The 71,207-nt window shown below is 39.0% G+C and overlaps 4 protein-coding genes across 15 annotated transcripts in view; 2 read left to right on the top strand and 2 right to left on the bottom strand.

Moving 5' to 3' along the window:
* FAM149B1 (family with sequence similarity 149 member B1) overlaps window positions 1-3,439 on the bottom strand; it is a 74,459-nt gene extending 71,020 nt beyond the window's left edge. Inside the window, exon 1 of one of the 4 annotated variants that reach the window (XM_059397737.1) lies at window positions 3,203-3,439. In XM_059397737.1, coding sequence (XP_059253720.1) covers window positions 3,203-3,249 — 47 coding nt within the window. In that variant the 5' untranslated portion in view covers window positions 3,250-3,439. The remainder of the gene's footprint in view (window positions 1-3,202) is intronic. The other 3 variants (XM_059397735.1, XM_059397736.1, XM_059397738.1) reach the window with 3 other exon arrangements.
* Window positions 3,440-3,535: 96 nt separating this feature from the next.
* On the top strand, window positions 3,536-34,497 carry ECD (ecdysoneless cell cycle regulator). 2 transcript variants are annotated; one of them, XM_059397733.1, is made up of 14 exons: window positions 3,536-3,701; window positions 4,953-5,170; window positions 8,565-8,682; window positions 11,813-11,900; window positions 12,017-12,195; window positions 13,917-14,109; window positions 14,664-14,792; window positions 16,595-16,723; window positions 19,083-19,168; window positions 27,251-27,357; window positions 27,493-27,673; window positions 29,444-29,511; window positions 31,250-31,464; window positions 34,210-34,497. In XM_059397733.1, exons 2-14 carry the CDS (start codon window positions 4,966-4,968, stop codon window positions 34,438-34,440), a joined length of 1,929 nt encoding a protein of 642 aa, XP_059253716.1. In that variant the 5' UTR covers window positions 3,536-3,701; window positions 4,953-4,965; the 3' UTR covers window positions 34,441-34,497. The 2 variants fall into 2 exon arrangements, with proteins under 2 accessions (XP_059253716.1, XP_059253717.1); XM_059397734.1 differs by lacking the exon at window positions 3,536-3,701 and adding an exon at window positions 3,710-3,802.
* A 1,390-nt stretch (window positions 34,498-35,887) lies between these two features.
* NUDT13 (nudix hydrolase 13) lies at window positions 35,888-53,062 on the bottom strand. Of its 7 annotated transcripts, none has more exons than XM_059397741.1 (9): window positions 52,979-53,062; window positions 45,349-45,440; window positions 42,483-42,622; window positions 40,918-41,052; window positions 40,037-40,143; window positions 39,022-39,147; window positions 38,742-38,853; window positions 37,879-38,033; window positions 35,888-36,968 (listed from the first exon to the last, which is right to left on the bottom strand). In XM_059397741.1, exons 2-9 carry the CDS (start codon window positions 45,429-45,431, stop codon window positions 36,774-36,776), a joined length of 1,053 nt encoding a protein of 350 aa, XP_059253724.1. In that variant the 5' UTR covers window positions 45,432-45,440; window positions 52,979-53,062; the 3' UTR covers window positions 35,888-36,773. The 7 variants fall into 7 exon arrangements, with proteins under 7 accessions (XP_059253724.1, XP_059253730.1, XP_059253726.1 ...); XM_059397747.1 differs by having other exon boundaries at window positions 45,349-45,402; window positions 52,979-52,997; XM_059397742.1 differs by lacking the exon at window positions 35,888-36,968 and having other exon boundaries at window positions 37,971-38,064.
* Window positions 53,063-70,428: 17,366 nt separating this feature from the next.
* The window catches only part of P4HA1 (prolyl 4-hydroxylase subunit alpha 1), a 77,256-nt gene continuing 76,477 nt past the window's right edge, over window positions 70,429-71,207 (top strand). The window contains exon 1 of one of the 2 annotated variants that reach the window (XM_059397726.1): window positions 70,429-70,534. The gene's annotated coding sequence lies outside the window, so the exon portion shown is untranslated. The remainder of the gene's footprint in view (window positions 70,535-71,207) is intronic. The other variant, XM_059397725.1, reaches the window with a different exon arrangement.

Genomic DNA, 71,207 nt, shown 5'->3' with positions numbered 1-71,207 from the left:
GGCTTGATCCCAGGACCCTTGAGATCATGACCTGAGCTGAAACTTAACTGACTGAGTAATCAAAGAGCCCCAGTCTCACAGTTTCTAATAAAATGTGTACCAATGTCAGTTTCCTGGCTTTGACACTACACTAGTTACATAAGTTGTGGTCATTGGGAGAAGGTGGGTGGAAGGTTCATGGGATTCTCTGTATGATTTCTGTAATGGTGAGTCTATAATTATTTCAAAATAAAAAGTCAAAAAATTAATTTCATCTGTTTCTACTGTTTTTTAACATGACTACCTGAAAATTTAAAATTCCATATGTGGCTGTATTATATTTCTATTGGACAGAGCTGCTCTAGAGAGTTCAACTTGTACATTGGATTAAACTAAGGGATCAATTATTATATGTTCCACTCTCAATCATCTATAGTAGACTTTCCTCCCCCACAAAATTCTGCAATAAAATAAGTTTAGGGAACATGATAAGCTAAACAAAGTACATAGGTCTCTTTAGAGTCTTCAGTTTGCAAATCTCTAATACTCTTACCTCATAGGCAAGGAAAGTGAAGCACAGAGATATTAAGTAACCTGCTTAAGGTCATGTCTATGAAATGATGGAGCCAGGATTCAATTTCAAGTACTCTGGCTTTGAGGCTTCTCAAAACAAATGAATAATTTGAGATTTTAGTGAATGGAACCATTTTTGTATATAAAGATAAAGCTAAGGGCACAGTAAGCAGAGCTTGTACTTGAAATTATTTCTCAAATGGTGGGGATGGATTTGTGCAGAGCTATTTGTACTTCTCTCATTCAATGGCTCTACAACGAAAAACTTGTCTTTGAGACAGTGGTATTAAACAGAAATGTGGATTCCAGCTACAAAAAAGAAACACAAGTCTGTCGAAGAAATCTGACCATGAAATGATGATTAGATAATACCAAAGAAATACTAAATTTGATCATAGCATTGTTTTCATGTAAGAAAATACTTAGAGGCACCTGGGTAGCTCAGTTGGTTGGGCATTTGTCTGTTTGCCTTTGGCTCATATTGTGATCCTGGGGTCCTGGAATCTAGCCCTGCCTTAAGTCCCACATCAGGCTCCCGGCTCGGCAGAGAGTCTGCTTCTTCCTCTCCCGCTGCCCCTCCCCCTGCTCGTGTGCTTTCTCTCACGCAAATAAATAAAATCTAAAAAAAAAAGAAAAGAAAATACCTATAATTTTTAGAGATGCACACTAAGGTATACAGGGGTGAAATGGTAAGTGTCTGGGGTTTTGCTTTCTTATTTACAGACGATGAACAGAGAGGCTGAAAAAAGAGAAGATAGATGAAGCAAATATATCAAATTTTTGATAATTGTTGAATGTAGGTGATAGGTGGTTCATTATATTATTCACTATACATGTATATTTGAAATTTATCACTTTTTAAGTGTTAAGCTGTATGTTGAAGATTGCTTTTTTAAAAAACTCTTTTCGGTGGGCCGGTTAGCTCAGCTGGTTAGAACGTGGTGCTAATAAAAAACTCTTTTCAATATTTGTAATTTGGAACTATTAGGGAGAAAACTAAAGTTCCTTCTTCAAAGAAAATTATTCTAACACCTAAAGTAAAAATTGTTTTATTTTACTGTCATTTAGATACATATAATCCCCTTGTGACTTCATTATTCATATCATCCTGACTCCTCTAGAGAATCATCTTTGAAGAGAGTTGCCTTTAGAGAATAGAGGGTATCAATCAAATCAACAATAGAGAACAAGTAATGTAACTGTATTGGAGTAATTTTTTCCACAAATGATTTTTTTTTACTCTCAGAATGGTCAGAATAATTATAAAAGCAGATTTTTAGCTAACTCCTGTTCCCTTTACTGGAAAATTACTTTCTTTTTTCTACTTCCTAAAAAGCTTATTATCTGAATTGCCAGGATATCTGTGTAGAAATCCTATTATTTAGTAGATAATAAGCTTCTGAAAGGCAAGGAAGGATCACAGATTTTCTTTGTATGGCTACTGTACCAAGTAAAGGTGGGAAAAGACAGGAAATTACCAGTTACTGAGGATCTACGATGTGTCAAGCCCTGTGCCATCACTTTAGATAGGCTTTTAGAGAAAGTCTTAGTCCTATATTACAGAAATGGATGCTCAAATATTTATTAATCTGCTGAAAAGTCACATGACTAGAAAAGAGTCTAGCCAGAAACCCAGATTGACTGAAGATCCCATGCTTGCTATTACCATGTATGGTTAGTATTTACTTTTTAAATATATGGTTGCTAAAATTACAAACTCCAAGGCAAAAAAAAAAAAAAAAAAGTTGGAATTTGAGGATTAAAAAGCCCAAGCTCAAAAACCTATTGGTTATATAACCTTAGGATGTGTAACCTTTCTAATATTCCATGTTCTGAAAAACTGAAAGATAATCATCCCCATCGTACAGAGTTGTTGCAAGGATCAAGATGTGAAAGTCTTTTTGAAAGTATAAGGCATCAACAAATATACAACTTTATCATTACTTGCTAATTACAACACTTCACCAGGGGTGGGAGGTGGGCTTTTAAGCTTAAATATTTGCTCTCTAGAGCAAAAATGATCCTTAAGGATTCTGAAATTTAACCTCAGAGGTGGGGAAGCAGTATACATAACGATTATGACCAAAGCTTCAGGGTCAGACTGACACCAGGTTTGTGTGCTCCACCACTTTCTGCCTGTATCATCTTGGGCATGCAACAATGTTAAATCTGGGACCTTTATTTGTAGAATGTGCAAAATAATAATCCCTATTCTGTATCCTTGCTGAGAGGCTTAAGTGAGCTAATGCATATAATCAGCTTTGCACAGTGCCTGGCACTAGATAAACTGAACTTTTCTCTAGCACTCAGCTATTAGTAACTTTTCGATTTGTCAATGCCCGTTGACAGGCATGAAGCACTGAGGAAACTACAAATGCCGCAGGGGGGCCAGTCCCTAAGTTCAGGAAGTGGAGCCCAGGAGGGCCAAGTCCTAGGACAGCACAAGTGACATGCCCTTAGCTGGAGATGGAGGCAGACCCGGCAGCATCTGTCAAGTCTGGGAGGCGAGAATTCCAATGAAAAATTTCCTTCCCTCGCCCTGGAAACGGAAAAGTGAGAAGCACTCGTTGGGAAGGGTCCCAACCAGAGCGCCCGAGACCCGCCTCAGCCTCCCCCGGCCCCGGCTAGTTTAGCAGAGCAGGCCACTCACAGCTCCAAGCTCTGAGGCACTGCCTTCCGAGTGTATCTGGAGATCATCCTCCTCTTCCTCCTCTGCCGCGGAGGGGGCGGGCACGCCAGGGTGGAGGCCTCCGGACCTGGCCCTCCGGCCGGCTCCGGCCCGGCCCCCTCCCGCCACCTTCCGGCCCCGTCACGCCCCGTCGCCTAGACTCCGGACCGCCGCCACTCCCTGGGTCTCCACCCCTGCAGTCCTCCGCCCTCCCTGCTTCCTCGTAGGGGCGGAAGTGACGAATGCACCGGGGCACCCGCGTAATGCTCCCGTGGACGCACAGCAGTGACGCCACCGAGGTTCCGGGGCCGAGCGAGTCTTTCAGAGCTTCCGCTGGCCTCCGGTAGCGGTGAGCCGTTTAGACTGACCTTGGGCAAGGCTTTGGCAAGCAGCTACTGGCAGCTCCCGACCGGCTCACGCGGTGGTAGGGGCGGTCCAGGAAAGTTCCGCCGCGGAGACTCGTGGGGGAGGCCCGGGAATCGTAAGCGGAATTGGCTTCCCTTTGTCGAATGGAGGGAGGGAGTTTAGTCGGAGTAAAGAGCACCAGACTCCCGCTCAGTCCTCGACTGCGTGGTCGCTTCTGTATGTGCCAGTTTTCTCACTTGTACAGCAAGGAGTTAGCCTGCGTGACCTCAAAGTCCCTTCCAGCTCTGACACAGTTTCTTCATAAAATGTGCTTGGCATTATGGGTTGGGTGGATGGAATTATCTGTCCTTCTGGGTTGAGTAGCCAAGTGATGATTTGGACAGATTGGTTAGAAGATGCAGGTTCCTTTCGACCTCGTTTTATTAGCCCATGAGAAAACCGAGTAAGAATCGAACTCGAATTGTGCCTTAGAATGGACCATCCAGTACAATGCCTCCCTTTCCCAAGCCTCATCTGGCTGCAGTAGTAAGCGAGTACTTTTGTTGTAAGGGAAAACCCCTTAGAACCTAGAGATACCTACCGCCTCTTAACATACCGGAGTTATGTACCACCACTATCACCACCACTACCACCCCCCGAAAAAGGGTCAGTTTTAGGGCAGCTGCACGATAAAGAACCATGCACAAATTATTTTGGTGTGACATGATAGGACATGAATGTTTTGTGGTTTGGGGTTCCTCTATGCCCTACAACATTCATAAAAAGAGATTTAAATTCTTCAGAGTGAGGGAGATTGCCCTAAAGAGCTTTTAAATAAAAACAATTTAAACTGGGGGAGAAATTTAGAAGTGAAAGAGTAACACTCTCATTCTACAGTTGAGGAAAAAGCCCCAGAAAGAGAAATTGATGTGCTCAAAGTGACAAAACTGATTAGTGGCAGAACTGGGACTTTTGATGGTATTTAAACATAAGATGTTACTGTTGTGCTTCTCAAAGTGTGTTTCACACACAAATGTTAGTATGAGGGTAAACTTTTTTTTTAATGTATTTTTTTCAAAACGTTTTTATTTTATTCTTGCATGCTATTAGTTAATTTGGGAATGTGATACTCGATTTCCATTTACTGTATTATGTCAGAAGTTCCTTTAATATAATTTCAAGTATGAAAACATAATCTTAAGTATAAAACATCATTACAAAAATATTAAATAGGTGTTACTATTCATACTTGATCAAAGCTAAAAATTAAATGATAGCATCTGGATAACTGAATTTTGGAAAACAATGGAATCATGTCGAATAGTTCAGAGAATTGAATTTTAATTCTACAACTATGTGATTTATATTATTGAAACTTTAAATGTAGTTTTCAAAGAAGAATGGAGGAAAATATGAAGCTTGCTACAGTGGAAGACACTGTGGAGTATCACCTATTCCTGATACCAGATGAACAAAGGGACCCAGAAAAACACAAAGAGATTCTTCAAAAGTATATTGAGAGGATAATGACTCATTTTGCACCTTTGCTGGTCCCCTATATCTGGCAGAATCAGCCTTTCAATCTCAAATATAAACCTGGGAAAGGTAAGGCTCTTTTACTTACTTTGATGTAATGTGTGACTTCTGAGTCTGACAGCAGTGATCTATAATAGTCCATAGTTCGCTCAGTGTTGTAAGAAGATGTATAACCTGAACTTTTTTGATTAGTGATGCTTGCCTATATTTAGTTAGGACCGTAACTTACCAAAAAAATTTTTTTTTAATTAGTTTGATGAAAGCTCTCTAATAGTAATTATTTTGAGAACTAATATATACTCAACATTATTAGACTATGGCTGTTTTTTGGAACTTTACTCTTCTGTGCTATAATATATCTAGGTACCTATACTAAACAGGTTCAGGCATCTGGCTTCCTTAACCATAGCTTCCATTAGTGATTACTCTGTATTCCTCATTCTTCAGATTCTTTTTTTTTTTTTAAAGATTCCATTCATTTATTTGACAGAGAGAGATCAGAAGTAGGCAGAGGGGCAGGCAGAGAGAGAGGAGGAAGCAGGCTCCCTGCTGAGCAGAGAGCCTGATGTGGGACTCGATCCTAGGACCCTGAGATCATGACCTGAGCCGAAGGCAGAGGCTTTAACAAACTGAGCCACCCAGGCGCCCCACTGTATTCCTCATTCTTGATTATGTGTTCAGTAGGCTGCCTTGTTTGACATAATTGTGAAACTGTGTGGCTCTGCCTGGCTTATAAAGAGAAATAATTGGGCTTATGGCCATTATTTGCTACTCAGAATCATTTTGAAGTTGCTTCACTGCTTCTCTGGGTTGTTCGTGCTTGATCTGTGCCCTCTGGCCAAATATGGCACTTTTTCTTATCATTTCATATAGCTTTAGTAAAATGGGGCACGAATAGGTGACCCACAGCTCTTATTCATGCAGGGTCTTCTTTCAGATCAGGAGTCTGGCATCTTTTGATACTGTCAGTCTAGGTCTCAGTGTAGCATTTATCTGTTATCTTTTGGCTGGCAGTTGCCAAATGTGTTCCCTGTTGTTAATTTTATTAAACCCTTATTCACTGAAAGACATGTGATATTTATTGACAAGAACATCATCACATTAGCACAGCACACTAAAACAAACTCCTTATCTTTTTCCTAGAACATAGTTTTTGCCCAATGTTTTCTTGTCTTGCTTAATGATGTTGTTATCTACCTAGTTATTCAGTTTGTTAATAATTCAAAATTACACTTAACTGCTCACTTGACCATGTTCTATCAAGCACTAAGTTCTAGTGTGGTTACTCCTAAGTAAGACCCCTTCTGTGCATTTGTTTGGCTACAATCTAGGCCCTCTTTACCTCTTCATCTGAAAGACCACAGCAGCCACCTGAATAACCTCTGGTTCCTGTATCTGCAGTTCTTCTCTCACACTGATATCAGTGATCTTTGTAAAACACAAATTTGATCACATCAGTCTTTTGCCCAACATCCTTCATTAATTACCCATTGCTTCTGGATAAAGTTCAAATTGAAGTTTAATATATAAGGTAGATAAAAGTAGACACTAATTGGAGGCTCTCTTAGTTGAAGAAATTTGAGAGATCTGGGGTGCGGAGAAGAGTTGGTTAGGCTGTTCTTCCTACCTTTTTTTTTTGCTGTGGCAGCTCTTGGGACACTTCACAGTGTGCTTGTTTGACCTTTAGTCTATTAATGTGGTTGGTTACATTGATTGATTCTCATATGCATTACATTGCATTCTAAGAATAAATTCTACTTGATCATGGTGTATAACCTTTCAGTGTGTTGAATTCAGTTTGCTAGTATTTTGTTGAGGATTTCTGCATCAGTATACCAGGGATATTGGTCATAGTTTTCCTGTATTGTCTTTGTCTGGCTTTAGTATGAGGGTGATGCTGACCTCCTAAAATGGGTTTGGGAGTGTTCCCTCCTCTTAAGTTGTTTTTAAGAGTTTGAAAAGGATTGACGTTAATTCTTCTTTAAATGCTAGTAAAATTCTCTAGTGAGCTTTTCTTTGTTGGGAAGTTTTTAATTATTGATTCAATTTTCTTTTCTAGTAACAAGTCTGTTCAGATTCATATTTCTTTGTGATCCAGTCTTTCTTTTTTTTAAAGATTTTATTTATTTATTTGACAGAGAGAGATCACAAGTGGGCAGAGAGCCAGGCAGAGAGAGAGGGGCGGGAATCAGGCTCCCTGCTAGAGCAGAGAGCCTGACTTGGGGGTGGGGTGGGGGCTGGAATCCTGACCTGAGTGGAAGGCAGAGGCTTTAACCCCCAGAGGCACCCAGGCGCCCCAGTGATCCAGTCTTGATAGGTTGTGTGTTTCTAGGAATGTACTCATTTCCTCCAGGTTTTACAGTCGGTTGGTCTACAGTTGTTCATAATGTTCTCTTATAGTCCTTTTTATTTCTGTAGTATAGGTTGTAATGTCGCCTCTTTCATTTCTGAGTTCAGTTACTTACGTCTCCATTTTTTCTTACTGATCTAAGATTTTGTCAACTTTGTAATGTTTCAACAAACCAAATCACTTTTTTTTTCTATTTTTCTATTTTCTGTTTCATTAATCTCTATTCTAATCTTTACTATTTCCTTCTCTCTGCTAGCTTTGGATTAGCTTTTCTTGTTCTCATTCCTTAAGGTTAAAGTTAGGTTGTTGATCTGAGATCTTTTATAACTATAAATTTCTTAGCACTGCTTTCAGTATGTTACATGTTTGTTTTCATTTGTCTAAAGGTATTTTCGAATTTCCCTTGTAATTTCTTCTTTGATTCATTGGGTTGTTTAAAAGTGTATTAAGTTCTGCATATTTTTGAGTGTTGCACTTGTTTAAGAAACTTCTGCCCCATCTAAATCTAGCTTCCTGGGCGCCTGGGTGGCTCAGTGGGTTAAGCCTCTGCCTTCGGCTCAGGTCATGATCCCGGGGTCCTGGGATCGAGCCCCACATCGGCCTCTCTGCTCAGCAGGGAGCCTGCTTCCTCCTCTCTCTCTCTGCCTGCCTACTTGTGGTCTCTGTCTGTCAAATAAATAAATAAAATCTTAAAATAAATAAATAAATAAATAAATAAATAAATCTAGCTTCCTGATATCCCTGGAACACTATTATGGTCTGCCATGCTTATATATGTTTGCACATGCTATTCTCTCTTTCTGGAAAACCTACCCCTGTCATTCCTCCAAATGAGCATAGCTCAGATATCACATTATTTATGCTCACATTCCCCTCAGTGCATATATCTCTTCATCTTGTTTTGAGATGGCATGGCAGTTCATCTCCTATTGTCTAGACCCTTGGGTCCTCACAAGCAGGCTTCTTGTAGCCTGTTCAGGATTACAACCCCAGCTCCTGTATGGTACCTACAGCATGGTCAGTCAATGTTTGTTTATTTGAATGATTACTTGTATTTTTATGTGCACTGACAAATTTATTTGGTTATATGATTGCTTTTTCTCTTGTTTTTAGGAGATGTTCCTGCTCATATATTTGGCATGACGAAGTTTGGGGATAACATTGAGGATGAATGGTTTATTGTTTATATAGTAAAGCAGATTACAAAGGAATTTCCAGAGTTAGTAGCAAGGTATTAGTTATTTTAATAATCTAAAGGAATTCTCTTGCTGAGACTGACTACATTTTTATCCATTTAGTAAATTTTTTTTTCGGTAATCTGGTGGAGACTGTACAAATTTGAGACATAGATTTTGAAAGTGACTTTGTGTTTTCTACCTTTTCTTTTGTAGTTGTAACTTCCTTTAGTTGAGGAAAAAATTAAAGTACATTGGAGAGCTTAACTTCCAAAATTTTTAAACAAAACCTTCCTATTTTAGTTTTTTAAAAATAATTCTCATTATGAAAGACTAAATACATACAGGGTGCCTGGGTCTCAGTCAGTTGGGCATCTGCCTTCAGCTCAGGTGGTGATCCCAGGGTCTTAGGATCGAGTTCCATGTCAGGCTCACTGCTCAGTGTGGAGTTTGCTTTTCCCTCTGTCCTTCCCCTGACTCATTTTATCTTTCTCTCTCAAATAAATAAAATCTTAAAAAAAAAAAATCTAAATACAGATGGTAGAAAAATCCAAACAATACCAAAAGGTGTACTACAGTTTAAAAAAAATCATAGGAAAAAAAAAATCCCAGTTGTATGTACATATACATATTTTACAAATTTCTTTACAGTGTCTTTCTCTATTATACCTTAACTGTGTATCTTTTTGAGAAATACAGAAAAATTTAACAAAAAATCAGGGAACAGTTATATTGAAAGCAAAGTAGATAATACTGCATTCTAAATGTATTTAAAATGGGAACTGATAGTTCTCTGTAATTACCAAGTTGTGTCAATAGAGGTTGTTTCACCTAATTTTCCATATATTATGCTCATTTTCCTGTCAGTCCCCAAATTGTATTCTGTTCCCCCAACCTCTTCCCCAGCAAAACAAAAAGAAAAACAACTCTGAAAACATTATTATATCAAAATTTCAAACACGAAAGTAGAGAGAATGCACCTGTATGTACTTGTCACACAGCTTCAACAATTTTGTAATTGGACAATTGACATGGGTCAATTCATGGACATTCTTACTTTATCTATACCTTTCCCCTACCCCCCCATTACATAGCAAGATTATTTTAAAGCAAATCACCAACAGTATGCCATTTGGTCTTTAAATACTTTAAGATGTAAATATAAGAGGTAATGCTTATTTTAAATACTACTGTTATTACACCTAAAAATAATTAGCAATAATTTCCCAATAAATGATAGAATTATAAGGAAACAAACACAGAGATACTCGTTTCTATCTGTACATGCATATTAGGGAGAGAGCAATGCCTTTTGTGTGTGGATTCTGATATTTATTTTATTTTTTAAAGATTTTATTTATTTACTTGAGAGAGATGCACACACACACAGAGCATGAGTGGGGGAGGAACAGAGGGAGAGGGAGAAGTAGACTCCCTACCGAGCAGGGAGCCTGATATGGGGCTCCATACCGGGACCCTAGGATCATGATCTGAGCTGAAGGCAGCTGCTGCAGATTCTGATCTGTATTTTATGATGGCTCATACCTACACTAGGCCTGTAAAGCCCTTTCAGTAATAAACATTATTGTCCTAGCAGTTTTTTAAACAAATTAGAAAAATGAAGAACTTCCTCTATCTATGTCTCTAACAAGTTAATCTTCCTTAGGTGGGGCTCTAATCGTTTTCTACCCTGGTTTGAAACCTTTCATTCTTTTTGTGTAGAAAACTAAGTTCATTCTCATTGACTCTGCTTACATTTCTTAAAAATTTATTTATTTATTTATTTGAGAGAGAGCACAAGCAGGGGGAGAGGCAGAGGGAGAGAGAGGGAAAGAGAGAAGCAGACGCTCCACTGAGCAGGGATCCTGATGCAGGGCTCAATCCCAGGCCCTGGGATCATGACCTGAGCTGCAGGCAGACACTTAACCAACTGAGCCACCGAGCCGACCTGACTGCTAACATTTAAAGCTCTTCACAAAATGATATAATTGCGCTTTTTTTTTTTTTTTTTTAAGATTTATTTATTTGAGAGAGAGAAAGAGAGAATGAACAGGAGGGGCAGAGAGAGAGGGAGAGAGAGAATCTCAAGCAGACTCTGTGCTTACAGACTCTGGGAGCCCAACCCAGGAGCCCGATTCAGTTTCACAGCCCTGAGAGCCAAAACCAAGAGCTGGGCACTTAACCGACTGTGCCACCTAAGCGCCCCATAACTGTGCATGTCTAGTCTTGTTTTTTACTAATTGTCATTCTCCAGATATCCACCTTAAATAGCCACCTCCATGATTTTGCTTATACTATTCCCTCTCCCAAGAACATCTCTCCTTTCTTCTTATAGCCACCCATTAAAAGGGAAAAAACCTAGAACAGTATATAAACTATGCTACCTTTTGTGTGACAAGAGGAGAAAATAAGAATTTATATTCCTATTAGCTAAATTATGCATAAGCAATCTCTAGAAGGATAAGCAAGAAATAACAGTGGTTGGAGGGTAAGAAAGAGGCATATAAAGACAAAAGTAGGAAGGAAACTTTTTCATTGTGTAACTTTTTATGTATTTTTTGAAGTCTTACCTATTCAAAAATTTAAATTTAGGGGCACCTGGGTGGTTCAGTTCTCATTAAGCAGCTAGCTCTTGATTTTGGCTCAGGTCATGACCTCAGTATCCTGGGATCGAGCCCCACTAGGCACTGGGCCCAGTGGGAGAACTTGCTTCAGGATTCTCTCTCCCTCTGCCCCTCCACCAGCTCACATGCTTGTGCTTTCTCTCTCTAAAGTAAATAAATAAATCATTAAAAAATTAAAATCTTTTAAAAAATTTTAAATTTAAAAAAGTGATAAAAATGAGTCAAAACAAAAGTATCTCTCAAGGTCCGGGTAACTTCCATAAATGCTTTCCTAATCTTGGCACTAGGTGATTTTTTAAATATTTTTCATATTTTTGTCTGGTGTTATTTATATACTTACTTTTTCTCCTTATCATCTCTTCCAAATCCTCCTTCAATTTTAGAATCTCCTTCAGTACTTCCTTCAGTGTCTTACGTATTATTTGCTTTATTATAATAACCTATATATAGCATGTAGTAAGGTATTTACTAAAATGAAAGAAAAAATATTAGAATAAATGTGTTTTGATTAGTTGAATATATATGCTTTTTGAATGCATAATTGGAATTTCTTTTGCATTAGGATTGAAGACAATGATGGTGAATTCTTGTTAATAGAAGCTGCTGACTTTCTCCCTAAATGGTTGGATCCTGATAATAGTGCCAATAGGGTAAGTATACCCAAATTTGGAAAATTTACAGAGATGAAATCTTGTTGTAACATTTTCCGTATGTACCTAGAGTTTGTCAGTGCCCAGAATAAAAATTAAAATGTCTCATTTTGCAGGTGTTTTTCTACCATGGAGAACTATGCATTATTCCTGCTCCAAGGAAACCTGGAGCAGTGCCCTGGTTACCCACCACACCCCCAACAGTCCCTCAAGCATTGAATATAATCTCAACACACCCAGAAGAAATTTTAGCTTCAGAATCTATACGAGCTGCTGTGAATAGGCGCATCAGAGGGTAAGGAAAATATTTTCATTGTTAGTAAAGGAGTCTTTTGATTTAGTGCAGCTCAAGTCTTACGTTGCATGTAGAATTTCTTTCAGCTAGTTCATTTTCATTTTGTCTTCGTCCTTCATGAAAGTGGCTAACAGATTAAACTTGTGTTCTGGGGCACCTGGGTGACTTAGTCGGTTAAACATCTGCCCCTGGCTTAGGTCATGATCTCAGGTTCTGGGATTGAGCTGCATGTAGGGCTCCCTGCTCAGTGGAGAACCTGCTTCTGCCTCTCCCCCTGCTTGTGCTCGCTCTCGCTTGTGCTTGCTCTCTCTTGCGCTCTCGCTTGCTCTCTCTGTCAAATAAATAAATAAATAAATAAATAAATAAAATCCTTAAAAAAATAGATACACTTGCATGTTTTAAAATTAAGGAATAGATACATCTTTTAATTCTCATTCATAGGTGTTAATATTCTAGTCCCAATATTTTTGCATTTATTTACTTAGATACTGTAGCTAAGTATTATCTATATCCATAGATAAAAATTTTGAGACCAGTAGGAATGAAAATCCAAGGGAGCACAATGTACTCTGTGGTTGTAGGGCAGTGGATGGCATTCTTTGACCTATGTGGTACACTTCAGGCTCTATTCACAAGACAGCCTTTACCTAATAACATATTAGTTTGGCCTTTCATATTTGAGTACCTATTCAATGTTTAGCACCATTCAGGTTTTAACAATATAAAATCTCTTTTAACTTTGCTCAGTATACTTTGTACCATTGTTTTAGAAGAATTAACTCTGATTTTATCCTTGTTCCAAAGAATAGTAGGGTTTTTGTTTTGTCTTTATTGAACAACCTTTTTTTTTTTTTTTAAGAATTTTGTTATTTGGGGCACCTGGGTGGCTCAGTTGGTTGAGCAACTGCATTCGGCTTGGGTCATGATCCTGGAGTCCCAGGATCAAGTCCCGCATCCGCCTCCCAGCTCCGCAGGGAATCTGCTTCTCCCTCTGACCTTCTCACCTCTTATGCTCTCTCTCACTGTCGCTCTCTCAAAAAAATAAATAAAATCTTTAAAAAAAAAAAAAAAGAATTTTGTTATTTATTGTAGACACAGAGAGACACAGCATGGAGTGGGGGGCATAGAAGGAGAGGGAGGAACAGACTCCCCGATGATAAGGACCCCCATGTGGGGCTCAATCCCAGGACCCTAGGATCATGACCTGAGCCAAAAGCAGATGCTTAACCCAGTGAGCCATCCAGGTGCCCCTACTGAACTACCGTAATTCCTTTTCATTATTTTCCACTTTTTCCTACTTTTTCTCTTTCTCTCTCTTCTTTTCAGCAGTTTTTAGTGTATATGGTAGTTTTAATTTCACCTTCCTTGTCATTGTACCTCTTACTCTTGATGAACTAAGACAATATAAGAGGAAGTAAATAGTAGAAGAATTCTAGATGTTTACACATCATAAAATAAAAATGATTATGGGGCACCTGGGTGGCTCAGTCATTGGGCATATGTCTTTGGCTCAGGTTGTGAGCCTGAGGATCAGGATCCAGGGTTCGAGCCCTGCACTGGGCTCCCTGCTCACCGGGAAGCCTGCTTCTCTCCTCTCTCTCCCTTCTCTCTTCCCTGGCTTGTGTTCCCTCTCTCGCTGTCTCTCTGTCAAATAAATTAATAAAATCTTTTAATAAATAAATAAATAAAAATAAATAAAAATGATATGTTGCCTGTCACAGATACCCAGAAAAAATTCAAGCCTCTCTTCATCGCGCACACTGCTTCCTTCCAGCTGGCATTGTAGCAGTGTTAAAGCAGCACCCCAGATTGGTGGCTGCAGGAGTCCAAGCATTTTACCTACGGGACCCCATTGACCTGAGAGCCTGTCGTGTTTTCAAGACTTTCTTGCCTGAAACACGAATAATGACATCGGTAAGATAGCTCTCTTGGTCATTAAGTTTCTATCACTGGAAAGAGAGTAAAACATTATTCTAATTATGCAGTAGAAAAAACTGGAAATAATTCTATTTCCTCATGGCAAGTTAATATACTTTTTTTCTTTTTTCTTTTCTCCCAACCATGGAGGAAGATTTCAAGAGACTTCATTTCCTATTTTATATCTAAATGTTTCTTAGATAGTTTCTGACCATATTTTTCCTATTTTCTTTTCTTCTTAAGAATAAGACATTTCATTTCTTCCAGAGACTTGAGAATTATTCTTTATCTTCTATCCACCTAAATTGCCATATAATGTAACTAATGAGAAGAATTCCATTAGTGATTACTAAAAAGTAGACAGTAAGGTTGGTTTTGTGGCATGTGAACTGTATCTCAATAAAGCTGTTAATAAAAAATGTTGGCAGTGAATAGGTTAGATCTTTGCATTTCATACGAATACAAACTCATAAATAAAATTATGAACTGTGAAATGATAGTCAAATTTTTACTTTCAGGAAGACTCATGTATTTTGTGTTCCAATGTCCAGGTGACTTTCACTAAATGTCTCTATGCACAGTTGGTACAACAAAGGTTTGTGCCAGACCGGCGGAGTGGATACAAGATGCCTCCTCCATCTCATCCCCAGTATCGAGCCCATGAATTGGGCATGAAGTTGGTAATGAACCATAAAATTTTATATTCTTCCTTTAGGTAAAAGGGCTCTTAATGGAGTAGTGGTACAACAAAGGAAGTCTAGAAATATACCTTACTTTTGTGAGAATGTAGTAAAATATGGCATCTTAAACAAGACAGAAAAATGGGGTATTCAGTTAATGATAATAGAACAGCTGTGAAGCTGTCTGAAAAATTAAATGTTGACTTCCTCACACCTATCCCAAAATAAATTCCAGGTGGACCAAATACTTAAGAGAGAACATTGAAACCATAAAATCGGAAAGAAAACACAGGAGAATTTTTGATAATCTGAATAGGAAAGACCTTTTTAAGCCTGACTTAAAACTTGAAGCTATTAAAAATAAAAAGACTGATAAATTTGATTATTAAAGATTAAACATTTCTGGGGCACCTGGGTGTCTCAGTCAGTTAAGCATCCAACTATGATTTTAGCTCAGGTCATGATCTCAGGGTTGCTTAAAATTCTCTCTCTTCCTCTCTCTCTCCTTCTACTCCTCCCTCTCCTAAGGAAAAAAAAAAAAAAAATTAAGCTTTCCTATGGGTGAAAGAAAAACCCCATAACTAAAGTCAAAAGGTAATAAACTTGAAGAAAGTATTATATTTGCAATTTAAATTACAAAGAGCTAATTTATTTAATATATAGAGAGTTCCTATAAGTCAATATGAAAAAAATACTAATTAACAAAAAATGTTCAGAAACTGAACAGAGTCCACAGGAAAGGAAATGCAAATGATTTTTAATCTAAATGTAAGAAAAATGTTAGCCCTCGCTAACATAATAAAAGTAATGCAACTTAAAGCTATAAAACTGTTTTCTATCATTTGGCAAATATCAGAAAGTTTGATAATATATATTGGATTAATGAAAATATATATAGAAGGAGATACTCTCAAACATCATTGATGGGAGTGTGAGTTGATTTAGTGTCTTATAAAAATTTGTGAATATCCATCAGTATATAAATGCACAAACCCTTCTGCTCAGCATTTTTTAACTTCTAGATATTTATCCTCTGTATATTTTAAATGTGTACAAAGATGTATGAGGGTACTCATGACAGCATTATTTGTAGTAGTGTAAAGATTGGAAACCACCTTAATGCCTATTGGTAGGGGAATAGTTAAATTATGGTCTGCCTATGCAGTGAAATGGTTAACTTTGTATGATCATATAAAATGATCTCCAAAGCATATACCTTAGTGAAAAAGCAAGGTTTAGAACAGTATGTTGCCATTTAATGACCAAAGGGATGCAGTAGGATATATAGACACAGACTACACATCTGCTTGAATGCATTTTTACTTCTGAAAAGATATGCAAGAAATTGATAATAGTTTTCTCTAGAATGATCAGGAAATCTCCCTGTCTGACTGACTTTGCCATGCTCACTCATATTTTTTAGTCCAAGGACAATTAAAAATAAGTGATTCCCTTCCTTCCCTTTCCATGTTTAAGACCTTGCTGAACTCATTTATAATTTCTGTTAGACAAGAAACCTTTTAAATGCCTTTTTTTAAGCAAACAAGAGAGTTTAAATTTCTGGTTTTGTAATCAGCAAGAAAAGAAATCTCTTTGAGGAGGACAAGAATGTTTGTATTGTTTGCCTTCCCTTTATAATTTTTAGTAATCTATAGATATTGAAAAACTTGGAAATAGATTTTTCATAAAATTCCAAGTGTTATAAATGTCCATATGCCCATATGTCCAGTCACCTAGATCTTAAGTGTGGCTGAATGGAAAGAAAGTAACTTAATAATGAAAATTCTGTCTATTTCATCTAGGCTCATGGATTTGAGATCTTGTGCTCCAAATTTAGCCCACATTTTTCTAACTCCAAGAAATCCTTCATGACTCCCTCACCACTCTGGGCTGGCTTCCTCGAAAGTCTGAAAAAGAATGATTATTTTAAGGTAGGACTTGCAAAGCACTTGTAAAATTGTACAATCCAGGGAAAATCAAGCTGGTGCATTAGAGTCCTGTGGTCCATATTTAATGTGTAACATGACTATAGAAGTGAGAGTTAAAAAGGACCATTCTAATTCAGTGTTAATGAGGGGGTGGCTATGAACTGTTTTCAGTATTTTAGAAAAACTACTAACATTTATATATATTGTTATTTATACTAACATTTAAGTTGTTTGTATTAGAAGAACAACTTTGGCAAATCATAAGGCAAACATGAAGACACCAAACAGAAAAATGAACAAAGACATAAATTTTAAAAATTACACAAAGAGGGGTGCCTGGGTGGCACAGTGGGTTAAGCCTCTGCCTTTGGCTCAGGTCATGATCTCAGGGTCCTGGGATCGAGACCCACATCAGGCTCTCTGCTCAGCAGGGAGCCTTCTTCCCCTCTCTCTCTGCCTGCCTCTCTGCCTACTTGTGATCTCTCTGGCAAATAAATAAATAAAATCTTGAAAAAAATTATGTAAAGAAAACTAGCACATTTTTCTTAAAATACTCACTCTCATAAGTAGCAAGGCTATACGTCTGAATACAATATGTGAAAAAGTATCTGTGTGATATTTAGTGCTATTGAAGGTGTAGTGAAGTTAATACTCCTATTCACTGCCATAACGTCGCAAATTGATAGAACTTTAACTGGAAAATAAGTTGCTAATGTGTTCCAGAAGCTATAGAAAGGTTCAAAGGTTCAAACTCAGAACTTTAATTTGAATGATGTATTTTAAGGAAACATCCAAGAAGTAGAAAAATTCATTAAGAATATAATGATACAGGAATGGACATTTCTTCAAAGAAGACAGGCCAGTGGCCAACAGATACATGAAAAGATGCTCAACATTACTAATCTTCAGAGAAATGCAAGTCAAAATAACAGTGACATAACACCTCACATCTCTCAGAATGGCCAAAATCTAAAATATAAGAAAAAACAAGTGTTAAAAATAAAAAAAAAGAAACAACAAGTGTTGATGAGGATGTGGAGAGAAAGGAACCCTTGTGCACTGTTGGTGGGAATGCAAACTGGTGCAGCCACTATGGAAAACTGTGGAATTATATGATCCAGTAATTCCACTACTAGTTATTTACCCAAGAAAATGAAAACACTAGTTCAAAGGGATACATGCATTCCTATGTTTATTGCAGCATTATTTAAAGCCAAGATTATTTATAGCCAAGGGAAGCAACCCAGGTGTCCCATCAAGAGATGGATAGGTAAAGAAGATGTGAAAATATATATATATATATATGACTCAGCCATAAAAAACGAAATCTTGCTATTTACAACAACATAGGTGGATCTAGAGGGTAAAATGCTAAGTGAAAAAAGTCAGAGAAAGACAAATACCGTATAATTTCACTCATGCGGAATTCAACAAACCAACTGAACAAAGGAAAAAGGCAAAAAATAGACTCTTAACTCTAGAGAGTAAACTGATGGTTACCAGAGGGAAGGTGGGGGGATACGTGAAATAGGTGAAATAGGGGAATTACGAGGACACTTACTGTGATGAGCACTGAGTAATGTAGAGAATTGTTGAATCACTATATTGTATCCCTGAAGCTAATAGAGAACTGTAGGCTAACTGTATTGGAATTAAAATTTTTTAAAACATGGTGATACAAAGACTGTAGCAATATGGAAAGGTGCTTATGATATTGTAGTCTATTTTTGAAAGAATATAAAATACTAAGTATGAATGCCAAAATAAACATAATTGTGAAAAGCAGGAGTGGTAGTTAAAGTGGGATTATGCTATTTTGGGATCTATTTGTACTTTGTTTTATAAATTAATTACTAATCAATTATTTATTAATAACTAATTAAATATTAGAAAATGGTAGAAGGGGCGCCTGGGTGGCTCAGTGGGTTAAAGCCTCTGCCTTCGGCTCAGGTCATGATCCCAGGGTCCTGGGATTGAGCCCCGCTTCAGGCTCTCTGCTCGGCAGGGAGCCTGCTTCCTCCTCTCTCTCTGCCTGCCTCTCTGCCTACTTGTGATCTCTGTCTGTCAAATAAATAAATAAAATTAAAAAAAAAAAAAGAAAATGGTAGAAAATCTTCCATATTGGAAAGAGGTCCTTAATGGTGAAAAGAATTAGGAACTACTACATATAGCTGAGTGCCCTTATTTGGAGAAACTAGAGCCCAAAAAGGTACATTAGTGACAAAACAGAGTTTGGACTCAAGCCTCATGATTTCTAAACAATGTATCACACACTGCCTCCCTGAAAATTGCTGGTGAGCAAATTATTTTAATGATAGCATGTAAATAACGTTCTGATAGGCCTTTTTTTTTTTTTTTTAAGGGACTGATAGAAGGTTCTGCTGAGTACCAGGCAAGGCTAGAAATGGCAAAGAACTACTTCCAACTGTCAGTAAACCGATCAGAAAGGTGAGTTCATCGCTACGTAACCATGGCAGCAGAGTGGTGACCTGCTGGAAGTTAAGGAGTTCCTCACTCTTGAGATAGTTGTAGAAGTTGGAGTTGCCGTATTTAAAGAGTTAATGGCAGGATCATGATTGCTGAAGGGCTGAATTGGGGGAGAGGAGATTTTGCTACAGATCACCGGGTCTGGCACCTGTCGTCGTCATTATCGTCATCTAATGGCTAACATTTATTGGTAATTGTAATGTATAGGCCACTTTAATTTGTTATATCTCTCTTACAGTCCTATGAAATAAGTATGATTATTGTTCCCTGTTTACAGCAGAGAAGCTGAAGCCAAGAGAGATTAAGTAGTTTGCCAAAGGTCACACCGCTAATAAGTGACAGATACAGGATTTGAACTCAGGCAGTCTGATAATGAGCATATGCTTGATTCCTATTGGAGCCCTTGGTTGAGTCTGGCTACTTTTAGGTAGGTCTGAACCACAGGATAAAGCACATATTCCTCTTTCAAATCAAATCTCATTCTGACCTGCCATACATTTCCTGGGGTAAGAAGGAAATGAGCACAAGATTGGGAGGAAGTGGCACCCCTCTTTAAAATTTAATAAAACCGAGGTCTCATAATGGTGGCATAACGTATCTAACTAACCCCTGCCAACTGTAATTATAAACTTTGGTGAGACTATAAGAAACAGTTATTTGAAGACACAATAGAACAACAAAATAAGGCAAAAATTGAAGGAAATAGGACCTAAAAGAAGATCACAGTAGATGGTGGTCCACATTATCTGAGTTGTCTTCCTGAGGTCACCACCTAGTTAGTGCAGCACCAAGGAAAAAATAGAGCTCTAGCAGAAAACCTCAGTCTTATTGAGCTCAGGAATCAAAGGTCAGAATTTGAGTATGGGAAAAACTTCAATTTGTGTGTACAGAATTGAATTTGAGGTACTCAAAGCTGTTAAATAACATGAGAGAATACCTTTGTATATATTATGGTTAAAAGGTCCCAAGTTGTGTGTGTTTTTCATTTTGTCTTTGGACTTTTTTTTTTTTCCAAGTTAAACTTACTGGTTTTGAACTCTAGTCATTTTGCTTGCGTCACAAACATCACATATTTGTGTAATAGAATGTTTTTGAAGACTGGTGAAGCAAGGTCGATGCTGAGAGAACTCTAACCTCAGTTGTCTGTGAGATAATTATGACTTTACACCTGTCATTTCTCTCAGAACTGTCTGCCTGTGCCTTTGCACTCCCATCAGTTTTATGGCAATAATTGGTGGTAAAAGGATTCCTTCTCAGGGTATCATTTCAGAAAACTTGGGAAAGGAGACTAAAAGAGGTGGCCATCATGGTTAGGAGAATCTCCCCTAGATGATTCCCATCTGCGTCAAAGGGCCACTCTGCTTGTGAACTGTTACCTTACAGACGGGTTAAAGAGATATCAAGAAAATAAGAGAGACTCATGTAGGAGAATTAGGGCTCCTGGCACAAAACAAGATAGATTGGTGGTTGGGTAATTCTTTTGAAATAATGAAGTTCATAGGGCGCCTGGGTGGCTTGGTTGGTTAAGTGTCTATCTTCCTCGCAGGTCATGATTTCAGGATCCTGGGGTCAAGCCCTATGTCAGGCTCCCTGCTTGGTGGGGACCCTGCTTATCCCTCTCCCCCAGAGCTCCCGCTCTCTCTCTCTCACTTGCTCACTCTCTCTAATAAAGCCTTAAAATAGGTTCATTGTTGTTACAAAATAACATTCACTCAATATAGCAAATACAGAAAGATGTAGTAAGGAAAAATTCATATCAGAAAGTCAACTACTATTATCATTTTGCTCTACTGCCTTCCATTATTTTCCCCCCATATTCATCTAGTTATTTTTAAAACATTTTTATACTATACAAAAATTTTGTATCCTGTCCATAATTTTTACTCATTATTATCTTACCTTTTCCCATGACGTTAAAAAGTCTTTATAAGCATAATTGTTAAGGAGCTGCATAACATTTCAGTAAATAGATATTATTTACCACATTTTTACTACTGGAGAAAGAATTTAAGTAGCTTGTATGTCCAACATTTTATTTTATTTTATTTTTAAGATTTTATTTATTTGACAGAGAGTACAAGCAGGGGGAGCAGCAGGCAGAGGGAAAGGGAGAAGTAGGCTTCCCGCTAAGCTAGATTCCAGGACCCTGGGATCATGACCTGAGCTGAAAGCAGAGGCTTTAACCCACTGAGCCACCCAGGTGCTCCTACATCTCCATTAGAGTGTTGCAAAAGAGACTCCCATTCCCAAACCAGGATAACTTCTGAACAGTTTAAAACCAAACTCACAACTCTCTCCAGACCTGTTTTTGAATTCCCAGTGTATTTGTTTTTTTTTTTTAAATACCTGGATTAATTTATAGCACTCACCATAGCTGTGAATTGTGTAAGACTGATGATTCACAGTCTTATTTGTAATCCTGAAACAAATAATAATTATATGTTAATAAAAATAGTAATAATATAAAATGGTTGTTTTAATTGACTAAAAAAAAGAAAACATATGCAATTAAAATTGTGATGATGTGATTTCTTAAAAACAAAAACAAAAACAAAACAAAACCTGGATTAGTATCACAGACTGTTTCCCAGTCTCTTTTTAAAGTGCTACCGTCCTCCTTATCACCTAAACTTCCTGGCTCTCCTTGGATCCAGACTCTTGATCCTTTTTATTACTATCTTGTGTCTTGCATTTTTCTTTTTTACTCTTAGTAGCTACTCTAATTACTTGTTTCTTTTTTTTTTTTTTTCCCCTCTCACTCATTTCTTACTCTGGCAATACCTAAATTTGTTTTCCAATGGCTAGCAACTCTTAATTTGCAATGCAACCATTAGACCCAAGAGAATGTTTGAAATATGCTTCAATCATCTTCAGTCACTCTCCTAAAAATTATTAGAGATTGTAATAGTTAAAAACTGAACAATGTGTTAGTGTCCATCAATAATAGATAAATGAATTACGTTGTAGTTATATGATAGATTACAATCCATTAGTTAACCAGAGATTAGCTAAATGTACATAAATCTAATCCAGGATTTCTCAGCCTTGGCACTGTTGACATTTTGGACCAGATAATTCTTTTTTGTGGGGGACTGCTCTGTGTATTATATGTTGTTTAGCAGCATCCCTGGCTTCTACCCAATAAATGCCAATAACACTCTACCCCACCCCCAGCTGTGACAACCAAAAATATGGCCAGACATTATCAGATGTCCTCTGGGGGCAAAACTGTCCCCAGTTGAAAACCACTGATCTAAATAAATAGATTTTGAAAACATGTTGATTGAAAAAGGCAAGTTGTAAATATGTAGAGTATGGATGCTATATATATAAAAATGTTTAGGACACAAAATGTCATGTGTTTTTTTTTTTAATTTTTTAATTTTTTTATAAATATATAATGTATTATTAGCCCCAGGGGTACAGGTCTATGAATCGCCAGGTTTACACAGTTCACAGCACTCACTATAGCACATTCCCCAATGACCATATCCCCACCACCCTCCCTCTCCCCCTCTTTCCCCTACCGGCTCCCCTTGGTTTGTTTTGTGACATTAAGAGTCTCTTATGGTTTGTCTCCCTCCTGATCCCATCTTGTTTCATTAGTGTATGAGAGAGGTATAGGCACGGATCCTGATGCAGGGCTCAGTTCCATGAACCTGAGATCATGATCTGAGCGAAGACCAAGAGTTGGTGCGCCCAACTGTGATACCCGGGCACCCCTAGACTGCTATTCTGAATAAGTTGGTCAAGGAGGCCTTTCCAAGGAGGTTCTATTTGAGAAGAGATATAAATGAAGTGAGGGAATGAGGCATACGGGTATCTGGGGGTAATAAAATTCCAGGGAAAGAGAACACTCAACAACAAATATAACAAATACATGCGCGTGTGCACGCGCACTCACATGCTCAGTGGACCAGAAGGATTATTTGTGGGAGCAGTCACCTCTGGATAATAATGAAACAGACTGGAACTGATAGTGTTGGTCATCAAAGGAAAAATATTAGCTTTATCTATAAATTTTTAAAGTATGGGCATATGTTGTGTTTAATTTTTTGTGTTAAGGCTAATCAGTCATACCTTTAGACTAGAAGTAAGTATAGCAATATTAAAATTCTAGGTGGTAGGATGTGGACATTTGTTGTATCATTTTTTTCTGCTGTATCTTTTGGACTTGTCTGTATTATTTAAATCTCTTAAAACAAAAATTAAAAATAAAAAAGAAGCCATCAGTGATCACTCACTACTTATTTCATTGAGTCCAAACTTAGCCATTTCAGGCTCACTGTGCTCTCATTCCTGTCCATCTGTTCAGCTTCATCTTCGATGCTTTTGCCAGACTGAACACCATTTGCTTTGTGAACATGTTCCTCACTTCTTTGCCTTTATACAAATGCTCATTTTCTCCCTTGCCTGAAATTCCTCTACCCTATCTTACTTGTCAGAATCTTCCCCATTCTGGATGCCTGGGTGGCTCAGTTGGTTAAGGTCTGCCTTAGGCTTGGGTCATGATCCCAGGATCCTGGGATTGAACCTCACATTGGGCTCCTTGCTCAGTGGGAGTCTGCTTCTTCCTCTCTACCTCTGCCCCTCCCTCTGCTCATGGACTTGCTGTTTCTCAAAATAAATAAATAAAAAGTCTCAAGAAAACATCTTCCCCATTTTTTAAACAAAGCTTTATTTTGGAGAGAGAAAGAGAGCCTGTGTGAGTAGGGAAGGGGGCAGAGGGAGAGAGAGAATCTCAAGTAGACTCCCTGCTAAGTGCAGGGCTCAATCTCAGGACCCTGAGAACATGACCTCAGCTGAAATCAAGAGTTGGACACTTAACCAACTGACCGAACCACCCAGGCTCCCCACCCCATTCTTTTTTTTTTTTTTTTTTAAAGATTTTATTTATTTGTCAGAGAGAGAGTGAGCACAGGCAGACAGAATGGCAGGTAGAGGCAGAGGGAGAAGCAGGCTCCCTGCCGAGCAAGGAGCCCGATGTGGGACTCGATCCCAGGACGCTGGGATCATGATCTGAGCCGAAGGCAGCTGCTTAACCAACTGAGTCACCCAGGCGTGCCCCCGCACCCCATTCTTTAAGGCCTAACTCAACTACTTCCATTGTCTTTATCATTTCTTTTTAACTTTTCTGTAGTTACTGTAATTAATTACCTTCTCCTGTGATTCTTCATAGCATTTGGTCCAACTCTTGATTTCAGCTCAGGTCATGATCTCAGGGTCATGAGGTTGAGCCCTGCACACAGCAGGTGGTCTGCTTGAGATTCTCTCTCCCTTTTCCTCTGCCCTTCTCCCTGCTTACATTCTCTCTCTTCTCTTTCTAAGATAAATACGATTTTATACTGTGTAATTTATTACAGTTACTTGTGTATTTCTTTTTCTCGCCTAGTAATATTTGCATAATATGTAGCAGGGATAATTTCCTGTCACCTACATGATTTAGCAAGGTATGCAAATCTTTATTTAAATGAATGTAAGTCCATTCCATAATTTGATTTGCTCCATTCTAAATAGATCAGACAGGTTTCCATTAGATACACAGGTCACATTGCCATCATAAAATAACATGCTTGGGATGCCTGGGTGGCTCAGTTGGTTAAGCATCTGCCTTTGGCTCAGGTCATGACCTAGGGGTCCTGGGATTGAGTCCTGCATCAGGCTCCCTGCTCAGCAGGGAGTCTGCCTCTCTCTCTGCCTGTGCTCCCCCGCTTCTGTTTTCTCTCTCTCTCTGGCAAATAAATAAATATTTTTAAAAATAATAGTAAAATAAAATAACATACTCATCGTACAGATATCTGTGTGCATTTCTTCATCAGTTTGTTGTAGAAGGATCATAAGTTAGTATCTGAACACTTGGTTTCAAGACTTTGCTCTAACTCAGTGACCTTTCAGACATTATAGAACTTCACTGAGCTCTGGTTTTCTCATCTGTAACCAGGATAATTACCTCATAATAGTAATTAGGGAACTGAATAAGAAACTGTATTTAAAGGGCTAGCCTAGGGGCGCCTGGGCGTCGTTTCAGTGTCTGCCTTTGGCTCGGGTCATGATCCCAGGGTCCTGGAACCAAGCCCTCCATCGGGCTCCCTGCTCAGGATGAGCCTGCTTCTCCCTCTCCCCCTACCTGCTGCTCCCCCTGGCTGTGCTCTCTCTCTTTCTGTCAAGTAAATCAATAAAAATCTTTAAAAAATAAAATAAAGTGCTAACCTAGTATTTCATACATGCAATATTAATTTTAGTTCATACTTTCTTCTGGGTTTTCTTTTCCTCGTATGTATGCTATGTATAAATTGAAAGAGCTGTACTGTCAGCAGCTTCATAATTGTCTTCCATGCTTTCTGCTACAGAACCAAAGGCAAAGCTGAAATGGATAACCTCTGAGCTTCTAAACTCCCATTTCAGTCAAAGCAGTTTTTCTTTCTCAGCTTTACTGAAAAATAATTTGAGGAACAGAATTGTAAGATATTTAAAGAGTACATCATGGTGATTTGATATTTGCACATGTGAAGAGATCTAGTTAATTGGCAGTTCCATCACCTCACATATTTATCTTTTTGGTGGCGCAATTTGAACATTAAAGTTCTACTCTCTGAGCAGATTTCGTTTATATGATACAGTGTTACAGTCACCATGTTTTACATTAGATCCTTAGATGGTATTCAGAAACTCTGTACCCTTGTACCAGCCCCTCCTTATTTCCCTCACTCCCTAACCCCTGGCATTCTCTTTTCTACACTCGGTTTCTATGAGGTTTACTTTTTTTTTTTTTTTTTGACATTCCACATACGTGTGATACCATGCGGTGTTTGTCATTCTCTGCTTTATTCCATTAGCATATTGAAATCCTCCTTTCTCATATTTCTTCTTTATCCTTCTTTCTCACATATATTTCTCTGAATAATACATTTGTATATATTATATGTATTTATAATATAATTGTATTGATTATTATTTTTTATTATTATTATATTAATTATGTACATCTCCTTTATCCAGTCATCCACTGGTGGGCCCTGAGGTGGTTTCCATGTCTTTAGCTATTGTGAGTAATGTTGCAGAGAAGGGAATTGCAGACATCTCTTCAATATCTTGTTTTCTTTTCCCATATATATATATATCCAGAAGTAGAATTGCTAGGTCAGATGGTAGTTCTGTTTTTAATTTTTTGAGGAATCTCCAGACTGTTTTTCATACTGGTTGCACCCATTTTTCCCACCAATGCACAAGGCTTCCCTTTTCTCCAAATTCTTACCAACTGACTTGTCTTTTTGGTAATAGTCATTGTGACTGGTGTGAGATGGTATCTCATGGTGATTTTGATCTGCATTTTCCTGATGAAGAGTGATGTTGAGCGCCTTTTCATGTGCCTGTTGGCCATTTGTATATCTTGTATTCAGGTCCTCTGCCCATTTTTAAATCAGATTGTTTTTAATTGATGAATCATTGAACACTACATCAGAAACTAATGATATAGTATATGTTGGCTAATTGAATATAAATTTTAAAAAGTAAATCACATTTTTTGTTTACTATCGAGATGTGTGAGTTCTTTTTCTATTTTGGATATTAACCCTTTATCAGATGTATGCTTTTGCAAATATTTTCTTGCATTCAGTAGGTTGCCTTTTCAGTTTGTTGATAGTTTCCTTTGTTTTTCTTTGAGCCCTTTTACATTCTAGAGTTCCTGGTAAAATTTTTAAGAAAAAGGGGATCTATAAAACAATTATTTAAAAACAAATTAGAGGGGCGCCTGGGTGGCTCAGTGGTTAAAGCCTCTGCCTTCAGCTCAGGTCGTGATCCCAAGGTCCTGGGATCGAGCCTTGCATCGGGCTCTCTGCTCCGCGGGGAGCCTGCTTCCTCCTCTCTCTCTGCCTGCCTCTCTGCCTACTTGTGGTCTGTCTGTCAAATAAATAAAAATCTTAAAAAAAAAACAAAAACAAATTAGACTAGATTATTCCTCCCGCTTTAAAATACTATTTTTTGTGATTATTTTTCTGAGCTGTCTTATAAAAATATCCCCATGTTTTTTATTTTTTATAGTTCTCTTGCTATGAGCCCAGGTGAAGAAATCTTAACCTTATTACAGACCATACCATTTGATATAGAAGAGCTTAAGAAGGAAGAAGCTAATCTTCCCCCAGAAGATGGTAAGTGGTGGACCAGGATAGAGCAGAAGGGTTAGGAAAAATGAAAATATTCCACTAAGTCTCACAAGGCCCTCTTCTGAGAGTATCTGCCATGTTCAGTGTGGTATGGCAGTGTCATGTTTTCTTCTTTTTCAGATGACCAGTGGTTAGATCTCTCACCAGATCAGCTGGACCAGCTGCTGCAGGAAGCTGCTGGCAAAAAAGATGCTGAGCCAGTTTCCAAGGAGGAAGAGAATTATGACTTAAGTCAAGTCTCAGAAAGCATGAAAGCTTTCATTTCCAAAGTCTCAACCCACAAAGGAGCAGAGCTGCCTCGGTAATTTGTGTTAGAGTATAAATATCTGAGTAGCTAGAATGCAGATGTTGAAGTCATCTAGTCATTGCCATTTCCACTCTTGTTTTTCTTTTCAGTAAATGATTTGTACTGCTGTGTTTCCCTCTTTTACTGCCTAGTACCATGATAATTTATCTGGAGTTGTATTTCTTTTTTTTTTTTTTTTTTAAAGATTTTATTTATTTATTTGACAGACAGAGATCACGAGTAGGCAGAGAGGCAGGCAGAGAGAGAGAGAGGAGGAAGCAGGCTCCCTGCTGAGCAGAGAGCCCGATGCGGGACTCGATCCCAGGACCCTGAGATCATGACCTGAGCCGAAGGCAGCGGCTTAACCCACTGAGCCACCCAGGCGCCCTGGAGTTGTATTTCTAATAGCCTGATTCTTTGCAATTCTTAAAGTGAGTCAGAGAGGCTACTCAACAGATCTAAAAATGTCCATCACAGAGCTGTGCAAGGAAATTGAGTATTTTATTCTTTAAACTTTTGCTCAGAACTTTATGGTCTCTTAACATCTAGCTCTCAGCAAACCCATACTTCCAATCAGTCTGCCACCCCCAAGCCGATGGGAAGCTTCACATTCAAAAGAGGGCGTTAAAAGAGTTTATCAAAGGAAGAAATAATAACAGAAGAAATGGGAAATTACATTTGGCAAGTAATAGGAAAGTAAGGTATTTGGAATTGCCAGTTGTACAGCAAATATATCTTTATTCGTGTTGATGCTCTTGAGATGATGTTCATGAGAAGATTGAAATTCATGTTCAGTGTTCTCTTTTTAAGAAAGCAGAGATAAGGAGCGCCTGGGTGGCTCAGTCATTAAGTGTCTGCCTTTGGCTCAAGTCATGATCCCAGAGTCCTGGGATTGAGCTTCCTGCTCTGCGAGAAGCCTGTTTCTCCCTCTTCCACTCCCCCTGCTTATGTTCCCTCTCTCACTGTGTCTCTCTCTGTCAAATAAATAAATACAATCTTTAAAAAAAAGAAAGAAAGAAAGAAAGCAAAGATAAGGGGGTGTGGAGGTGCCTGGGTGGCTCACTCAGCTAAGCCTCTGACTCTTCATCTCAGTTTAGGTCTTGATTTCAGGATTATGAGTCCAAGCCCCATGTTGGGCTCCACCCTGAGCATAGAGCTAGCTTGAAAAAAAAAGAAGAGAGAAAGAAAGCAGAGATAAGAAAAAGTATGTTCTTAACTTTTTTAAAAGTTTAGTTCCTAAAGAAACAGACTTTATTTTTAAATTAACTCAGAGATGTGATTTCTTCTGCTAATTCTATCTATCTATCTATCTTGTCTTGTGGGAGGTGCAGGGTAGGTAGGTATCTAAATCAGCATAAGCTAAATGTGCATAAACAAAGTGAAATTTTTACTTTTGTTTCTTTTTTTTTTTTTAAGATTTTATTTATTTCTGCAAGAGAGGGGCAGATTGTGAGCACAAGAGGTGAGGGAGAGGCAGAGGGAGAAGGAGACTCCCTGCTGATCATGGAGCCAGATGAGGGACCTGATCCCAGGACCCTGGGATCATGACCTAAGCCAAAGGCAGATGCTTACCCAACTGAGCCACCCAAGCACCCTTTACTCTTATTTCATCAGTCTTTCCCATTTCTTTTGCCCTGCAAGACCATTTAAACTACAGTTTTTCTTGCTGCACTTATTTTGAGATCATATCTCTAGTAGTTTTCCTAAGAATGGCACTGCTTTAAAAAAGAAAGTTCCAGAGAGTTGTGTTCAAGATAAATGGTCTTTCTCCTTTAATCTTTACAGAGAACCTTCTGAGGCTCCAATCACTTTTGATGCAGACTCTTTTTTAAATTATTTTGACAAGATTTTAGGTAAGTTACAGTGTGATTTTATTTTCATTTTGAAACTGTAAGTATCAAGGCTGTTGCTAGAGTACTAGAGCATTGGGTCTCTTGGAAATCAAAGTATTTGCTTTCTCTTGATTATTTTGAATTGCTTTCAACCATGAACTTCTGTGCAGTTGAATGATTTTGTAGAGGATACTTAGCTCAGTGCCTAACATAGTAGCTGCTCATTGAGTATTTGTTGAATGAATGAATGCTGTTTGGCTAGAGATGGTTTCACCTTGGCTTCCATGTTACACTGTTTTTTCTCTTTTAGATGTACGGTACTTAACACTAATAATACAAAGACAAATAGCCCAATTTTAAAAATCAACAAAGGATATAAACAGGCAATGCCTTGAGGAAGAAATATAGACAAATAAATATTTGAAAATACTTAACTGTTTCTAGTAAGTAAATGTACAATACAAAATAAGAACTTGTTTTTTTGCCTATCATATTGCCAAAGATTTAAAATATTGACAATACCCAGTTTTCTCAAAGGGTTGAAGAAATGGGTACTATCAAACTGTGAGCGTGGAAGTGTAAGATGTCTTTCACAAGACAGTTTGGAACTCTAGAAAGTTTATAACCTTTGACTTAGTTATTTTGCTTCCAGGAATTTTTCTCTATGAAAAAGACACTATGTGCTAAAATGGTGATTATAGCGTTGTAGTAGAAAAAAGTAGAACATCCTAAATATCCATGAAGAAGGAAATGGTTAAATAAATTATAGGGGGCACCTGGGTGGCTCAGTGTGTTAAGCCTCTGCCTTGGGCTTTGGTCATGATCCCATGGTCCTGGGATCGAGCCCCGCATCGGGCTCTCTGCTCAGCAGGGAGCCTGCTTCCCCCACCTCCCTCTCTCTCTGCCTGCTTCTCTGCCTTCTTGTGATCTCTGTCAAATAAATAAATAAAATCTTTTAAAAATAAATAATAGTACAACTGTATTATGAAATATTACACAATCTTAGGAAAGAATGAGGTCCATCTATATGTTTTCACAAAGAAGGACTTGCATGACATATAACTAAGTGGAAAAGCAAACATGGTTCGGTGTGTGTGTGTGTATATACATATATATACACCCTTATGTTTTTATATGTATGTACAGAACTACATAAAGGCTGGGTACCCACCAAACTATTAAAAGATGCTTAACTCTGGGAAGAGAGTGAGAAGTGAGACAATAACAACTCCATATGGCTTGGATATTTATATCAAAATATATTCATGTATTCTGTAGCTTTTAAGTTTTTTTGTTTGTTTGTTTGTTTGTTTTTTTTAAAGATTTTATTTATTTATTTGACAGAGAGAAATTACAAGTACACTGAGAGGCAGGCAGAGAGAGAGAGAGAAGGAAGCAGGCTCCCTGCCGAGCAGAGAGCCCGATGTGGGACTCGATCCCAGGACCCTGAGATCATGACCTGAGCCGAAGGCAGCGGCTTAACCCACTGAGCCACCCAGGCGCCCCGCTTTTAAGTTTTTTAAGTAAAAAATTTTAGTAATCAAATTCATAATAAAAAATAAAGCTATATTTTTCATCTCAGCCTGTGTACCTTTCTGCAAATATCTACCCACAGTACCATTTTCCAGAAAAGAGTTTTATGAAGTAATTTATCTCTGTATATTGGTCCTTTTCTGCAGATAATATTTAACTCTTTGAGAGATATAATCACTGATGAAAAAATTACCATTTGGCTCTTTCTGTGTTGGGGTCTGTGTAGGGCCAAGTTCTCATGAATCAGACTCCGATGATCTGGATGAGGAAGACTTTGAATATTTAGACAGTGATGATGACTTGGATCTTAAAACACAGGAGACTGAGGAGGATGCATCTGTGAAAGGAACTCTTAATAATCTCAAGTCATACATGGCCCAGATGGACCAGGAATTGGCACATACCAGTATCGGCAAAAGTTTCACCACCCAGAAGCAAATGGTACGTGAGTGTTTAACCTCTTCCCCTATCTGAATATCTTAGTATTATGAAGAAGAACTGAAACTGTATTTTATCTTAGGTTTTTTTTTTTTATTTTTATCCTCTTATTGGTGATGAATTTGATTTTTTAATTTGAAATAAATAAGAATATAAGATTGCTAATGTTTCCCTAATAGGATGAAGGATTATTAACTTCTTTCTCCCAAATATAAGCTTATTATATTACTTATTCTATGTTATCCATTAATGATTTAAAAAAAAACTCATACTGTGTGGTCAGACTGGTTTGTGGTTACATTCTACTACTAACACCTTACACAGACTTTAAAAAAAGAAAGGAGGGTACCTGGGTGGCTCAGTGGGTTAAGCCTCTGCCTTCAGCTCAGGTCGTGATCTCAGGGTCTGGGATCGAGCCCCACATCGGGCTCTCTGCTCGGCAGGGAGGCTGCTTCCCTGTCTTTCTCTCTGCCTGCCTCTCTGCCTACTTGTGATCTCTGTCAAATAAGTAAATAAAGTCTTTTAAAAAAATAAAAATAAGGGGCACCTGGGTGGCTCAGTGGGTTAAAGCCTCTGCCTTCGGCTCAGGTCATGATCACAGGGTCCTGGGATCGAGCCCCACATTGAGCTCTCTGCTCAGCAGGGAGCCTGCTTCCTCCTCTCTCTGTCTACTTGAGATCTCTGCCTATCAAATAAATAAATAAAATCTTTAAAAAAATAAATAAATAAAAATAAAAACAGAAAGGATCTTAAATAAATCCAAGTTATTTTCAAATCTTAATAGTGTTTGTTTTATGTTTTCTTAATTTAGGACCAATTTAAGAATTCACCTTCCACTCATTTTTTTTTTTTTTTAAGATTTTATTTATTTACTTGACAGATCACAAGTAGGCAGAGAGGCAGGCAGAGAGAGAGGAGGAAGCAGGCTCCCTGCTGAGCAGAGCCCGATGCGGGGCTCGATCCCAGGACACTGGGATCATGACCTGAGCCGAAGGCAGAGGCTTTAACCCACTGAGCCACCCAGGCGCCCCTTCCACTCATTTTTTTAATCCTAGTTTTTATACCAGCAATGTCTAACCTGGACCTAAGAGACATTATGTAAGAGAGTGGACCCTGGAGTCTTGGGGATTAGGGTTTGAAGTCCAGCTCAGCCTCCACTGTGAATATATATCCATTAACCAGTAATCCTTAAATTGTAGAATTAATGTGAGAACTAAATAAGCCAACAGTGAAATCCATATTAAGGCCCTTAATGAGTGTTATTCACCTTGCTTTCATCATCTAAACCACATTTAAACAATAATCACTTTAAATATTGCCCAAACCTAATAGAAACCAAGAAACCATATCTTTAAGATTTATCTAAAGCAGTGTTTCTAAAATATTGATATGTATATGAGCCATCTAAAGATCTAAGTAAAAGTGAAGTAAAAAAGAAATTAAGGGCCACCTGGGTGGCTCAGTGGGTTAAGGCCTCTGCCTTCGGCTCAGGTCATGATCCCAGTGTCCTGGGATCGAGTCCTGCGTCGGGCTCTCTGCTCAGCAGGAAGCCTGCTTCCTCCTCTTTCTCTCTGCCTCTCTGCCTACTTGTGATCTCTAAATGTCAAATAAGTAAATTTTTAAAAAATCTTTAAATAAAATAAAATAAAAAAGAAATTAAAGTATAGGAAATAAAATGCATATTCGGGTTAAGTTGGTCTAGGGGTAAGCCTGAGATCTTACATGTCTAACAGGCATGTAATCAGCATATTGCTGATTCCTGGGGTGCACTTGGAATAGCAAAGATACTAAGGCCTATAAATCAAGCTACAGTCTTTCACATTCTTTCCCCAACCTGTGAAACCACAGAGGTTCAAGTAACAATTCAAATTCTTGGTGGTTTGAGTCCACAGAGCCTTGGGTTTTTACTTGAAGTTTTTTCATTGGGGAAAAAAAGGAAATTAGTTTCTTTCATTTAGAGAAAAAATCAGCTTCTCTTCTATTTATTTATTTATTTATTTTTAAAAAGATTTATTTATTTATTTGAAAGAGAGAGAAACAGCACGAGAAGGGGAGGGTCAAAAGGAGATGCAGACTCCCCGCTGCTCAGGGAGCCTGATGCAGGCCTTGATCTCAGGACTCCAGGATCATGACCTGAGTTGAAGGCAGTTGCTCAACCAAATGAGCCACCCAGGCATCCCAGATTCTTTTTTTTTTTTCTTAATGTTCATATTTGCCTATCTCTTTTAAAACTCTTAGGCAAGGGGCACCTGGGTTTCTCAGTGGGCTAAAGCCTCTGCCTTCAGCTCAGATCATGATCCCAAGGTCCTGGGATCGACCCCCACATCAGGCTCTTTGCTCAGCGGGGAGCCTGCTTCCGCACCTCCCCCCACCCCGCCCTCTATCTGCCTCTCTGCCTACTTGTGATCTCTGTCTGTCAAAAAAACCAAAAAACAAAAAACTCTTAGGCAAGCTATGTCTCCTTAGCCTTGGTTATCTCCCTTAGGCTATTTTAAAACACGGCAGAAATCCACTTTATAGAAACTTTTCCTAGAAAGAAGTGTGTTAAAAATCTTTGGAACCAAATTCTAATATGTATATTAAATTGTGAAGTTTATTAGACCTCATTTTTATTTTCTGTTATTAAGGATGAGAAATTTCCTTTTTAATTTAGAATTCAGTTTTACATTGTTGCTTGGGTTTTATTGTAACTACCATCTAATCTAATGGCCTATTATCCCATGATTTTGTTTTCTCTCCATAAATAAGGAACCTCTATCCCAGACTACCAATAATAATTCAGATGAGGAAGATTCTGGTACAGGAGGATCTATTATGACACCAGTGGATGTAGACCTGAACCTGGTTTCAAATATACTGGAATCCTATAGTTCCCAAGCTGGACTGGCAGGACCTGCATCGAACCTTTTACAAAGCATGGGCGTACAGCTGCCTGATAACACTGATCACAGGCCTACAAGTAAGCCGATGCAAGATTAGCCAGCACACCTAGCCTTTCTTTTTTTCTTCTTAAATAAATATTGAGTCTCAACTGTGCTCATGTCTAGTTTCGATGACTCATTTAGTTAAAATGTTTCTTTAATACAAGTTTCACAGGCTAACTTCTCTGTGAACCCCAAATGTTGTCCACTCTGCATAAGTCTTTGTGATCTCAGCTGAGGTACATACAAGGTTTTGAAGTCAGTAGAAGAGAGAAAAATCAAGCCCCTGGACAGCCCGAGAGATTTATACAGTCTGTGTTTAGAACATTAAGTTTATCTTTATTGAGGATTAAAGGAAGAGAAAGGAGGGTCATAGGCAAAAATGAGAAATGAGTGAGTTGCTTTTTTATTCGTTACCAGAAATGACCTTGAGCCAGGTTCACTCCAGTGATAAATACATTTGTTCTAATATTTTACCTGTTTGTGCTCTCCTCCTTCATGGACTGAGTGGCCCTTTTTATCCTTAGCACCTTTATCACTCATTGCCACATGAATATTGTCCAGCCAGATAGGCCCTGTACCAAAGATCCTTTTATTTATCTGTCATTCTCAGTACCCCAAGCCTGCCCTCTTTTGCCTCAACTTTCAGATATCCTTGGAGTTCTAAGAAGCAAAGCCCTCTTTCCACTCACTGCCAGGAAACAAAGTTCAATGTCATAGCTCTTCTATGAGCCTCTCTCAGCTTTTCCAAAACAACACGTTAATCCAAAAGCAAACAGTTACTCCATGGTAAGTTTGAGACACTCATAACCAGGAATCCTGCACACTCCCCTTTCTATCAGTATTTTCAGATTGGGGATGTGTACACATGTGCTCACAAACATACCCCCAGAGACAGACAAGATTGGGAGATGTTTATACACATGGACCCTGAACTGTTTTCTTCTAACCGCAAGATATGAAGAAATCTCAGGACCTCTCTTTTGAGAGTGCTTTTCCCTTCTACATGCTGGTTCAGTTCAGGTCAGGGCAAGCTGCCAAACTAAGAGGACAATCAAGTCCCATCACATACTATCCCTCAACATTTCCTGATGAAGGCACTTTGAGTTCCCCAAAGCACTGATAATTTGCTGGCAATGGCAAAAGCAGTGACCTTTTGGGATCAAAGAGAAAGTCAGCACTTCATCTTGTCTAGTTCTAGAATCTCTTGCTTAGTCCTGTAGACTTTAATGTATGAATAATCTTGGGATCTCTGGCACTTTTGTCTTTTATCACAAATTAGTACCTGAAATTGTCTGAAGATATAAATCTCTCCCATTCAGTCCTGCTTTCAAACAGACCTAACAGTATTTCCTCTGCCCATCACTTCAGTTGTTCCACACTTGGAACCTGGACTTCAGTATTTATCATACAAATAGATTCCTTTTCTCCCTCCTCACCCTCTGCCCCAGATTCTCACTTTCTACTATTTCCTCACTTCATAAGGCAAAAATGCACATCTGAACCAGGGTGTGGAAATTTATTTTATTTCCTCCAGATAAATTTTCCCCTATGACAAGGTATAGAATGACATATATGAATGATGAGCAATCCTAAATTTAGTTTATCCCATAAAACAAGAAATGGTTCACCCTCACTAATCCCTTAGCTGAAGTTATAACACTTAGTATGCAAATGACAGTAACCATTTTATATTTAGGAAATCAGACATGGCAAAGTGATCATCTTTTCTTTGGGTCATTAGCTGTCCAAGTAATGGCAAAAGACTTAGTTATCTTAAGCCCCACTGGGATGCAGTTGCCTCAGCAAAACATCACTGCATCTGATTTATTACTGAGTACTCTGAGGAAGACCTTGGCTCCCACTTTCTTCATCCCTTCAGATGACTTAAAGAAATAGGACTTTTATTTAAATACCATGTACACAGTAACTACCTGTACATGAGTTTTTAAATGTTATATTGTTCAATTTTTCCTAATTCTATGAGGATGAAAAGTAACTCAGTAGTGGGTTGAGATTTGCTGTATGTCTTCACTACTAAGTTAACATTAAAATTATACCAGGCACATTTTGGCAGTTAGTGTAAACCCAGCATTAATGAGATACATGCCGAAAGGTGTTTGCTTCCAAGACCTCAGCTGAAACGGATGCACGGGGGCCTACTTTCAAACTAATGCTTCAGACTTCCCTCTGATTTTGACATCAGTTTGGCATTTTGATTGCCTATGAATAAGAACTTCCTTAACACTGCTATTAGAGGCATCCTGGTCACCTCCCACTCTGTCTTAGTATGAAGTTGGAGATGGCCTTTGGTTACCTCCCCTTTTATCAACTGATCTCTCTTATGACCTTCCAGGATACTGAGAAGGGATCTAGGTGGCTCAGTCTGGGCTAAGCAGGCAGGGTAGAGCAGGACAGCTTTTCCACCCACTCCTTAATCAGTTGGTGGGCAATGGCTAACTTGGGGGGCAACCAGAATGTCCCGTCCTGTTGCTGAGTATATGGACTCTTTTTCCTCAGGGCTGTGGCCACCTCATCATGACTGAACCAGCCAGCTGCCTCTAGTTCTTTCAAGTTCACCTGGATCTAAAAGACATAAAGGAAAACAGAATGTAAGGTTAGGAGCTACAAAATTTAGAATACTCTCGCCAAAGGTGAGAAATTGTTCCCAGAACTAAGCAGGGCCTCGGATCTACAGGCTGGGAGATGATTAGTTTTAGATACTGCACAGAAGCAGAAGAGGCATAACTAAAAGGAGAGAGTTAAATATATTTTTTAAATAGTGTAAAAAAAAAAAAGTGCCTTTTAAAAGTCCCAGAAACACAAATACCAAAATACTAAAGAGTGGTTAATAGTGAGGTGTAATATATAAATAACTTTTGATTAACTTTCAATTTAAAGAAAAACATAAAATTACTCCTCTAAAGGATAAGGGATAATTAATGATTATCAAAGGCACACTGTATCCAAAGGAAGCTGAGACAGATGAGATATTATTAATTCTATGCAAACCAAAACACAACAGACTTTGGCAAGTAAGGACCACAATGCCTTCTCTCAGGGATGCTGCAGAAGAGCAAGATGAGGTTGGGTGAGACAACATCTAAATCCCTTTCACCCAGAAGTTCCTTTGATTTTGTGTAACTGGTCCCCAACCTCCTAAGAGACTTGAACAATAAGACCAACCCTGAAATCAGTCATTTAATTTGATATATTTATTGTGTGCCTACTCTTTGTAAGATGCTCTGCTAAGTCCTGCTGAAAAATAAATTGTCACGTAACTGAGATACATAGAAAAAAGAATGTTAATTGTGTGGCTGCTCTGAATTTGCATGGAGATTGTTTCCTTTATAAGATTGCAAACTCCTTAAGGGAACAAATCCTACATTACACATCTTTGAATAACGTAGACAATGCTGGACTAGACAGGTGCCTACTGGCCAACGTGGGTGAAGCAAAGGAAATACCACAGCATAAGGGAAGCATGAGAACTTACCTCTGTCTGCCCTGGTTTCACAGTTGCATGACAAGCAATCATGAGTGAGCTATTAGGAAAGGGCCAGTGCTGGGATGCAGAGTACTGCAGTCTTTCCACCTCTAATCCCACCTCTTCTGCAACTTCTCTCCGGACAGCCTCTTCCAGACTTTCACCTATAAGCACTCAGATTAATTCAGGACAGCCCTGCAGCGGGAAGGGTGATACAAATGCCCGACTTGAAAGGAGCCCGAAACTGGCTCCAGAGTTTCAATGAATTATTCTTGGGGAGAGCCCTAAATCCCTGAGTCTCTACAACAACAGGACTCAAATCTGGAGTTGGGTGCTGAACTACAATACTTATACTAGTTACTTACTTACTTAGACTGCAAAATAAGAGTGACAATTAGAGAGGCTACCGCTGACCTCAGCTTTAACAAAATTCTAATGCCTTGTCTCACCTTTTGCAAATTTTACCCCAGTAGACTGAGAAAAAAAAAAACCTATAAATATCTATTGAATTCTGATAAATAAGGTGCATGCTGAAATATTTAGGGAGAAGTGTACTAATGTCTGCCAACTATGAATCAAAGAATACAACAGATTGAGGGATGGATAGATATGTGATAAAGTAAATGAAGAAAACAAGTGTAGGATGTAGGTGGTAAGTGTATGGGAGAGTAACTGTATAATTCTTTCAGGTATGCCATATGTTTGAAAACTTGTCTCATACTAGACAGTTACAATGCCAGAAGGCAGTTTTTTGACTTGTCAGGAAACAGTGTGCTTGAGACTCCAGAACAGCAGCAACAAGATAAAGAAATACCTACTACTGTTAAGCTTTCGTGTCCTCCAGTCATCTGCACATGCCCTAAACTTCTTACCTATGTCACAAAAACCTGCCAAAGCAGAATACATTCCCTTGGGAAAGGAACTCTGGCGAGCAAGCAGGCATCGAGTCCCATCTGACACTAGAGTGATCACCACAGGAGCCATCTAGGAAAAGGGAATGGAAACTTAGACACAACATTAGGGTTTTGGGCCTGTTAATGGAATGAAGGAATGGATAACTAAGGAAAGCCTTTTAACTGTATAGGCTTCTATCCCTAGGACAAGCTAGCACACAGTCTTCTTGGATTACGGCCCTTTTAAAGTAGTGCTTACTTGTGGATAATAGATGATCTTATTGGAAGGGCACACACGCTTGCTGCCAGCCATATTCTTCTTGGTGGGCTGCCCACTTCTGCTACAGAACTGATGAGCATCATGCCAACGGAGAAGAGCCTGAGCCTAGGAATACAAAGATAGGCTGATTTCATTTGGAGAGAATGTGAAGCTTATCTGTAATAGGGCTGGGCCTAGTATTTAGAGCAATTCAAAGGGAAATGCCAATCCCTTTCCAGCTCACCTACTTTAAATGGGTATCAACTGTTTGAACTTTTAAAAAAGGAAACTATCTGGACACACTCCTCTAGCATCTGAAATATGAATAAGAGAAAGTATGATTCATTTAAAATACATATAATATATAAACTATTATAAATGAATGTCCCATGTACTTAGGACCCAGCTTAAAAATAAGATATTTTCAATATTTCCAGTGTAATGCCCCATCAGGTACTCCTCCCCAGTAAAGGTGGGATTTTTTTGCAAATAAAAATGCTTAGAGATGGGGCGCCTGGGTCCTGGGATCAAGCCCCGCATCCGGCACTCTGCTCAGCAGGGAGCCTGCTTCCCTTCCTCTCTCTCTCTGCCTACCTCTCTGCCTACTTGTGATCTCTGTCAAATAAATAAAATCTTTTAAGAAAAAAATGCTTAGAGATGTCTTTTTAAGTTAAATGAACAACCAAAAGCACTTTAACAAATGAAGTCTAAAGTAATTTCTCATAGGAATAACATAATGATGTATGTTATGCTATGGGTCACTAAAAATATCATGAGGCTGATAGATCTGCATGTCCTTGGGAGAAAATGGTCCTGTGAAAAATAAGGGCAAAAGAAAGGAGAATAAGCAATCTCTCTACAGCACATTGTCCTCTGCCAAGGTTTATAGGAAGGACTGTGATCTACCTGCTCAAGAGGAAACCAGATGTCATTCTAGCCTTTGCATACATGCATGTATTCACACCAAAACACTGCTTTACTAAATTCCCTATAGAACTAAGAAGTCAGAATCTACCATGGTCAGCAAGGAGGCATCCTTTGTGTTCAGCTGAAAGAGAGCCTTCGTCAGCTCAGTGAAAGAGCCCTTGAGCTCTGTCTCCATTTCTGGTTTCTGTAAGGCAGCTAGAAAATGAGAACAGAGGATAAAATGAAACAAACACTGAACTTTGCCTTGGGCCCCCCTCAAGTGTTTCCCAAACTCACCTAATAATACTCAACTAAGGAAAACAAAAAATATACAGGTTCTCAAGCCCCAGCCTGGAGATTCTGAACAGCAGGTGAGTGAGGCCCAGAAATCTTTATTTTTTAGTAAGCACTGGGTGATTTCTTATATTCAGGCAAATCTGAGAAACATCAGAGCATAGTATTTCTCAAGATCCTCTTCAGAGTAATAAGAATATTTGCACTAACCACACACTATCCCTGGAAAAGAGGTAAAATGGCACCTCTAAGCTCCTATCTGCACTGCATAACAGCATCATTACATTTACAACTAGACCCAGGAGAGAAGGAAAGCCTAGTTGGAACCATGAACCTTATACCAAATTGGTTCCCAAAGGCAGGTCTGAAGACCCTGAGCATGGTAACATGTTTATTCACCTGAGATAAGAATGATGTCATGAAAGAGTTAAGAAATATAAAATGTATAAAGGTACAGAGAATAAAATAATAAACATCTGTGTAGCTACTACCTAGATTAGAAAATATTAAAATGTTCCTTATCTTATAAATGATGATAGTAGATGGGCCGTACTTTTTTATATCCTAAATTTAAAAAAAAAATCAAGGTTGATAATCTTTGGTATTCACAAAATTTTCTTTTAAGTTTTACTATTACATGAGATCCCAAAGTCTGAGCACCACTGGGAAGTACTCATTAGAAATAATGTTCTATACCATTTTGGGAAGAGGAGCTGGTCAGACCTAGATCCAGAGCAAACCATGCTTCATGCTGGTCAGAGCATCCAATCAGCACAGAGTCTTCTATTCTTTGTGTGTCCTGTCCAAACTTTGCCAGGAGCCTTTCCAACTCTTAAGAAGCAAAAGGAGAAGGGAAGAAAACAGAGGTTTTCACTAAATCACCATAGCCATATTAACCTTCTAGGAAATCATCCACTTCAGCTTGAATAGGTATACCTGCTTCTAGCCACTGTCCTGCAGCTGATTAGCTATGTAATCTTGGCCTAATCACTTAGTCTCTCTAGACCTCCATCTTCCCATCAGCAACCTAAAGTGTTTAGACTAAAAGAATTCTTTTTTTTTTTTTAAGATTTTTATTTATTTATTTGACAGAGATCACAAGTAGGCAGAGAGGCAGGCAGAGAGAGAGGAAGGGAAGCAGGCTCCCTGCTGAGCAGAGAGCCCAATGTGGGACTTGATCCCAGGACCCTGAGATCATGACCTGAGCCGAAGGCAGCAGCTTAACCCACTGAGCCACCCAGGCGCCCTAGACTAAAAGAATTCTTGCTGTGTACCACTGTAATCTATGATTGTTTCATGAAAGGAGGCTATCCCTAGTTCAAAAGATACATGATAAGCTAATGTATTACGGTGCTGAAAAAAAAAGTGTCATGCTTAAAATGCTAGAGACCAAATCAGTTACATATAATTTAGATTACGCTGCATGTGTGGCCTAGGGTAGACTATTCATCCAAGGTCCAAGTCTGTGCAAGACAAGTGCTGTATAGGGAGAAAATATGACCTCTTGTGCATGAAGGACGTATTTATTTGTTCATAATACAACATATCATTGCTTTCTATTGGCATCCTGATACACTTCTGCACTGCTAGAAACTACCTATCCAAGTATTCAACATCTGGCCCATCGAAGAAATTCACTGGCTTTGTATTTAGAAGTCAGTCAGTGTATATTGACATCATAGAATACTGAAAGTTAGTACCTTGAATGCTAAATCCCAGTGCCTTATCTTTATTTACATACCCTAAAAGAGTTCCCAAGTTCTCAAATTAATTTTAAGTCACTTTTACTTTTGATCCTTCTAAAAGAAATGAAGTTATGATGCAAATCTTAAGTAGTAGAACAGTATGTACTTCCATGGAGGCTAAAAATCACTGGTTTAAGCAGGGCTGGGCAAATATTTTGGGTTTTGTGAGCCATGTGGCTCTCTGTCACAACCACTCTGTTCTGCCACTGTAGTTCGAAAACAGCCATAGACAATACGTAAATGAATGAGCAAGGCTGTGTTCCAGTATTTACAAAACCAGCAGTGGGTTCCAATTTGGACAGCAGATTCACTGACCCCTAGTTGAAGCCAATAGTGGTTCATACCGTCACTAAATAATGTATGGACAACTCAGGTTTATACACTAAATAATTAATTGGTAGAAGTAACTTGAAAAATCTGGACTCTAAAATGGAAGAAGCCTTCTCAGGGGTTTGATATGGATGAAATTCTGCTTAATGGCCACAGGCTGGTCTACTCTGTCCTCTTTGGGCTTACCTAGTAGGCTATGCCGGGGAGCCTGGTACTGGTGTCCAGATTTCTGAAGCAAAGGAGCCAGGCTATGAAAGAGGTAAAATGCTCCTGTCTGCTGGGCTTTTTTACATGCATCATCATCTTCCTTCAGCTCAAATAAATACCTGTATTTTGGAAATAAAGCATTATTAAACCACACTTAGTTACTTGCATAGCATTCATCTTTCAGAATTCGGTTCTTGCATCCCTCTCCTATCACAGTTATTTCCTTTTATTTATATCCTAAATTGCTCTTTCCCCTGAAAGACTATGATCTCCTTAAGGGCAGGGTCAGCCTTAGTTCTTTATCTCCAGTAACTAGATATCGAATGGCTCAGTTCAATAAATATTTATTGAATTGAATTTCAAGAGTTATAAATATTTACTGAATTGAACCTCAGGGTACTTTGCCAATATTACGCTGTGAGGCAAGAATTTATATGCAGTGAAGTGAAAGGAAAACAAGTACAGCGATAAAATATCAACCACAGAATAGCTAGGGATGAGTGCAGACTTTATTATTATAGATGGAAGAGCCAACACTATACTTTCAGTTTTAACTCTCTTTCAATCTAGGGATGATAAAGAGCAGGCGTTATCTTCAGTGCATTCCTGCTTCCAACACCTAGTCCCCCAGGTGGACACCATTAGCTCCTTATCTCTATCAAAGAGACCACTGGTGGGAAAATGAAGCCTATACTTGACCTACACTTATTTAATAAGTGTAATATCTTCAATGGCCAAAATACAAATGTAGAAAAGATAACATCCTATCATTAGCTTCTCTAGAAGAAATAGTACTGGTTCCAGAGCTAAGCTTTTCAAGCACCTTCATTAAAGATTACCTAAGTTTATCCCTTCAAGAGCCTTGAAAATCAAGTCAGGCTCCACATGATTCGGGGGTACTATAATAAAGATTCTCCTTCTGGACCCTTAGGGATAACCATTTTTGCCAATTAAAAGCCCCAAACAGACTCAGATTTATGGCAGATTTTGTCACTGAAGTAGGTAATGCAGTTTATAGATATTTCCTGTAGGATCTGGGAGATTTTGTAACACTAACAGAGTTAGCTCAACATAAAACTACAAAGGAAAATGATAAATGTGTCCCAGCGACATGTTTAGGAACCTATTTTTGACTGTATGATAAAAGGGGTTACAATGAGCTCTTTATAAACACAAGACCAAAGAAACCTGAGATTTTAATACTCAATGGTATTTTTAAACTTATTATAAGAGACTGTCACTTCCTGGGGCAAAGACTTAATGCATGTTGAAGGAGAGACTTGTGCCACTCAGAAGTTACCAAATATAAACTATAGAACAAACAAAGCTGCCTTCCTAAAAGAACAGTAAGAGTCATACAACCTGCGCTTTACCCTAATGACTCTAAAAAGCAAAACACCTACAAAAACACTCAGGTTAAGGTCTTAAATCTGGGGCCTCACTGGAACTGGAACTGAGATCCCAAAAGTTCCTTACATTTTCCTTCTTGATCAGGAACACTAATTTTAAAAATTCCTTTTCCCCCTTTAGTTATAATAGTACGGAAACAACACTAAGATTATTGGACAAAAGCTTATTTTCCTATTTATAAAAATCAAAAGTCATCCCATTAAAATCAGAAAATACAGTTAGCAATTTGTTCAAAAAAGGGAAATCATCAAGAATCTCACCATTCAGAGATGATCACTGTTTACACCTGGGAATTCTTTAAACAATTTATTGTGTGTACCTGCACATAGATAGGTATATTCAGGATCATACCTACTTGTAGCCTTTTTTCTTTAACATTCTTTTCATGCCATGTTCTTTATTGACAGGATTTCATTCTCGTGATTTTTTTTACTAATTTTAAAATCACTTTAATACAGTCAGTTTTAGACCATTCAATAACTATACAGTAATTCAGTTATTGTTCTCGGAGTCTCAGCCTGAGAACAGCAAATAACCTACAATAATATAAGTACCACAATTTCCTTTTCTCACTTTTGTTCATGTATCGTTCTGTGCTTATGTGCCTTTAAATTCTGGACTGGGCACTCACGTTTGGCAGAGCTTTTCCAGTAGGAGGCCCTGGTTATGAGCGCATTTCTTCAGAGGAGTTTCACCTTTGCTTCTACAAGGTGCCCAGCGGTCTTAGAAGTCTACAACTACTACTTACATTCTTTTTAGGTTGGGGTTTGGGTGGCATAACACAGATGGTGCAAATTTAAACCCCCAAAACCATGAGAATAGCTAGTGATTTCAAATTCACAGATTTCAAATTTCCCAGGCTGTGACAAAGAAGTCCTTTATCATCTTCCTGTACTGGAGTAGGGTTTTGGTTTTGGTTTTTCTCCTAGTCTACCTTTAACTGGTAGTTTAGTTCTTTCTTAGAGGGTGAGGGCTGAAGTAATTAGAATTATCTACCTTATTTTCAGGAAACTTCATGAACTATTACTATTCAGTATAGTTTTTAATTCCATCATAGGGGTGTACCGTCGTTTAATTAATTTCTCCCTTCTTGGTCATTCATCCATTCAGTAGTCCTTTAGTGCCTACTATGCACGTGGTATTGTTTTATACATGGGTACCAGAGGGGTACCCATATGCAGAGGGGTACCAGAGTGGGAAAGACAAAGTTCTTATCTTAATAGAACTTAATATTTAAATATGTCAGATATTTTAGTTATTACTGGAAATTTAGTTTAGAATGTTTCCAATTATAAATAATTTGTAATGACTGTCCTTATATGTAAATCTTAATCTTGTATCCTTCATCCTCAATATAGGATTTTGAGATATTTATATTTTATAATTTAATGGGCCAAAAAGAGAATAATCAGAGCTCAGATTGGTCACAACTCACCGGGTCTTAGCGACATAAGTTGACAGCAGCCTAAAGTACCAAAAAGATTTTCTCCTGCAAGCAATTCCACAATACAGGGACATTGTCAGGTCCTCAGAGAAAAGAGAAGTTAAAAGAAAAAAAAGTCATAGTGTGCAATTAAAGTAATGAATCACCAAGATGGTTATACTTTCAGCCAGGATAGGATTACTTTTTAATATTGAGGAAAGAAACTGAATAGGAGTCAGGTGATCTGGCTTCTAAATTGCATTTATTCCACTAACTAGCTGTGGGATTTCAACTTTTCAGTACCCCTTTTCTAATCTACAAAATTGCAACCTGGGGGCACCTGGGTGGCTCAGTGGGATAAAACCTCTGCCTTCGGCTCAGGTCATGATCTCAGGGTCCTGGGATGGAGCCCCACATCAGGCTCTCTGCTCAGCAGGGAGCCTGCTTCCTCCTCTCTCTCTGCCTGCCTCTCTGCCTACTTGTGATCTGTCTCTGCCAAAGAAATAAATAAAATCTTAAAAAAAAAATTGCAACCTGTTCCGCCTACCTAATAGGTGGAGACTCTGCTATCTACAAAAAATACATTCTTCCTCCTAAGAATTATTGCTGAAAGGTAGCTGCTAAGCCACAATGTACATTTCTCTCTTTATATCTAAGCAGTGCCAAAAGTAGGTCTTAACAATGCAATGTGAGTGTAAGTAATGTATATCTCTTCTAGGATGAAGCAGTTAAGAAGTGGGTATGCCTAGAGGCTCCCAGGTGGCGCAGTCAGTTGAGCATCAAACTCTTTGTTTCATCTCAGGTCCTGATCTCAGGGTGGTGAGATCAAGCCCCATACCAGGCTCTGTCTTCAACTGGAGTCTTCTTGAGATTCTCTCCCTCTCTCTCTGCCCTTCCCCCCACCTTGGTGTGTGTGCACATTCTCTAAAGTAAATAAATCTTTAAGTAAAAATTTTAAAATAATAATAAAAGAAGTGGGTATGCCATCATCCCCTTTCCTCCTCCTGCTTGTAAGACTCTGGAATGGCAGAACCATTAGATGGAGAAACCTGGATCCTTGAATCACAACATGGAGAAAAGCCACCTTCCAACTAAAGTACTCACACACACACACACTCTGGACGATTTATCAGTGAGAAATAAACTTCAGTCATATTAAACAAGTGAACTTTTGAAGTTTGTTATAGCAGCTAGCATTACTCTATCTAAGACCAGGTAAGACGGGGAATGTCTCCAAGTAACTGAAGTAAGTTTCTCAGAATATATGAAAGCCAAAGTCCCTCTGAGAATGAAGTAAGAGGAATCCTATAGGCAAGAAAAATATAAAAATCATGGCCATTAAGAAAATATTTCAAAAGGCAGCTATGCAAATCTACATGAATCCAAGATATTTTCTATTTTGTGTGTCTCATTGTGAGAGAAAAAAAATTCTTTATCTTATGAATCCATTCTGTAGAAGGTGATTCCTGTTATTTTTTTTTAAGATTGTATTTATTTATTTGCCATAGATCACAAGTAGGCAGAAAGAGGGGGATGCAGGCTCCCTGCTGAGCAGAGAGCCTGATGCGGGGCTCAATCCCAGGACCCCGAGATCATGACCCGAGCCAAAGGCAGAGGCTTAATCCACTGAGCCATCCAGGCACCCCAAGGTGATTCCTTTTAAATTGTTTATCAATAACTATTTTATTCCCCCATTGGCAATAAATTCAAGAAGTTCCACTGAAATGAAAAAATCAGTACAAATAACCAGCCACCCTTTTAACTGTACCCAAGGGAAGAAGCTTTGACACTAAACAAATTACTGAGGAACATCTAAAGTTTAGGCTTACTTCTTGGTTGCATAATTATGAATCACTGATGACTAATCCTTGGACAGTTTTGGCTACAATCAGTGTCCTAGCCAAGGGTAAAATATATTTAGCAAACAACATTCAACAAAAAGTATTTATTGAAAACTGACTTTATGCAAGATCCTTTAAGGAACACAGAAATGTACTGGATGGAAAACCTGCTATCAAGGGTCTCTAATAGGAGAGAGAAGACAAACAGCTTTCCCAGAGGGCAACATGTGATATGTGGGTTAAAAAACATTCTAGAAGAGTATTAAAAGGCATAATTCCTAGTTTAATAACCTAAAGACTTGTGTGATATACTGGAAGAAATACATTTACATTTCTTGTACATAGATATGTCCTATGTATATGTCTCGTGTACAACTCTGAGAATGTAAACTCATACAGTATTTGGGGGGGGGACTGGGAATATGTATCAACATGGTAAATAAACATCCTTTCACCTAGCAATTCCACTTCTATGAAATTATCTTGTGAAGAAAAGGATAGGTATAGGAACATTAACAAGAAGTATGATGAAGGGGAATAATATACAGCTCTTAAAAATAAATAGAAGAGGGGTGCCTGGGTGGCTCAGTCAGTTAAGCATCTGACTCTTGGTTTTGGCTCAGGTCATGGTCTCAGAGTCCTGGGATCAAGCCACACATCAGCAAGGAGTCTGCTTGGGATTTTCTCTTTCCCTCTCCCTCCCCCCCCCCCCCCCTCAAATAAGTAAAATCTTTAAAATAAATAAATACAAGATAACAGTGGAGACATTCATATACAGTAACAGGGAAAGATATTCCACAATATATGTTTAAGTAAGAAAAGCAAGTAATATTTGGTTTACTACCATATAATTAATTTATAAAGGAAAGGACATAGGGGTGCCTGGGTGGCTTTGTTGGTTAAGCAACCAACTCTTGATTTTGGCTCAGGTCATGATCTGAGGGTTGTGGGATTGAGCCCTGTGTTGGTCTCTGTACTGGGCATGCAGTCTGCTTAAGATTCTCTCTCTCCCTCTCCCTCTGTCCCTGCCTGCCCCTTCTCTCCTTCTCTTAAAAAAAAAAAAAAAAGAAAAAGAAAAACAAAAGGACACATACATATCAGTAAACATAAATATATATTTATTTCTATTTTTAAAGTGACTAGAAGTACACATACTAAATCATTAACAGAGTTACCTCATCACAGTCCCAGGGAGCCAAAAGTAATTCTTTTTGTTAGTTCCCTGAATCCTGAGAGCCAAGAGCTATTTGGTGGCACTATTAACTACCAGCTATGTGGCCCACTGTCCTTGGCTGCCTGATGTTTTGTCTAGTTTGTTACTAAATTAACCTTAGCCAGTTGTGGATTATCATGGCCTGCTGACTCATGGGATGGTGGTCACAGCTTGTAAAAAACAAAGTGAAGTTCTTTTTTTTTTTTTTTAAAGATTTTATTTATTTATTTAACAGAAATCACAAGTAGACGGAGAGGCAGGCAGAGAGAGAGGAAGGGAAGCAGGCTCCCTGCTGAGCAGAGAGCCCCATGCGGGACTCGATCCCAGGACCCCGAGATCATGACCCAAGCCGAAGGCAGTGGCTTAACCCACTGAGCCACCCAGGCGCCCCCAAAGTGAAGTTCTTAATGTAACTTTGAAAAAACATTAACAATCAAGAGGAAAACCACTCCAAAGAACAAATAATCCAATCAAGAAATGGGCAGAGGACATGAACAGACATTTCTCCAAAGAAGACATCCAGATGGCCAACAGACACATGAAAAAGTGCTCCATGTCACTCAGCATCAGGGAAATACAAATCAAAACCACAATGAGATATCACCTCACACCAGTCAGAATGGCTAAAATCAACAAGTCAGGAAATGACAGATGCTGGCGAGGATGCGGAGAAAGGGGAACCCTCCTACACTGTTGGTGGGAATGCAAGCTGGTGCAACCACTCTGGAAAACAGCATGGAGGTTCCTCAAAATGTTGAAAATAGAACTGCCCTATGACCCAGCAATTGCACTACTGGGTATTTACCCTAAAGATACAAACGTAGTGATCCAAAGGGGCACATGCACCCGAATGTTTATAGCAGCAATGTCCACAATAGCCAAACTATGGAAAGAACCTAGATGTCCATCAACAGATGAATGGATCAAGAAGATGTGGTATATATACACAATGGAATACTACGCAGCTATCAAAAGAAATGAAATCTTGCCATTTGCGACAACATGGATGGAACTAGAGCGTATCAAGCTTAGCGAAATAAGTCAAGCAGAGAAAGACAACTATCATATGATCTCCCTGATATGAAGAAGTGGTGATGCAACATGGGGGTTTAAGTAGGTAGGAGAAGAATCAATGAAACAAGATGGGATTGGGAGGGAGACAAACCATAAGTGACTCTTAATCTCACAAAACAAACTGAGGGTTGCTGGGGGGAGGGGGGTGGGGAGAAGGGGGGTGGGGTTATGGACATTGGGGAGGGTATGTGCTTTGATGAGGGCTGTGAAGTGTGTAAATCTGGCGATTCACAGACCTGTACCCCTGGGGATAAAAATATATGTTTATAAAAAATAAAAAAATTATTTAAAAAAAAGAGGAAAACCACTTATTTCAACTGAGAATTGTACCTTCATTGGTACAGTCATAAGCCTAGTAGATAAAAATTAAGTCTAAAGCACCTGGGTGGCTCAGTGGGTTAAAGCCTCTGCCTTCGGTTTAGGTCATGATCCCAGGGTCCTAGGATTGAGCCCTGCATCAGGCTTGCTGTTCAGCAGGGAGCCTGCTTCTCTTCAAATCTCTCAGCCTGCCTCTCTGCCTACTTCTGATCTCTGTCTGTCAAATAAATAAATAAAATCTTAAAAAAAAAATCAAGTCGAATTCCTTTTCTAAATGGTCCCTTGTATATCTTTATACACATCTTATATAAAAACTATAGAGCTTATTGAAAAGTAAAAGAGGAGAAAGTGATTTCCTTAAAAATCAGCTTTAACTGTATATATTTATTTATATTTAACTGTATATATTTCTCTTTGAAATATATAATTTGAATTATAAAATTAACATAATTATATTACAGGACATCTAGAAGACAGAATTGTGAGACTGTCCATAATATGACCACATAAATATAACATATATTTTCTAATCTTTTTTATATGTATGATTTTTTTTTTAAGATTTCATCCATTTATTTGACAGAGATCACAAGCGGCAGAGAAGCTGGCAGAGAGAGGGAGGGAAGCAGGCTCCCTGCTGAGCAGTGAGCCTGATGTGGGGCTCGATCCCAGGACCCTGGGATCATGACCTGAGCGGAAGGCAGCTTTAACCCACTGAGCCACCCAGGTGCCCCCGTACATGTACAACTTCTATATATTTGTAATTAGAGGACACACTTTTGTCAACGTGCTTTCACGAAACACATCACAAGCAGTTTTCTGTTTTTGTATAAGCTATAAAATATTTTTAGCTGCAAAATAATACATTCAGGTAGACTCATCCTTATTTGGCTAAACATTCCCCTGATTTTAGACATTTAGGTTGCTCTGATTTTAAATTACCAGAAATAAGATACCACTAAATACCTATGTGCTGATATTTTCAGGCTACTTCTTTTAAGTTTCCCAAAGTAGAATTACTGGGACAAAATTTAGTTTAAAATCATATGGCTCTTTCTACACATTGCTGCATTTACAAGATTCAGTAGTGTTTGGCTTTAAAAAAAAAAAAAAAAAAACAAAACTTTCATTTTATATTTTTTAATAACTACCGAGATTAAAAGTGTTTTGAGATTTAATAGTTCTGGTTTCCCTTTTGCAAACTGTTTGATGCCCTGTGCTCATTTATTTACTGTGGTTTTGACCATTCTAGGTTTTTAGAATATTATAGTACATTTCCAGCATTTTCCATAACAGGATCACAGAAACGCAGTACAGGAACCAACTGATATATGTGTTGCATTTCTTTGTGTACCTCAGTCCAAAAGAAAAAAGAAAAAAGAGGTCTTTTAACAATGAGGATATGTGAACCGACTTGTAGAATGAAAATATAATTTCTTAAAACTCCACGCTATTTATTATTATAGAAATTTAATGCAGGGAAAATGTGTTACTTTTTTCTAAATGGTTTGTGATTTTTTACTCTTCTGGAGGTCTTCAGTGTGATGTTTTATTTAAAGTGTATTGGCTCAAGAGCTCACTTTCAGTAAACTTGCTGGAAAACAACTGGTAAACCTGCCATGATCCTCCACATTACAAACAGAACTGTTTTTGTTTGAATTGGCAACTATTATGGTATTTTATTCCTGATGGCATGCTGAGGATAAAAGTTCACTATTCATGAAATAAGTTTTGGAAGAAAATACTAGCACTGTTATTTTACATTAGATGACAAGCTCAGGCTTGCCTTCTGTTTTACAGTCTGTACCTATCTCCAAACTGAGGAAGGAACAGGGAAGTAAGCACTGAAGAGACTCTGGACTTTTATTCTCCCACTGACTGAATTTGTGATCTGGAGCTGTCACCTAACTCCTTGGAGCTTCCTTTCTGTCTCACTTCTCAGAGGGGAGGGAAGGAGAGAAAATGGATCTGAAGTGTATTACAACCATGTCAGGTTTCTACCTAATTCTCAGATCTGTTGGACTGTAAAATCCTTAAGAGGTGGTATCTTCCCCTTTCTATAGCACCCAGCACTGTTTCTATCACAATGTAAAACATAATATAGATAGATGGGTGAATGAATGAATGAACGAATTTATCCCATTTTACAAGTGAGGAAGATAAAGCTTGAACTAATCTGAAATCACAGTTTAGACAGTAGCAGTTTCAAGCCCAGGGCTATCTGGCTCCAAAACTCATGTTTTGATGAGAAATACATGGGAAAGCATTTTTCAACATTCATTTATGATTTATGTCTTTAAAAGTACAAGGACGGGGCACCTGGATGGCTCAGTGGGTTAAAGCCTCTGCCTTCGGCTCAGGTCATGAACCCAGTGTCCTGAGATCGAGCCCCACATCGGGCTCTTTGCTCGCCAGGGAAACTGTTTCCGCCTCTCTCTGCCTACCTCTCTGCCTACCTGTGATCTCTGTCAAATAAATAAATAAAAATCTTAAAAAAAAAAAAAAAGTACAAGGACTGATAAAGATGAAAGATAGTATTGTTTTTACCAAAAATTATTTGATAAAGAGGCAAGGTTGTTAAGATTAACAGTATCTCTCAAGCCCTTGTAATACATAATTCCTACATTTTTTATCCTGTTCATTTTAAGAAGAAAGATTACTTTGTAAAGTACTACAGCATGAAGAAAGGGTCCATCTCGAATCTATGTGGTTATTCTACCAAGAAGTTTGGTAGAGTTTGAGAGAGCCCTTTTCAGTTTGTCTATTTATTCATTACTGTGGACCTCAGAGGAATGAGGAAATATGCAAAACTGAGGAGCCAAAGGACACAGATTTCAAGGTCTCCTTAAGTAGCTTTATGGTTTGCTTTCTAAAAATGTTTCCTCCCTTAATTAAAAAATAATGCAGGCACAAGGCAAAAAGGTAAGCAAGTTCCGTTTTTAAATGACTCTCCAAGAAAGTACCAGAAAAATACTAGCTTTAGTTAGAATATTAGCTTTATCTTTAGTTAAAAGGATGGTTCTATAAGTTACGATGCAAAACTGGCCATTCCCTGGATCCTGCAATAAGGAAAAGACTAAGCTAAAAATCACAAAATGCTGTGACCAAGAGCTTTTTTTCAAGTTTTGATTATGCCTTCCCATAAAATCCCTCCTTTGCTTAGAAACTCAACAGTTTTCTGTTCCGCTGTACTCACTCTGAATTTGGGGGAGGGTGCCTTCCTAGGCCTCAGGAATCAGCAGAAACCAGGGAACTAGCAAGGCTACTGGGAAGTAGGGCTTTCCCGCTTAGGGCCCTCTGCCACACTTCCCAGAATACCCTATTGATGCACTCTGGGAAATGTAGTTCTGTTTTCATGCTAGCTGTTAAGTCTTCCAAGGTTAACCGTGGTTGTAAGCGTTCTTTTGCCACACTTCCCAGAATTCACCTAGAGAGGCACCCTGGGAATTGTAGTTTAATCCAGAGGCATGTTAAAATCCACTACAACAGCAAAGTTAACAGTGAATGTCAAAAGCAAGATCTAAGATCTTCTAAATCCATTACCAGAAAAACTACCAACCTTGTCTTTGGAGAAGCAGTAGATTCACTTTTCAATAACAAAAAGATAGTCATTAAACCCATCCTAGTACACAAAAGACATATTTTGTGGGGAAGGAAAGGAGTGTTGGGGCAGGAACTAAGCTAACTTTCGAACTTTCTGTCTGCCCACTTTAGAACTAGTTCTAACATTTCATGAAATCTGCCAATTGTAAAGGACATGACTATGTCTAAAGGCGTGTGAGCTTATGTCAGAATGCATCCCTTGATCAACCAGGGCAGTATTCCATAGCACTGAAAGCAGTCTAGCAAAACTGCTTTGGTTCTGCTCTTTTCTTGCTTTAAAGTTGCTTGCTTGTAGGAAAAGACAGTTTTGAAAGACCTTCATTCAACATGTATTTAATAAATACCAACCTGGGACTGTTAATAGGCACCAGATACAGCAGGGGTGAAAAATGGAAAATTTCTGTTTTTGTGCAACTTACATTCTAAAGAAAAAAACAAGTAAATATACAATGTGTTTGGTTATAAGTGCTGAGGAGAAAAATAAAGCAAGATAAGAGGAGGGAGGATTTTGCTATTTTATATACAGTGGCCAGCCTTATTGTAAAGGTGATATTTGAGCAAAGACAGTGAAAGAGTTGAGGAAGGAAACCAAATGGAAATCTATGTGAAGAGATTCATAGACAGGAGAAAATCAGCAGATGCAAATGTCCTGGGGAGGAAGAGTAACTGGCAGGTCTGAGGAAAGCCTAGGACAAAGCATGATAATCAGAGATGAGGTCAAAGTGTAGCCAAGTATCAGATCACATAGGGCTTCACAAGTCTTACAATTCTTATCGAGCCATTGTAATCCTTTGGTTTTTACTCTGGGAGGGTTGGGATGTGACAGAAGAATTTGAGCAGGAGAATGAGATGATTTAACTTACATTGTAAAGGAATTTCTATGTGTGTGGAGGGTAGATTACAGGGGATACTGATTATTAAAACCTGGATGTTATTATTAACATGTAACTTGGTTACATGGGAAGGAAGAATAGTAATTCTGGTTGACCAGCCATTTATTTTGGGTCTTTCCATTAACACATGAACCCAAGCATTTTATCAAATTGATTCATTGTTCTTAAGGAAGGCGCAGAAAACTCGAGGAATACAAGATTATAAAGTCAATAAATTCCAAAGAGATGGGGAAACGTGCTTGGAGGAAGTTAGGGCTCTAATAATTTTTTTAAAAAATCAAAATGACTCTGTTTTTAAGCTACTAAGTATAAAGTGCTATATAATAAAAATAATGGTATGGTCTGAATCCTCATGTTCCCTCAAAATTTATATGTTGAAATAATAATCCCAATGTGATAGTATTAGGAGGTGAGGACTTTGAGAGGTAATAGGTCATTAGGGTGGAGCTCTCATGAATGAGATTAATGCCCTTATAAAAGAGACCTAATGGGGCACCTGGGTGGCTCAGTGGGTTAAGCCTCTACCTTATGCTCAGGTCATGATCTCAGGGTCTTGGGATGGAGCCCTGCATCAGGCTCTCTGCTCAGCAGGGAGCCTGTTTCCCCCCCCCCTCTCTGACTGCCTCTTTGCCTACTCATGATCTCTGTCTGTCAAATAAATAAAATCTTAAAAAAAATAAAAAGAGTCCCAAGAGGATTTCCTTGCTCCTTTTACCATGTGAGGATTTGGAGAGAAGTCAGCAGTCTGCAGCCTAAAGGAGGGTCTTCACCAGAACCCAACCATGCTGGCACCCTGCTCTTGGACTTGAGGACTCCAGGACTGTAAGAAATAAATTTTTGTTGTTTATAGGATACCCAGTCTGTCGAATTTTGTTATAGCAGACCAAATGGACTAAGACAAATAGAGAAGATTTTAACTAGGCATTTACTGTGGTCCAGGTACCATGCAAAGTGTTTCATGAATTATCACTAATCCTCACATCCTATGAGATAAGTAGTATTATTCGCACTTTGAAAAAACAGAGGGTTTAGAAACGTTAGAAAAGGAGAATGAAGAGTGAGTGCTAGTGGGAACAGAGGTTTGGGGTTTTTTTTGAGGGATGAAAATATAAAATTGATTGTGGTGATGGCTGTACAGTTCTGTGAGCCCAAGATTGTTCAATAAATTGCATACTTTAATTGGGTAAGGTAAGTTATATGTTATTTGAATTGTAGCTCAATCAAGCTGCTAAAAATATTCAGTCAAATCATTAATTGTGTTAAACCATCACAGTGCATGATTAGTAAATACAGCAAATATGGTATAAATAACTATAATTCTTCTAGTGTTTTTAGGTCATAATAAGGTAAAAATGATCGTTCCTCAGACATGTTTAAGTTTAAATCAATGGCAATTTTAAAATAAAATATAATAAATTAATACTTTTTTAAGGGCAAAAATTGACCTTCAAGTGGTTGAATCCCAGTCTAGCTTTTAGTGGTGAAAGTAACAATGTATTTATGTATTACTTATTTTTAAAAAAACATTTTTTGGGGGCGCCTGGGTGGCTCAGTGGGCTAAAGCCTCTGACTTCGACTTGGGTCGAAGGGTTATGGTCCTGAGGTCCTGGGATGGAGCCCCGCGTTGGGCTCTCTGCTCGGCGGGAAGCCTGCTTCCCTTCCTCTCTCTCTGCCTGCCTCTCTGCCTATTTGTCTGTCAAATAAATAAATAAAATCTTTTAAAAAATAGAAAAAAATAAAAAGAACTTTTTTTCTTAAAGATATTATTTATTTATTTGTCAGAAAGAGAGAGAACACAAGCAGCAGGCAGATAGAGAAGCAGGCTCTCCCCTGAGCAGGGAGCCTGATGTGACTGTGCCAGAGCTAAAGGCAGTGGCCCAACCAACTGAGCCACCCAAAATACTTATCTATTTATTTTAGCGAGAGAGCACGCACACTCACACATGAGCAAGGGGAAGGGCAGAGGCAAGATGGTAAGAGAAAATCTCAACCCGACTCAGGGCTGATTGTGGAGCCCCACACAGGGCTCGATTCTCTGACCCCAAGTTCATGACTTAAGCCAAAACCAAGAGTTGGGTGCTTAAACAGCTGGTCACCCAGGCACCCTGAAAGTAACAATGTATTTAAAGATATGTGTTTATTAATTCATTGAACAGTCTTTATTGAAAACCTGTCATATGTCAGGCATCATACTAGAATTGAGGTTATAATTGTGAATAACATACTGTCTCTGCCATCAAAAATTAATTATACATGCATATGTGTGTATTATGTGTGTTTGACAGAGAGAGTGAGTTAGCATGCAAGCATGTGAGAAAACAGCTCATTTACTCAGTCTTCAGCCACTTCTGGGGATGGACATAGAATGTAGGGTGTACCTGAGCAAACTGGCAGGTTTATGGTTGGATATGTCTCATTACATGTGAGACAAGAAAAAGATCTTAGCAAATAGGTGGGAAGGTGTTTATGTGAGAGTCCCTCAAATAATCAACCACTTGCAAAGACCCCCTATCTGCATAGCTAGTGGTGCCATAAACACTGGGAGATCCTTAGCTTCTCTTCAGGAACAAGGTACAATAGGTTTCCTTCTCCTCTACCCAAATATGGGATAAGGCTTAATTTGAATACATGATTTTGTTAGCATAATGCAGTCACTCAGTTGACTAGGTTTCTGTTTCCTGTCAATTGAACTCTTGCTGTCTTTGCTTTTGCACCCCAACCCTCTTTTTTAAATGACTGTGAACCATTTCACTGTAGTTACTAGCAGTTCCAATAGAATATTGACAGAAGTTAATTTAAAAACTACCAGTATCATTATCATTTAAAAGATCTAGCAAAAGGCTTTCAATAATAAGTTATGACTATAGTTAAATAACTAGTGTCTTGTGTAATTTCACCTTTACCCCACTATCTAAAGAGGTTCTGAGTATTAGAAAAAGTGTATATTGTGTGTCATTATATCTCCAAAGCAAATATAATTTTTTCTGTAACTTCATCTGGTAATTATTTTAGTTCTTTAAGCCTCAGTTGGAAAAAACCCTAAATCTCTAGTACTTTGTAACACAGGTATTATCCAGATACATGATCCTTATGTTTTCGATGTTGGATGGAATTTAGAGATTTCCCCCTGATTTACATGATTCACACTCTCTTTATTCCCACATTACAATGGAAGCTTGGGAGGTAGCTGTTATCAATTATCTATTATAACAATAATACTTATAACAAACAATCGCAAAGGCACAGAAGCTTACAGCAAGTGTTTATTACCCACACAACTGGAGGGCTTGCCTAGGTGATTCTGCTGATCTCTGTAAGCTCATTTATATGCCTAGAGGTGGTACACTGTTGGATAATTGAAAATGGTCTTGACTAGAACAATGGGGGTGCCTTGGCTGTGCTCCATGTGTCTCTCATTTGCTAGCAAGTTAGCATGGGCACGTTCTTTGGATGATGATGACAGATGGTAAAAGCACACGTGGAAATATGCAAGTCCCCACAAGAGATCACTCTTACTTCTGTTACCAACTACAAGTTTTAAGGTTTCCCAAGACTATTCTCAGGGTTTTTTTTTTTCCCCTAAATATTTTGTTTATGTATTTGACAGAGAGAGAGAACACAAGCAGGTAGAGCGGCAGGCAGCGGGAAAGAGAGAAGCAGGCTCCCTGCTGAGCAAGGAGCTCTATGCAGGACTTGATCCCAGGACCTGGGATCATGACCTCAGCTGAAGGCAGATGCTTAACTGACTGAGCTACCAGGCATCCCCATTCTCAGTTTTGTGCACTCACAGAACTTACTGAAAGCTATTACACTCATGATTATGGTTTATTAGAGGGAAAGAATACAGATTAAAATCAGCCAAGGGGAGAAGCACATAAGGTAGAATCTGGGGAAGTACCAAAAGTGGAGCTCCCATTATTCTCTCCCCAAACACTTAGGATGCATTACTTTTCCAGCATTAATGAGTGACAGTATATATAGGATGCTGCAGATCAGGGAAACTCACTGGAACATTGCAGTCCAGAGTTTCTACTGGGGCTCCATCATCCAAAGCTCCTACTGTAAATCACATTGTTGGGCTTTCTGGTGTGGACAGTTCCTATTCCAAGGCTATTGGGTATGGCCAATCCCCACCTAAGTCACATTGTTAGATTCTCAGTGGGCTCCAAGACCACCAGGCAAACAAAGACACTCCTATCAGGCATGAGATTACCTCCTAGAAACCAAGGGCCAAAACCAGACCTCATTTTGGGAAAGGTAAACTTTTTTTTTAAAGACATAAGCCTGAATACAGGAAGTAGGGCAGAAGTATGACTGTTAGCTCAATGAATCTAATACAGTAGCTCTATTAAAAGTATTCCTTGGGGCGCCCCGGTGGCTCAGTGGGTTAAAGCCTCTGCCTTTGGCTCAGGTCATGATCCCATTGTCCTAGGATCGAGCCCCACATCGGGTTCTCTGCTCAGTGGGGAACCTGCTTCCCTTCCTCTCTCTCTTGCCTACCTGTGATCTCTGTCTGTCAAATAAATAAATAAATAAACAAAATCTTTTTTTAAAAAAGTATTCCTTAAATTGGTATAGAATATTAAACAGTGTTCTTTAACTTTAGGATTGACTTGAGAACTAACATTAATCCCATAGAATAATTATAAAATTAGCATCATTCTCTTTACCCCTTGTACCCATTAAGATTGGAACTAATCACTCCATTTCATAATTTTTGTGGAAGTCATTGAAACAGATCTAAAACTCACCAACTTTGGCTCTATGATTAAAAAAACAACAAAACAAAACCTCACACATTCTATATTATACAGCATCTGATGATGATCACTCTCCTATTAATATTGTACTTCATGCTTCTCCAAAAATTCTCAAAACAACTATCTCAGTCGATTCTCATCTTGTTTTTGTGTCTTTGATGGGGCAAATATTATTAGAGTCATTTGGTGGATAAAGCGTGAAAGTTAAAGCAATTCACTTAGGGCACCCTTCTATACTGTTAATGATGGACGAGAACCTGGGCTCACTGATTCTTCCAAAGCTCCTTCTAGATCAAAGTTTTTCCACCTACCAAATCTTATGATTCTGTGACTAAATGAATTCCAGGGCCTAAACTCTGAATCTTGCTTCACTAAATAAAGTTGAGGTTTCTGGCATGCTCTCCTGGTTCGTTTGAACTCTTGACAAGTTCCTTTGGGTGGAAGAATGCATGGACGAGCCAAGCTGTACAAATCTTTCAGACAGCTAAGTCAGATGCTGTTTGTTTATAAACAAAAACATTCTTCTGAAGTGTAACTTAATTGTTTTCAACAAAAAAAATATACTTTTTATATTTGTAAATATATCTTATGCTTGACAGAATAGTTTTTAGACATTCCCCTGCAAGCTGTAGCACTTGAAAATATGTAATACTTAGGACTCAAGTTATTTATATTAAAAGAGTGATACATTGCTCAGGAAAGATACCAGAAAATGAGAAAGGAGTAGCTGGAGTTTGATACAGCTGTCATGCTACTCAAAAATCGTTTGCAACCAAAATTAATAAATAAATGTGCCTTATTCACCAGTGTATTTCCAATGCTGGATATAAATGCCTAGAAAATTTTAAGTGCTCAATAAATAGTTGTTGAATGAATGAATGAATAAGTGAATCATTAAAAGACTTCCTTACTACAATAAATTGATCCAAATAGAGTAAAGGCAAAAGTTGCTTGGTAAAAGGTAGTAGTCTCCTGACATGATTGTTTTCCTTTTGAAAACAAGTACACCTCCTTTGGGAATTAGAAATTTGGTTCAAAACAAGAAAACAGCTGACAGCTGAATTGGAGCTGTCTCTAAAATGACTCTTAATACTAGTACTAGGGTACCTTGTCAGTTAAGATGTGTTTGGTTACTTGCAAATGAGATTTGAAAAAATTCAAATTTACTTTGCTTAAGCAATAAGTGAATTTCTTAATTTGTGTAGTTAAAACATTCACCTATAATTTAGGCTTCAGATACTATTTGATTAAGGTTTTACTCAGTCTCTTTCAACTCTGATCTATTTCATGTATTGGCTCGTCCTCAAGTTGGCTTTTATCATGGTAGATGAAGTGCTGCCAGGAGATCTTAGGGCTATTTACATTTTTGTTACTATCTAGAGAGTATGTCTCCCTCAACCATGAAACAAGTGTTGGTCTTCACTCTATTTGAATCAATTTTGGCTACAATCACCACTTTCTGAACCCCTAACCAAACAATTCCTGGCATTAAAGGAATGTCATGAATTGATCAGGACCTGGGTTAAGTGATCATCCCTGATTGCTGTGGGAAGACGGATTTCACTTTACTGGCGTGAATCAGGCTTATCAGGATGAGGGGCCTCCCCTGATTTCGGAGTTGATAAATTTCTTGGATATGCAGTTTGATTTTATTATTTTTGGAATGTACTGTCTCATTATCTCTGCAGATATTTTTAAAGGCCCATTTCCTTTCTCTTCCCTTTCTGGGACTATGTAAGATATATGTAGGATTTTTGATGCTGTCCCATAGCTAATTTCACTGTTGGTCTAGTTGTTTTTCACTTTTTTTCTTGTTGATTACTGGCATCCCTTACTTTTCAAAAGTTTGCATAATACCACTTTGCTTTTATGAAAGACCTACATCAGTACCTGTTTTTGCTAACTGAAGAAAATCAGAAGATTTGCGTTTCTATCAAAAAGTCAAAAGGCAGAAATCGTGTTCAGTGTTTGTTTTGCAGTGAGTTATTTAGAGGCAATATGCACTCTAGGTAAGTGGCACTGCCAAGCTCCTTCACCAAAAACTACACTCAGCATCTCAGCACCAAGCCACCATAACTTTGTACTGTGTCTGTGAGCATCTGTACTTTATCTTGATTTATTTTGTGCATCTGTTAGCAAGATGTGTCCTAAGATATCAGAACAGCCTAAGAGAGGTTGTTTTGGGGTCTGGGAATGCTAAAAAAATTTCCATATAAATTAATCATTATTGCTTCTTCACTTTATGCCATTCAGCTTAGGGAAGGTTTCATAGAAATGTTTTACTTTTGGATAACTGGTGAAACCTGTATTGGTTTGGATAACTTATTCTTCTGTACCCAGCTGTGTTGAGTACACTTATTAGTCCATCTAAAGAATTATTCAGGGCGCCTGGGTGACTCAATGGGTTAAAGCCTCTGCCTTCGGCTCAGGTCATGATTGGGATCGAAGCCTGTATGGGGCCCCCTGCTCAGCGGGGAGCCTGCTTTCTCCTCTCTCTATCTCTCTCTCTGCCTGCTTCTCTGCCTATTGTGATCTTTGTCAAATAAATAAAATCTTTTAAAAAAAGTTTAAAAAGAAAGAAAAAAAGGAAGAATTATTCATCTCTGAATAATGGGATTTTTTTGTCCTAGCACTTGCCTTTGACTTTCTTAGAATTTTCATCTACATACTGAAATTCTCCATTTGTTCATGCATTTTTGTCCACTTCTTTCGCTAGTTAGTTTGAAGTCCGTGTCTGAGAGTTCCAACATTGGACTCACCTCTGACTGCATTTCTGTTGACTACTTTGTTTCTTGACAATGGGTTTGTGTGTCTCATGGTTTTATAATGAATGCTGGACATTATGTGTAGAACAGTACTGTTTTCTGGTAAGCAGTGTCCGCACCTGACAATGAACACACCTCTTCTTCTATCAGGATGTTAATATTGGGAGTTGGTTCAATCTAGTTAGAAGAGGAGCTGGGCTGGGGCTTTGTACATCACAGACTTGAAATTCATTTAGCAGGAAGATACTGTTTCCTTATGCTTAGCATGGGGGCTGGTGTTTCAGAGAGTTTCTCTCAGTGTTCCTGCTTTCCCCGTGCTTCCTTTTTTTTTCTTTTTTTCGTTTTTTTGTTTGTTTGTTGTTTTTTGTTTGTTTTTTAAAGATGTTATTTATTTATTTGACAGAGAGAGACATAACGAGAGAGGGAACACAAGTAGGGGGAGTGGGAGAGGGAGAAGCAGGCCTCCTACCAGCAGGGAGCCCAATGTGGTGCTGGATGTGGGGCTTGATCCTAGGACCCTGGGATCACCATTTGAGTCCAAGGCAGATGCTTAATGACTGAGCCAGGTGCCCTCCCTTGTGATTTCAATTGCCCCTGCATTCTTATGCCACAGAGGGACTCTCTCTCTCCACACTCACTGTTAGGCTGGGTTTGTAATAAAGATTTTCTGTGTCCTAGTCCAGTCTCAGTCTTAGGGAGAGTCAGTGTGTCTGGGCTTTGGGAGGTGGGAGTTCTTCAGTCTCCTCTCTGTGGAAGCCAACTCAGCCTGTTATCTATGGCTGATCTTGAGCAAGAGTTTTTGCTCCTCCCTCACCAATAGTGGATCTCAGTTTGTTATCAATGTAGGATCCAGGGTCTAATAGAATTTCTTGTCTCCCCTGCGAAGATAAAGGGCTTTCTTTCTATAGATCCCCTAACCACAAGTGATCTTTGTCTGTACCCTGGGGGCCAATAAGTTTGCTACCATTTATCCAGTGGCTTATGGCTTTTGCTTCATAGTATAGAAGAGTCTGAGGAAAAAGGATCTGGGGGTTTTGGGCCCAATTCCTAGCAGCTGCCAATTACCTCCTTTGTGTCTGCAACATTTGGTGTTCTTCATGATCTCCTGCCCTGCTTCTAATCATTCATCTCAGTACCACTGAGCTTGTGGGGAAAACTTGCAAGTGCAATTTCCTTTTGTGTCTGAGGCTCCAAACTGACATACTAGCCTACACATGACCATTAGCAATTTGTTAAACATTTTGGTGAGTTATTTCTTACTCTCCCAAAGGTCTAAACCGTGTGGCCCATTTCTCCTTGGAACTCCAGTTACTTGGTTGCCTTGCAAACTCAGCTATCTGGTGTGCTCAAAAAATGTATGATTTTGCAGATTATCTGGCTTTTTTGTTATTGTGGGAGCAAAATTCTTTGCATTTTTTTTTAAACATTCCAAGCAGAAGTAGAAGTCACACCTACCCTGAAATGCTGGACAGTTTGGAAAGTCTTAATGTTGGCAACATGGGGAATGAATTCTAGGTAGGCAGCATACAGTGTTCATTTCAGGTACAAATGTAATCAATAAATACAATTCTGGTAATAAGTTTTATAAAGGAAAAGTCTGACTTTGTTTAGACAGTACATAGGTTAAGATAGACTAAGCAATACTGAAGTTATAAATAAGTTTTAGTGAGTTAACATGATAGAAGTTTGTTTTTCACTCAAGCTACACCCAGTGGAGATCGTCAAGGTAGTGCAGAGTTTGAAGCTTTGTTCATCGTGGCAGCTCAAGAGATCTGTATTGATTAAGGCTTCATCTCAATATGGGCTTCCATGGTGACATGGCTTCTGAGTCTCAGAAGGGACCGTGATGAAACATATTTTGACTTTCATACATGTCACTTTCAATGGCCAAAGCAAATTTGTTGGCAACAATTAACTTTAAAGAAGGTGGAGAAGAGGGACTCCTGGGTGGCTCAGATGGCTGAGGGTCTGCCTTAGGCTAAGGTTGTGATCTCCAGGTCCTGGGGTCAAGACCCATGTCAGGCTCCCACTTTGTTGTTGTTTTTTTTAAAGATTTTATTTATTTATTTGAGAGAGAGACAGTGAGAGAGAGCATGAGTGAGGAGAAGGTCAGAGAGCGAAGCAGACTCCCCATGGAGCTGGGAGCCTGATGCGGGACTTGATCCCGGGACTCCGGGATCATGACCTGAGGTGAAGGCAGTCGTCCAACCAACTGAGCCACCCAGGTGTCCCCAGGCTCCCACTTTGGAGAGGAGTCTGCTTCTTGCTCTCCCTCTGCCTCTCCCCATTCTTGTGCGTGCTCTCTCTTTCTCAAATGAATAAATTTTTTTAAATCTTAAAAAAAAAAAAAAAGGAAGATGGAGAAGAGCAGAACTTTCTGTCTGGGAAAAGTCTTAGAAATATTTGGTGAACGGTACTAAAGAATACTATGGGGAGGTAGCCTTGTCTTGCCAACCAGCAGTAGAAAGACATGTGTAGTTAATGTGTGGCTGACTTAAATTTAGCAGAATTAAATCTAAAGAAGCCACAGATTAATTTTAAAGTAGAATCACAAGTAGATAGAAGTTTCATTTTTATATAAGATTTCATTATAATATGGAAATCTGCTTAATATTGACAAACTATTAATTGGCAGAATAAGTTTGAAACCAGTGATGACCTCTGTCATTTCAAAACTAATAAGATTCAAAATCAAACTCTTCGACTGCTCTGCAAATTTAGCTCACTTTCCCAGCTTCTTTATTTTGGTTGTTGATACCATTTTTCTGGCCAGCTTTCCAAACTAGAGACCATGGCACTATTTTGTGTAACTAATACCAGCTTGAGAGGCCAATATGAGGTCCTATGCCTTTTGCTATTAAAATTAAAGATCTTGACGCTTCTGTCCTGCTTATTGAGAAGACTTTATTCCTCTCTAGAGTTCTCTTCCTCAGATAATTCCCATGCAAGAATGCTTATCCTATGTAAAGGGTCAGTCCTAATTACTACATTCACTTCTAGGGCAGAACATCAGGAAACTTACTCAGACCCTCGGGAAATGTCACTGTCTTCAGATATTGTTTCAGTCATAGTCATATAAGTGATGAGTGTATTAGTTTCTTCTTGCTTCTATGATAAGTTATCACCAACTTGATGGCTTAAGCAGTGCAGATTTATTATCTTACAGTTCTGTAAGTCAGAAGTTTGCCGTGGGTTAAAATCAAAAGTATTGGCAGCTGTGTCCCTTTCTGAATTGTTCTAGGGAAGAATCCATTTATTTGCCTTTTCCAGTTTTTAGAGACCTCCCACGTTTCTTGGCCCATAGTCTCCTCTCTCCATCTTCAAATCAGCATCGTAGCAAATATGTCACTTTGCTTCCATCCTCACAGCTCTTTCTCTGATCACAACTGGGAAAAGTTTTCAGTTGTAAAGAATCATTTAACTAATGTGTGTAAACCTGGCGATTCACAGACCTGTACCCCTGGGGATAAAAATATATGTTTATAAAAAATAAAAAATTAAAAAAAAAAGAATCATTTAACTAAATTGGGCTCACCTGAATAACCCAGACTAATTTCTCCATCTAAAGGTCCTGAATTATATATGCAAAGTTCTTTTGTCAGGTAAAATAACATATTCATAGGTGAAGGGGAGTAGGATGTGGATATCTTTGAGGGGCCATTATTTTGTCTGCCACAGCGAGCATCCCCATTGAGGCCACATGACCTAGATGGTCTGGCCACCCCATTGCAACCACTTTCCTCAATGCCGCAGTGATAGGATGTTAGTAACTGGAACGGTTTCCAGTTTCAGCTGCATTCATCTCTTGACTTCTGTGTTCCTACTCAGGATTAAACAGAAAGTCCCTATTGCTTCTAGTCCCAAGGCTCATCACCCATGCCCAGTGACATGGAAAACTCATATTTTTACACAGCATTTTCTTTTGTGACAGGTAACTAACACGATATTGCCTCATTATTTAAAAATACTTCAGTGCCTTCCTGTTGTGCTTGTTACAGTACCAAACAGGTCCTGCCTAATTTAGCCTCAGCATACGGATCATCCTGGTTTCTCCCTTGCTTATGGAACTACAGATACACCAGGTTTCTTTTAGCTTCTTAAATGCATCAAGCTTTTTCCTGTCATATGCTCCTCACACATGCTATTCTCTCTCTTTAGAATGCTCTTGTTCACACACTTCATTTGGCCAACTCAGGTCCCAGTTTATATGTCACGTCTTCAGCAACGCTTTCCCTGTATTATCTATCTAAATTATGTCCCTACTGTTATTTTTTTCCACAGCACCTTATTTTCTTTTATTATAATTAATATTTATTTATTTAGTGTATTTTTGGTTTCCTTCAAAGGACTCCCAAGTTATATACAGCAGGAATCATATATCACGCCATCCGATAAGATTATAAACTCTTTAAGAAACTGTCTAATTAAAGTTTGATCTTCCACAGCCCAACAGGCAGTGTCTTGGACACCGTTGGTAGGCGTTCCATAAATATTTATTCAATGTATCTTGGACTACTTAATCTAGACTCCACTTTCTTTCTCCTCTAATTTACATAGCGTAATATTCTAAAACATTGCTTCCATCATCTTAATCCCCGGGTGAAAAATTTACCCACTCTTACCTATTTTATCCAATTCAACTTTATTATTTCTCCTCTCAAGTAAAGCATGTAGTATTTTATAATCCTCACCATTCAGTACTTATCTACTCTTTCAAGTGATTTCTAATTGTTTCATATGTATGACTGCAATTTGATTAAAACTTCCTTCAATAAGTCTACATTTTCTATTTTGTCTTCCCCTTTTCTTGGAAGTAACCATCATTCAAAATGTGAAATAAAAAACTGATTTATTATTTTTTATGTGTAGAAGCACTACACTTGTTTGGTCCAGTCTCTCTGCTGGTCTTATATGGTATTTTGTGAAAGGTGGAGTTCAGGGATTGACTGACTTTCAAAGATGGGAGTGAGTTGGGTTGACATCAGCTATGAAAGCCCAGTTATTCTGGTGGAGAGACTGTTTACAATGGGCTGATTTTCAGATATGTGTTCACAAGAGTAAGGCTGTTGCTCTTTGGCTAACTTTAAAAAATGGGAAGTTGTCACTGACTGGCTGGTTTTTTAGAGACTTGTTCAGAAGATTGAGTTACCACCATTGATCTATTAATTGAGTTTAAATTACTTCTGTTCATTAGTTGTAATCATAGCTATATAATAATATTTTCCTAAAAATATGGGACTTTTGATACTTTGTTCAAGAAATACTTAATTAATGAACATATTCAACTTTTTTCAGATGCAAGAAGAGATTGGAGGTTTATAGTATGGCTAGAGCAGTTCTGTTCTAATGTTTGGTCTTTCAAAGGGCAACTGTATCATTCTTTTTCTGTTCTCCAAGGTATCTCTCATTTTCATTCTAACCAAGCAGGGATGATCAGGTTGAATAGTCATATATGTTGTCCTTTTTGGGCAACCAAACCATATTGATAGGGACAAGTTAGACATTATTTTCAACTTCACAACTCATTGCGGATAACATCATGTAAATTTTTAGGATTGTCGTTACATTTGGAAAAATCTCAAATTAGAGTGTTTGATATGTGACTTAAAAGAGTTCAGGGCACATCAGTTTTTTTTAAACCGATAATATTCTAACTAGTAGTTGTGGATATCCTTATTCAATTCTAAGAGAAAAGAACTCCTTTTACTAGCTAAGCATTAACTAATCTTTCATTAAAATTTTATATATTTGGGGGCACCTGGCTGGCTCAGTTGGTAGACCATGAGACTCTTGATCCCAGGGTTGGGAGTCCATGTTGAGTGTAGAGATTACTTATTTATTTGTTTGTTTTTTACACATCCAATAAGTAGAGGGATATCCCACAGATTAGTTTCAGCTCCCTAAATTTTATCTCTTCGTCTGCTCCACTATACTTATATTTTTGATGATAGAACATAGGACGCATTCAAATGGCTATAAAATGTCTGGCCCCGCACCTTTGTTTTACAATGATGGGTGGTTTGGCACAATGGGTGGTAGGAGTATTCTTGGATACCATTCCTACACTGGGACAGCTGGCAATATTTTAACTATGCAGAGAAGTGATTGTGAGTTACAAAAATATATCCCACTAAACTAAAACCAAATGTATTCTAACTCAACTTCCCTCAGCTAAATTTAAAAAATGCCTGCGAGCCACTCCTACACTGCTAGACAAGGGGAAGTGTGACAGAAGAGAAATCAGTGAGGAACCAATTTGCAGTCTAAAGATTGCAGTTAAAATTTTGTGAACTGTGTGAATATACTGCTAAGGCCTCTTCCAGGGCCTTGGAAAAAGCTAGTGCAAATGAAGTTCCCTGAAGCTGAAGCCTTCTTAGCTTTGTATTAAATTTGCTTTGGGGTTTGGGGCCATTTTATCTGTAGGATGGATTGTCAATTTTTAGTCAGCTCATACAGGGCCAGTGGATATGTTGATTACAGTTCCATTTGAGGCAAAGATTTGCCTCTTGAGTCAAAGACCTTTAGTCATTTGTTTAGACTAGAAGTTCTCAAATTCTTTGGTCTCATGACCATTTCACTCCTAGAAAGTATTGAGGACTCCAAAAAGCTTTTATGTGGCTCATATCTGTCAATATTAATGGTATTAGGTGTTGAAACAAACATATAAAATATTTATTAATTCATTTAAAAACAAAAACAGTGAATCTATTACATGTTAACAAACATTTTTAATAAAATAGAACTATTATTATTTTTTAACAACTCCTATATTTTCTTTTACGCTTTGTGTCTGGTTTATTTTTAATTTTTTGAAGATTTTATTCATTTATTTCAGAGAGAGAGAGCAAGAGAGGGAACACAAGCAGGAGGAGTGGGAGTGGGAGTGGGAGTGGGAGAAGCAGGCTCCCCACTGAGCAAAAAGCCTGCCACCAAGACAGATCCCAGGACCAGATCCCAGGATCCTTGGGATCATGACCTGAGCCCAAGGCAGATGCTCAACGACTGAGCTACACAAGTGGCCCAAAACAGAACTATTATTTCATTGTTTTGTTTTGTTTTTAAAGATTTTATTTATTTGACAGACAGAGATCACAAGTAGGCAGAGAGGCAGGCAGGGAGAGAGTGGGGAAGCAGGCTCCCTGCTGAGCAGAGAGCTGGATTGGGGGCTTGATTCCAGGACCCTGGGATCATGACCTGAGCCCAAGGCAGAGGCTTAACCCACTGAGCCATTCAGGCGCCCCAGAACTATTATTTCAAAGCAAAAAGCATTTAGTGGGAAGAGTGGCACTATTTTACATTTCTGAGAATCTTGTGCTCGCTTCAGCAGCACATACATGTTTCTGAGAATCTCTATAATGTCTGGCTTAACAGAATTCTCACATCTGCTTCTGTATTCAATCTGTGATATCTGCAGTATCACCAAACATGTAATCTCTGCAAAAGCCCAGTCTCCGTGGGAAGTAATTTTGATCTTGTGGACCTCCGACTACACTTGGACGACCGCTGAGTTAGACATCATTGTATCTATTGTCTGGATGCCTAGGGCTTCCAAGTACCCACTATTTCTGTATCTATATAATCAACTCCACCTCCTACGTAAGAGTCAAATGTTAATTATTGCTATGCTTTTTGGCAAACATGGAAAACTTTAGAGACAACTTTAATGAATCACAATTCTTCAAGAAGTCATTCTTCCCTTTTACTGACAAGGGTAAAAGGATGTCCTTCATTGTCTGCTCCCTGATGGCAAGGCTTTGTTCTTTCAGGAACATAAAGGCCAAGGCAAATGTTAGACTAAGACAAAACACGACATAGGGTGTCTTATATGGTGTAACAACAGCTAATATTTACCAAGTCCTTTCTGCGTGCTAGGCAGGTACTAAGTGCTTCACATACATTATCTCATTTAATTCTCCCAGTATTCCTATGAGGAACCTACCATCATTCCCATTTTACAGGGGAGGAAACTGAAATGAAGAGCTTAATGCCCTGCGTTTTACAGGGCTGAGCCAGGGACTAAATTTTAAAAAATCTGTCTCTGGAGTGCGTATTCTTTATCTACTGATAAAGCATAAAGGTGGGCAGAGTGAGATTCATATAAAGTAACAGTAAAGGTGAAAAAGGCAGGTTTTTAAAGCAAAAAGCCTCCGGGCCAGGACAGCCCATACACCAAGGATGCACTGTATTATTTTCCACCCGAGGCTTCTTTCATTCTCTACGCTCCTATGTTCCTCGTCTCAAATTTTAGTTATTTCATTGCAGGTGGTTTCGACGCCCAGGCCTAAGGTTGATGTTGAAATTAACGCGTTTAAACAACCTGATGAGAAGAAGCGAGGCAACAAGTACCGAAGGCGACGACGGCGTGGCGAGCACCCTGCGCAGGCGCATCGGCTCCCGGGCCCTCCTGCCCGCCCCTTCCCCGCTCCGCCTAAGACTCCGGGGCCGGAGGGGAGTACGGATGTGGGCCGCGGGTGCCGACCGGAGGGAGGCGCGGGCTGGGCGCCTGCGCAGTCGCCGGGGCGCTGGTGTGATCGAGCTCACGTAGCGAGGGCTGCAGTCGTCTCCTCCCTAGAGCTGCCGTCGCAGCCTAGAGGTTATAAAAGGGCTAACTGGCTCCCTCTACTGCCCAGTCGCGCCGCCCGCGGGCTGAGGGAAGGGAGCAGGTATCCGGCCCCAGAGCAGGCTACAGGGGACTGAAGAACGCACCGTCTCTTGCCGCCCCACTTCCCAGGTGAGAGGCTCCCCCGACTCTGGAGCCTGTGGCTCGGGCCCTGGGACCGCTGTGGCCCTTCTCGGGCAGCTGTGGCGGTCCGCTCCCTGCCCGCTCTGGTGGGATGGCTTGGGGGGCGGAGGGTTCTCCGGCTCCCCACAGCAACCTGAATACCTTCTTTTCTGGAGACGCGGCCCCGCGCCCCCTGGCTGCCCCAGAGGCCCTTCTGCCCTTCTCCGTGCTCCCCTTCTCCTGCCTCGTTGCCGGGTCGGCGCCCCCGACCGTTGGGGCTGCGGCAGCCTCTGTCCCCGCCCCGGGGACCAGGACTTTCTTGAATATTCCTTCCTTCCCGGGGAGGGCTCACCCTGTTGATTTTTCCGAGCTGCTTCTCCTACCTGGTCCTCCCTACAAAAGCCGGGGGGGAACGCGAGGGCGGGGCGTGGGTTTTTGGCCTCCGCGGCGGCAGATGGTTAGCATGTGGCGGAGTGGAGAGCGGATTTTAAAGCTTAGGGCAGGAGGCGAGGCTCTCGAGGCATTTCTGCTCTGCCGAAAAGTCGTCGGGTCCGGGAAGCGGACCTCGTCAGGGAAGTTCGGGCTCGACTCATTTGTTGCGCGCGGGGTGTTGCCGGAGCGCTAGACGCTGCCCGCGGCGCCGAGTTTCGGGCGGCTGGGCTGAGGAAGGCGGCTGTCAGAT

The sequence above is a fragment of the Mustela nigripes genome, chromosome 4 (genome assembly GCF_022355385.1).
Source record: "Mustela nigripes isolate SB6536 chromosome 4, MUSNIG.SB6536, whole genome shotgun sequence".
NCBI classification, from domain to species: domain Eukaryota; kingdom Metazoa; phylum Chordata; class Mammalia; order Carnivora; family Mustelidae; genus Mustela; species Mustela nigripes.
The sequence above is the reverse complement of the archived record's forward strand: the minus strand, read 5'-3'. Positions and strand labels throughout refer to the sequence as shown.

Excerpts from the sequence above, each read along its gene's own strand:
- ECD (XM_059397733.1), top strand. The coding sequence starts at position 4,966 with ATGGAGGAAAATATGAAGCTTGCTACAGTGGAAGACACTGTGGAGTAT. Across the intron at positions 8,683-11,812 it reads TTTCCAGAGTTAGTAGCAAG|GATTGAAGACAATGATGGTG; the intron begins GTATTAGTTATT and ends CTTTTGCATTAG. Across the intron at positions 27,358-27,492 it reads TAATCTTCCCCCAGAAGATG|ATGACCAGTGGTTAGATCTC; the intron begins GTAAGTGGTGGA and ends CTTCTTTTTCAG.
- NUDT13 (XM_059397741.1), bottom strand. The coding sequence starts at position 45,431 with ATGTCCCTGTATTGTGGAATTGCTTGCAGGAGAAAATCTTTTTGGTAC. Across the intron at positions 41,053-42,482 it reads TCCCCGGCATAGCCTACTAG|AGTTGGAAAGGCTCCTGGCA; the intron begins GTAAGCCCAAAG and ends TTGCTTCTTAAG. Across the intron at positions 38,034-38,741 it reads GGCAGGTTTTTGTGACATAG|GTGAAAGTCTGGAAGAGGCT; the intron begins GTAAGAAGTTTA and ends GAGTGCTTATAG.